Raw genomic sequence first — 60,948 nt, forward strand, 5'->3', positions numbered from 1 at the left:
ACATATCTTCTGACGAAGAGGATTGTGACAGACAAGGTAGGGGTGGTATACAGAAGATAGCCCTAATTGGTAAAAGACCAAGTCGATATTATGGCAAGAACAGCCCACATAAGCAAAGAGAAATGACAGTCCATCATTACTTTAAGACATGAAGGTCAGTCAATGAGGAAAATTTCAAGAACTTTGAAAGTTTCTTTCAGTGCAGTAGCAAAAACCATCAAGCGCTATGATGAAACTGGCTCTCATGAGAACCGCCACAGGAAAGGAAGAACCAGAGTTACCTTTGCTGCAGAGGATAAGTTCATTAGAGTTACCAGCCTCAGAAATTGCAGCCCAAATAAATGCTTCACCTAGATCAAGTAACATACATATCTGAACATCAACTGTTCAGAGGAGACTGTGTGAATCAGGCCTTCATAGTCGAATTCCTGCAAAGAAACCACTACTAAAGGACACCAATAAGGATAGACTTGCTTGGGCTAAGAAACACGAGCAATGGACATTAGACCGATGGAAATCTGTCCTTTAGTCTGATGAGTCCAAATGTGAGATTTTTGGTTACAACCGCCGTGTCTTTATGAGACGCAGAGTAGGTGAACGGATGATCTGCCCCACCATGAAACATGGAGGAGGAATGATGGTGTGGGGGGTGCTTTGCTGGTGACACTGTCTGTGATTTATTTAGAATTCAAGGCAGAGATACGCCATCCCATCTGGTTTGTGCTTAGTGGTACTATCATTTGTTTTTCATCAGGACAGTGACCCAAAATACACCTCCAGGCTGTGTAAGGGCTATTTGGCCAAGAAGGAGAGTAATGGAGTGCGGCATCAGATGACCTGGCCTCCACAATCACCCAACCTCAACCCAATTGAGATGGTTTGGGATGAGTTGGACCAAAGGAAAAGCAGCCAACAAGTGTTTAGCATATGTGGGAACTCCTTCAAGACTGTTGGGAAAGCATTCCAGGTGACTACCTCATGAAGCTGGTTGAGAGAATGCCAAGAGTGTGCAAAGCTGTTATCAAGGCACTAAAGAAAATAAAGAAAAACACTTGAATGAGTAGTTGTGTCGAAACTTTGGACTGGTACTGTACATACAGTGCATTCGGAAAGTATTCAGACCCCTTGACTTTTTTCACGTTGTTACGTTACAGACTTATTCTAAAATTGATTTAAAAAATGTTCCCCTCATCAATCTACACACAATACCCCATAATGAAAAAGTGAGAAATTATTTTTTGAAATGTTAGCAAATTTATAAAAAGTAAAAAACTGAAATACCTTATTTACTTGAAATTGAGCTCAGGTGCATCCTGTTTCTGTTTATCATCCTTGAGATGTTTCTTCAACTTCATTGGAGTCCACCTGTGTTAAATTAAATTGATTGGACATGATTTAGAAAGCCACAGACCTGTCTATGTAAGGTCCCACAGTTGACAGTGCATGTCAGAGTAAAAACCAAGCCATGAGGTTTAAGGAATTTTCTGTAGAGCACCGAGACAGAATTGTGTCGAGGCACAGATCTGGGGAAGAGTACCAAAACATTTCTGCAGCAAAGAAGGTCCACAGAAATACAGTGGCCTCCATCATTCTTAAAAGGAAGAAGTTTGGAACCGCCAAGACTCTCCCTAGAGCTTGACCCAATGGTCACTCTGACATAGCTCCAGAGTACCTCTGTGGAGATGGGAGAACCATCCAGAAGGACAACCATCTCTGCAGCACTTCACCAATCAGGCCTTTATTGTAGAGTGGAAGACAGAAGCCAGTCCTCAGTAAAAGCTGGGGTGGCAGGTAGCCTGGGAGTTACAGCTTTGGGCCAGTAACCAAAAGATTGCTAGATCAAATCCCTGAGCTGACAAGGTAAAAATATGTTGTTCTGCCCCTGAACAAGGCATTTAACCCACTGTTCTTAGGCTGTAATTGTAAATAAGTATTTGTTCTTAACTGACTTGCCTAGTTAAAATAAAAGGCACATGACAGCCTGCTTGAAGTTTCACAAAAATCACCTAAAGGACTCTCAGACCATGAAAAACAAGATTTTCTGGTCTGATGAAACCAAGATTGAACTCTTAGGACTGAATGCCAAGCGTCACGTCTGGAAGAAACCTGGCACCATCCCTACTGTGAAGCATGGTGGTGGCAGCATTATGCTGTGGGTGTCACGTCCTGGCCAGTATAAGGGTTAATTGTTATTGTAGTTTGGTCAGGACGTGGCAGAGGGTATTTGTTTTATGTGGTTCGGGGTGGTGTTTTGGAAAAAGGGCGTTTGATTTAGTATTTCCGGGTTTTTGGTTTATGATCTATGTTTATGTAATTCTATGTTTAGTCTAGGTAGTCTATTTCTATGTAGAGTTAATTGGGGTGGACTTCCAATTGAAGGCAGCTGTGTGGTGTTGCCTTTGATTGGAAGTCCTATATTAGTTGGGTGTGTTTGTCTGTTTAATTGTGGGAGATTGTTCTGAGTTTAGCCTTGTGCCTTGCCAGACTGTTTTGTTGTTCGTGAGTTCGTTTCGTTTTGTTGTTTTGGTGTTCATTCAGTTTGTAAATAAATACACACGATGAGCATACACATACCTGCTGCGTTTTGGTCCTCCATTACCGACGACAAACGTGACAGTGGGGATGTTTTTCAGCAGCAGGGACTGCGAGACTAGTCAGGATCGAGGGAAAAATGAACGGAGCAAAGTACAGAGAGATCCTTGACGAAAACCTGTACCAGAGCACCCAGGACCTCAGACTGGGGTGAAGCTTCGGGACAAGTCTCTGAATGTCCTTGAGTGGCCCAGCCAGAGCCCAGACTTGAACCTGATCAAACATCTCTGGAGAGACCGGAAAATAGCTGAGCAGCGACGCTCTCCATCCAACCTGACAGAGCTTAAGAGAATCTGCAGAGAACAATGGGAGAAACTCCCCAAATACAGGTGTGCCAAGCTTGCAGCGTCATACCTAAGAAGACTCAAGGCTGTAATTGCTGCCAAAGGTGCTTCAATAAAGTACTGAGTAAAGGGTCCGAATACTTATATGTAATTGTGATATTTCATTTAAATGTTTTTGCAAAAATGTCTAACAACCTGTTTTTGCTTTGTCATTATGGGGTATTGTGTGTAGATTCATGAGGAACAAAAAACTATTTAAACAATTTTAGAATAAGGCTGTAACGTAACAAAGGTGAAAAAAGTAAAGGGGTCTGAATACTTTGTAAATGTACATATATATTTATATATACAGTACTCCGGACTCTGACATTGCTCATTCTGATATTGCTTGTTCTAATATTGCTTGTTCTAACATTGCTTGTTCTGATACAGTACGTCTCAATTTCTTGTTTGTTTAGTTTTCTGTTATTTACTCATGGATTGTTTGTGTATTGTTATTGTATTGCTAGATATTGCAGCACTGTTAGAGCTAGAGACATACTTAGAGCTAGAGACATACGTTCATCTTTGCTTCGATCCTGACTAGTCTCCCAGTCTCTGCTGCTGAAAAACACCCCCACAGCATGATGCTGCCACCACCATGCTTCACCGAAGGGATGGTGCCCTTCCCCAGATCTGTGCCTCAACACATTCCTGCCTCGGAGCTCTACGGATAATTCCTTTGACCTCATGGCTTTTGCTCTGACATGTACTGTCAACTGTGGGACTTCATATAGACAGATGTCCAATCAATTTAATTTACCACAGGTGAACTCCAATCAAGTTGTAGAAACATCTCAAGGATGATCAATGGAAACAGGATGCACCTGAGCTCAATTTTGAGTCTCATAGCAAAGGGTCTGAATATGTACAGTATGTAAATGTGATATTTCAGTTTTTTACATTTTATAAATTAGCAAATATTTATAAAAACCTGTTTTCACTTTGTTATTATTGGGTATTGTGTGTAGATTGCAGAGGATTTTTATTTAATCAATTTTAGAATAAGCCTGTAACTTACCAAAATGTGGAAAATGTCAAGGGGTTTGAATATTTTCCGAAGGCACTGTATGTCCCCTTTTGAGGAATTACATTTCTGAGTGCATGATATTCAGTTTCACTGGCATATAGTACATTCTATGGATGGCTTTAAACTGCAGTAATTTATGTCTGAGATTATATGAACATGACTGGGAATTCAAACATATCTGTATCCATTCATCATCAATAGTGTCTCCCAGGTCTTTCTCACATTTTTGTTTTACATGCTTTGTGCCTCTATCAACCCTTGATACAGTTTGGAAATTAACTTTTTAGAGATTTGTCAGACTACCTGAAAATACAGTAGTTTCAATCATTGAAGCTTCTGGCTCGTCCAGTGTTTGCAATAGAGAGAATTAAGTGTGCATCTGAAAAAGTTCTACTCAGCGCTGTCACAGACTGGTCTTCCCTGGTTGCCTGACCCTGCTGAGACCCCTGTCATCATCTGATCCTGCTCAGATGAGGTATGACAAATAATTACCTTGGTGTACATTTATACATTATATTATCCAAGTGTAAAATCAGTGGTTCAATTGAAATTAACATTATTCCCAGATCCCAAAAAGGTAGCCTACCCATCAACTCAAGATGGAACATTGTATCCATTGTTATAATATACTGCAAAATTCACCTGAGCTCTGTAGACTGGTCTTCCCTGGCTGTCTGACTCTGCTGGGACACCTGTCACCATCTTTTCCTGCTAAGACATGATGAGCATAGTGTCGTATACTGACTGTGCACCATGCCAGTGAAGCCTGTAGAGCTGTTTATACCGTGTCAGTGTGAAAAGTAGGGAATTAGCTTGGGAAACTGACAGCTCAATAACGTTACATTGTAGAATAGTGAAAATTCACTTTGTCTGAGGATGACAGAGAATTGTAGAGGGACCCTAATATATGATGTACTATCTGACTCCACTATAATTCGAAGGCTAAAGGCCCATAATCGTATCCAGTGGGTATAGCCAAGGTTGCGAGCCTTGCGTCACCACTCAGAATACTATAAGATGCACGTGTCTAGGTTTACCATTATGCAATTATTAAGAGGCTAAGGAACAAAGAACTAATATCTTGCAATCAATGTCCTAGCATAAAATGATTGAGTTAACCTTAGCTCATAGATGCACAGTTAGAGACAGAGCATATATGCTATGTATATTGTGAATAACATTTACCATTAAACATTTCACCAAATAATAATTCAAGAAATATTACACAGAAATGTGACGACTACGGTTTGTATCCATTTAAAAATAACCTGATTTATTACAGTTTCGCAATAAGAATAGAATTAACACATGGTACATAACAGAAATCTTCATGATGAAAAGAATACAAAAATATAAGTATTTTAACAACGAATAAAATTCACCACTCTGACATACAAGCATACTGTATATCAGGAGATCGGTTTACCAATGACTCCATGATCAACATTTAAACCCAGCTTTAATTCTTCCAAGAGCGCCAAATCTCAGTATCTTCCATCGTCTAATTAACATCACTTTGCATGGCCCAAAACATAAAAAAAGGCATGAAAACAACACAAAGATTCTTGGATCTAATCATCACAACATTTATCTAAATTATACGGATTCACCACTGTATCACTCTTCTTTTAACTATTCCCTGTCCGACGAACAGAATAACACAGTTTCTCTGTAACAATAAATCCATAGCACTTACAGTACAATGAAATGTATCAAATTTCATAGCTTTTCATGAACTCTTGAAACAATCCAAACATGACAATTGAATTCACACAGTGACATTCATTTAGTCGATTCAAGTTTCATCAGTCTTCACCTCTCCTGACTTCTGTGGAAATGTATCTTCATCAAGATTGCCACAGATAAGGTGTGTTTGACCGCTGTGATAGCCCACAGATGGTTTGTCATGCAAACATTGCCAGAAATCGTGATTGTGTCATCACGCTGGCCCTCGGTGCCAGCAAGTCGCTAGACGCGTCTTCATCACTGGCCTTCCTCATCTTTCACATTTGTTTACTCTCTTTAGTTTTCCACTGCAACATTGCTATACTGACTAATAAAAACTCATATTGCGTTGTCAAAAAACTTCAGAATATTATTCTTCAATCATTTGGCTGGTGGTTTCATCATTTCATTCATGTTTAGTGTGATTGAGGCACAAATATTAGCTAACGTTAGCCAACTTTTGGTACATCAACTGGCGAAAAATGACCAAGTTAATTTACTTACATTGAAGCGGAACAAAGCAAAGGCTACAAATTTCTATACACACAACAGCTGTTAGATACAGATAGCTAGAAGCTAGAGCTGAACTGTCTATGTTAGCTGCTAGCTAGTTCATTCACTTCAGACAGAACTTCAGTTGAGAGGGGATTAAAATTAGCTAAAGTTACATGTCAGTTACACTACTAGCTCAGCACTGGCAATATACACTGCTCAAAAAAATAAAGGGAACACTTAAACAACACAATGTAACTCCAAGTCAATCACACTTCTGTGAAATCAAACTGTCCACTTAGGAAGCAACACTGATTGACAATAAATGTCACATGCTGTTGTGCAAATGGAATAGACAACAGGTGGAAATTATAGGCAATTAGCAAGACACCCCCAATAAAGGAGTGGTTCTGCAGATGGGGACCACAGACCACTTCTCAGTTCCTATGCTTCCTGGCTGATGTTTTGGTCACTTTTGAATGCTGGCGGTGCTTTCACTCTAGTGGTAGCATGAGACGGAGTCTACAACCCACACAAGTGGCTCAGGTAGTGCAGCTCATCCAGGATGGCACATCAATGCGAGCTGTGGCAAGAAGGTTTGCTGTGTCTGTCAGCGTAGTGTCCAGAGCATGGAGGCGCTACCAGGAGACAGGCCAGTACATCAGGAGACGTGGAGGAGGCCGTAGGAGGGCAACAACCCAGCAGCAGGACCGCTACCTCCGCCTTTTTGCAAGGAGGAGCAGGAGGAGCACTGCCAGAGCCCTGCAAAATGACCTCCAGCAGGACACAAATGTGCAAGTGTCTGCTCAAACAGTCAGAAACAGACTCCATGAGGGTGGTATGAGGGCCATACGTCCACAGGTGGGGGTTGTGCTTACAGCCCAACACCGCGCAGGACGTTTGGCATTTGCCAGAGAACACCAAGATTGGCAAATTCGCCACTGGCGCCCTGTGCTCTTCACAGATGAAAGCAGGTTCACACTGAGCACGTGACAGACGTGACAGAGTCTGGAGACGCCGTGGAGAACGTTCTGCTGCCTGCAACATCCTCCAGCATGACCGGTTTGGCGGTGGGTCAGTCATGGTGTGGGGTGGCATTTCTTTGGGGGGCCGCACAGCCCTCCATGTGCTCGCCAGAGGTAGCCTGACTGCCATTAGGTACCGAGATGAGATCCTCAGACCCCTTGTGAGACCATATGCTGGTGCGGTTGGCCCTGGGTTCCTCCTAATGCAAGACAATGCTAGACCTCATGTGGCTGGAGTATGTCAGCAGTTCCTGCAAGAGGAAGGCATTGATGCTATGGACTGCCCGCCCGTTCCCCAGACCTGAATCCAATTGAGCACATCTGGGACATCATGTCTCGCTCCATCCACCAACGCCACGTTGCACCACAGACTGTCCAGGAGTTGGCGGATGCTTTAGTCCAGGTCTGGGAGGAGATCCCTCAGGAGACCATCTGCCACCTCATCAGGAGCATGCCCAGGCGTTGTAGGGAGGTCATACAGGCACGTGGAGGCCCCACACACTACTGAGCCTCATTTTGACTTGTTTTAAGGACATTACATCAAAGTTGGATCAGCCTGTAGTGTGGTTTTCCACTTTAATTTTGAGTGTGACTCCAAATCCAGACCTCCATGGGTTGATAAATTGGATTTCCATTGATTATTTTTGTGTGATTTTGTTGTCAGCACATTCAACTATGTAAAGAAAAAAGTATTTAATAAGATTATTTCTTTCATTCAGATCTAGGATGTGTTGTTTAAGTGTTCCCTTTATTTTTTTGAGCAGTATATATTTTTTTCTGTTAAGTCAAACAGCCGTTAACTTGCCAGCTACATCAGTCAAATAAAGAGTAGCCAGTTTCTGCTCTGCTTGCTTTTACAACTGAGAAAAAGCACAACAGAGACAGACAACAGCTGCTTCTTTTCGCAGGCTCTGTGGTGTCCTAAATCCAGCCGTCTGAAACTTCAAAACAGCCTACCCGAATGCTCGGAGGCTTCCGAATAGTCCTAAAGCACACTGATACCGCTTTTTGTATCACAGTGCAATGATAAAACTGGGGGAGACAAAAATGCCATTTCAGAATATGGGGGGGTCATGTCTATCAGGCAACACATGTTCTAGCACCCCTTGAAATCCCTTACATTTTCTTGACAAAAATGATAAAAGCATTTTAGTAATACTTCACTTGAAGTGGTCTGAAAGAAGGCATTTATAGCAACCTGACATGATCCTCTTATGTTAATTCAAAGCATCAAACGTTTGTTTTCCTATGAGCTTCACAATGGTTGATGTCATGTTCTGGCATTTTACAGTCCATTAAATCTATTATAACGATGAGGCAAGACTACAGAATCCCATTAGATGTACCTCCTTCTGCATCCCTTCATAAGTAAATTTGCTTCTGTCAACTTACTCGGGTCTGGTGCCACGAGGGGCCTAAACGGGGCTTAGCCCCTTCAGTTCCAACTTTATTTTTATGTCCCTATATAAAAGTTGCAAAAAAGTTAAAATGATTGAGTGACAGATTGGCACCAACAAATCTGTATCTCCGCTGCACTGTGTCAGCACAATGGACAGGGCTGGCTACCATGTGTGTAGGCAGCCTGGTCTCATAGACTAGACGTAACATAGTAAATGTAAATCCGGGACACTCAACAAGAAAGACAGAACTATAACTCAACTTTTCTATGCAGCGTTAAGGCAAAAACGTATTGCACGTTTTGTAAATTCATAACATATTGTAGTACATTTTGCAGATCGTAACATATACATATTTAAATTTGTAACATATCATACAAAAATGTATCAATATGTATCATATTAAATGGAGTGTCTCAGATTTACTTACAGAATAAAACAAAATGCTCTGAGACCAGGTTGCAGCAGGGGGACTATGGAAAGCCACTAGGTGGTTAGGTATGACTCCTTTGGATTTATGTAAAAAGCGAAAAACGCTCCTCATTTCTCCTCTCTGTGGTAGGCTAAGTGAATAACGTGATACACCTCTGCCTGTAATATTTGATTTTGATTTAAAAGGGTTAATTATATCATTGAAGCGGCTTCACTCTTAGCTATAGCTGTAAAAAGCATTAGTGTTATAAGCCTTAGACTATTTAGCTAGCACGAACCAGCTAATCTGCCTAGATGGATATCAGAAATTGGCTTCGCTAAAGTACCCAAACAAAGGAGGAGAGCAATGAGCAGCAGCAGCTGAAAAACATTTTGCCTGCGCTGCAGACGACTATATCGGTCCGCTAATACAGGACTAAAGGCCTAAAATGTTTTTTTTTCAAAGAATAATATTTATTTACTTGTTTTTTATTCAGATTTGTCAGGGGGTGCTGACTATATCCACTGTAGAATATACTATATCCACTGGACAGTACAGTAGGCCAGCAGGACAGAGGAGAAGAGACAGTGTAAAATACTGTTCTTCAGCATGATGGATGCTGTCATTGGTGAAATGTCAGAACGATTCAACGAACGCAACAATCAACTGGTGGAGGCCCTGTGTGCCCTTGACCCAGAGAACCATTGCTTTCTAGATGTGAAAAGGGTGAAGCAACTGCTGGATCTAAGTAAAACAGATTTAGTGGAAGCTGAGTTTAGTGTCGCTCGCCAGTTTTTGCAGATTTAAATCGCCTGCTCTGGCTCCAATGAGGACAAATGGACCCCACTTGATATCCTGCAACGATTCTCTGGGCCTCTCTCCGCTATTCTGACCGTGCTTACTGCTTTGAAACATGGACTGACTTTTGGGACATCCACAGCTACGTGCAAGAACTAATTTTCCACTTTGACAAACGTGTTCAGTCAGCACAGAAGAAGCATGCTACACCGGAGGAAAGCTCAACTAATCCAACTGGTATTTGATGGGGATCTTACAAGAACATTTGGGGGGAAATGAAATGATCAATTACTCAGGAACTTCAACAGAGCATCAAGCTGCAACTCTGTTGAAAAGGTAAGATTTAAACAATCTAGCTGGTTGGTTGCTTTATTGTGTATGGCGCTGTCCATGGTGCTGATAGAGCGCAGCGTGATTTTGTGCCATTGAACCTGTCACTTCTTTGTCAAAAGCCTTCTTTTTTTTTTTTTACTTTTATGTGTATTGTGGTATAGCGTGATATAATCAGAATTCAATATAATTCCAATGCAAGAACCCAAGTGACGCCCCTGGGTATAGCTGTATATCGGTATGTTTCATCAAAGAAATTGATAACCATAAGAACGTAGGCTTTCTTGGTAGCCTATTGGTTTTCATTGCTATAAATAACTGTACGTATTGGAAACGTGTTTATGGTAGGCTGGCATTGCTTAATTGATTACGTAGGTCAAATTTGATTCACAGAAATGTATTGTGCCATATCACAACGTGTTGCTGAACTCAAGAGCGAGCGGCATGATTTTCCATGCTTGAAGTGCGCCTGTATAGGCCTATTTTTGGTCAGACAGCTGTGCATGGCTGCATCTCACTGTAGCAGGTTGTAGGCTATATTTTGGTTATTTGGATCTCCATTAGCCTTTAGTTTACTGTGTTTTATTGCTGTTAATGTAACTAGCCTACATATAGATTGTGTCATACCTTTATTTATCTGATATTTAGTTTACTAGGCCCACTACTCGGTACCGCTGTTTTGTTCTGTTCGCATTTATTCATTCATTCGCTATCGCAGTTGTGTCGGTATTCTAAGCCAAACTGCTATTCAGTATTTTTGTTTGCATGCATGAATAACTAGGCTACTACTTTCAGCATTTAGTTTGCATTATTTTGGCAAGACAGCTGTGTGTACGGATGCATTCAAATAGGCTATTTGCAATAGGGTAATTGCCCATCTAAACGGCATTGCTATAGGTGGCTGTTCATTGTGCTGATACAGCGCAGCAGAGATAGGCTACCGATTTCAAAAGCACTCAATGATCTCGGAATCTCGGCATTTGAACTTTATGTTTATTATGGCATGGCGTGGTAATATAAGCAGAATTCAATATCATTCCAATGCAAGAACCCGAAAATGTTTTGCCCCTCTGCGATTTCAGCTGCCCCCTTAGTCACTTTATCCTGGCGCCAGGTCTGAACTGACTGTATGATAAACTGTCAAGATAGCTGTCCATTTTTAGGTAGTGTGCTAGTGTCGATTGGAGTGCAGAGATGTCACGCTAGTCTCTCTAGACATCTGAGTTGCTTCCCACAATTTTAAAATGTTCTGGCTTAACAGAACATTTAACATTTAATAGAACGTCCGTTTGGCATAGAGGACCTACGCCACTGCTTACATCACTACCTTATCTGCTTGAAAAAAATGCTAAATAGTAGCTAGCAAGATGGAGATCACATAGGTTATTTTTAATGAGTGCATTTTGTCTAGCTGTCATCAACTACCTTCACTAAAACCACTGCAAAGGTTTGGTCTGCAGACTGGTTTCAAATCGCAACGTTCTGGCTTGTCTCCTGTGATTTGTTGGGAGAGTTGTCTGTCTGAAGAGGACCCACCCTGGAATATTTTTCCCCCTTATGGAAATTGCCACAAGAGTCGCTTATTGAAACCAGCTGTTGCCTAGGGTCAGGATTACAAGACTAGTGTCGCACATATTGAAACTCAGGGGCACAAGACCTTCAACTTGATACTGTACATTTTTAGATAATAAAATATAAATGAACAGACTTTGGCTATCGGTGCCCCCTGAAACATTTTGGTGAGGGGGAACAACGTAAGAACTATATACCTGTAATAGAGGCCTTGCCATGTAATTTCACGGTGCAGAGTGGACCGGCTTCAAAACGTTTAATGTGATTGCCATCCTCCCTGGACTATCATTAAAGCCCCTTGGAAGCATATGTTAGAATGTTAAATGTAGCCAAGGTAAAAAAAAAAAATTAAGATAGCACCTCAGTGAACACCATGAAACACTGACTTTTCAAACGTGACTCACAAAATGACGCACCGAAACCAACACTCTTTGTTACACTCATTCACAAAATGATATGTGGTCAATTTGTATGAATCATCTTCGGCCCAATCTTCATCTTGGAATGCCACTCCATCCTGTAGTAATCCTGTGGTTTGAAGGTCCACATTCCAAGTAAATTTTGTATAACGTGTTTCTGGCCTGAATTGAATTATAGGATGTTTATCAGTTGTTTATCAAATTAATTTTTTTCACCAAAGATTTGTTTAAAGGTGTGCACGGAAACCCTGGATGACCCTAGCGAACACATTTGGAGCATGAACTGAAATGTAGAAAGAGCTTTAAGCATAAACAAGTAAACAATTGCTGTCTATTTTATAAAATTTCTGCGAAATGATGCACTTTCCTATAACACACACAACATGTTTAAGTAAAATTGCATGGCCTCAGAAAGTAACCTGTCTCAGACTTGTGCAGTATTACAACATGAACACTGACATGATTTGTCTTCTTTATAAAGTATCCGTTCTGTAAGCCTGTTACTATCAAATAACACTGATGTATTTATTGGCATGTGACAAATCCTTCATTGTCTGGATCTATCCATCGCTTTGGCTATTATAAAAGGTTCTGGGGCACTTATCGTAGGAGGTAAAGGTATTAACCCTCATGTCCTGGAGATATTCCAAACCAGATGTATTTCACTTTCTGACCAGATAGTCATTCCCTGTGACGACTACACACAGTATAGCCAACTCCCCAGTGGCCAGGTGAACAATACCTTGGATATTGCAGACCGGAGAAATACATTTCACGTTTAGATACAATACATTGTGATATACAGCATAGCATAGAATTTGCTTTTACTTTAGTCAGAGCAAAAATAGCTGGTAAAGTTCACAATATTACAAGACTTATCATTTCAAAATGTTGTATTTATGAGAGAGACTCAGAAATGTCTGTTGGCACCATTCCTTTGTTCTGTATAGAGAAAGCTAACATTTCTTCAAAGGGATTTCACCCACACTCACTTTATCTGAAAGTGAAAAATGCCTTGTGCCTCCAATGATAACAATGGCAGTTTCTACTTCAAAGTAATCTAAAATCCGACTTTTTTTTTTACTCTCATACACCGAGAACCAAGATACTTCTGTTCTAAAACTAATTGTATCACAGACTCAGGGCTCTATTCAATCTGTATCACTGAAGCGTTCCAGATTGCGCGATCAAAATGTAAAGGTAAATTCTGATTGTGCCAACCTTTGCAGTGTTTAACCGTAAATTTCAATCACGTTGTAACGTTGAACTTTCACGATACGGATTGAATAGAGCCCTCTATTCAAGTAACTACAGTAGTAGTGCTCTCTTTGTTTTGGGTTATTAAATCAATGAACACAAACAACTATTTTTAAATCACTGATAATGATCAGCAGGGGCGTCATGCCCATAGGAGGCACAAGGGCACGTGCCCCTTATTAAGATATGTTGTGTTTTTAAATTTGTCAGTTAAATTAATTACTCAACTTTATTTTTAAACCCACGTTTTATCATAAATCTTGATAAAATTGTATTTTGCGGATTAGGCACACTGACTGGACAGGGTAAAGAGTACCCCCCCCCCCCCCCCCCCCCCCCCTTCCCCCTAGTAAGTGGTTCCTTCCAAGGTGCACCAAAGAGCAAAGATATGCTAGGCAGGATGCTAGATACTTTAGTGCTTGCAGACAGTATCGTCAATGGAGGAGAAGAAAGGGTGTAGTGACCCCCCCCAGCGTTTTATTTGATTTTAGCTGCAGGTGATGGGCAGGGCTCACAGGAGGTATATTTGTAAATTAATTTGATCAAGCTACGTAGCCTATTGATTCCTTCTTGATGAACAAATAAAACAAATTGTTTTTTTCTCTCTGTAATATTAGCCACATAGCGATTTTATGAAGCTGGCTTTAGCTAGACAGCTAGATAGGTTCCCAATCTCCCAAACTCATAACTCTCTACCAAGACATTTTAGGCTATCAAGTTAGAGTAGCTTGTGTAAATAAATATCTTAGCTGGCATGGCTGCTGGTAAGGTTACTAGACTTTAGAAAAGCAAGCAATTACCAAATGTACTGAATAAAACTCACATTCCTTTCAATCTTTAACCCAGATTTTAGCAGAAATGTAGAGAAGCATATTTCATTTCTTTATAAAAAAGAACCACAAGTCAGGAGGATACAGACAGCTAAAAAGGTATGGATATTAAGAAAAATACTTGATTTAAATCATGATATTTGTGTATTCATTATTATGCCATGATGTGCCTGTATTGATGATGTGTGTTATGATCCCATGTACTGTGTTGTAATTTTGATGCAATAGCCTAGGCATGTTAGTGCAGTACATTGAGATGTGTGATTTACAACAGTCGAATGACACCCTCATTAAAATGACAATTGAACAGCTAAAGAGGTATGTTTAGATAACCTATGCAGAAAAATATACACTACATCACCAAAAGTATGTGGACACCTGCTCGTCGAACATCTCATTCTCCAATCCAAAGTTAAATCTAGAATCGGCTTCCTATTTCGCAACAAAGCCTCCTTCACTCATGCTGCCAAACTTACCCTCGTGAAACTGACTATCCTACCAATCCTTGACTTTGGCGGTCATTTACGAATTAGCCTCCAACACTCTACTCAGCAAATTGGATGCAGTCTATCAGAGTGCCAACCGTTTTGTCACCAAAGCCCCATATACTACCCACCACTGCGACCTGTATGCTCTCGTTGGCTGGTCCTCGCTACGTATTCATCGGCAAACCCACTGGCTCCAGGTCATCTATAAGTCTTTGCTAGGTATTGCTCCGCCTTATCTCAGCTCACTGGTCACCATAGCACCACCCACCCATAGCATGCGCTCAAGCAGGTATATTTCACTGGTCATTCCCAAAGCCAACTCCTGCTTTGGCCGCCTTTCCTTCCAGTTCTCTGCTGCCAATGACTGGAACAAATTGCAAAAATCAGTGAAGTTGGAGACATATCTCCCTTACTAACTTTAAGCGTCAGCTGTCAGAGCAGCTTACAGATCGCTGCAGCTGTACACAGCCCATCTGTAAATAGCCCATCCAACCAACTACCTCATCTCCATATTTGTTTTTCTGCTCTTTTGCACACCAGTATTTCTACTTGCACATTCCTCATCTGCACATATATCACTCCAGTTTAAATTGCTAAATTGTAATTACTTTGCCACTATTGGCCTATTTATTGCCTTACCTCCTTACTTCATTTGCACACACTGTATACAGATTTTCTATTGTGTTATTGACTGTACGTTTGTTTATCCCATGTGTAACTCTTGTGTTGTTGTTTTTGTCACACTGCTTTGCTTTATTTTGGCCAGGTCGCAGTTGTAAATGAGAACGTGTTCTCAACTGGCCTACCTGGTTAAATAAAGGTGAAATAAAAATAAAAATTCCAGAATCATGAGCATTAATATGGAGTTGGTCCCCCCTTTGCTGCTATAAAAGCCTCCACTCTTCTGGGAAGGCTTTCCACTAGATGTTGGAACATTGCTGCAGGGATTTGCTTCCATTCAAGTCACAAGAGCATTAGTGAGGTTGGGCACAGATGTTGGGCAATTAGGCCTGGCTCGCAGTCGGAATTCCAATTCATCCCAAAGATGTTCAGTGGGGTTGAGTTCAGGGCTCTGTGCAGGCCAGTCAAGTTCTTCCACGCCAATCTCGAAAAACCATTTCTGTATGGACCTCACTTTGTGCATGGGGGCATAGTCCTGCTGAAACAGGAAATGGCCTTCCCCAAACTGTTTGCACAAATTTGAAAGCAGAGAATCGTCTAAAATGTCATTGTGTGCTGTAGCGTTACAATGTCCCTTCACTGGAACTAGGGGGCCTAGCCCGAACCATGAAAAACAGCCCCAGACCTATTATTCCTCCTCCACCAAACTTTACAGTTGGCACTATGCATTCGGGCAGGTAGCATGCTCCTGGCATCCGCCAAACCCAGATTCATCCGTCGGACTGCCAGATCGTGAAGTGTGATTCATCACTCCAGAGAAAGCATTTCCACTGCTCCAGAGTCCAATGGCAGCGAGCTTTACACCACTCCAGCCTATGCTTGGCGTTGCGCTTAGGGATCTTAGGCTTGTGTACGGCTGCTTAGCCATGGAAACCCATTTCATGAATATCCCAACTAACAGTTCTTGTGCTGACGTTGCTTCCAGAGGCAGTTTTGAACTTGGGAGTGTGTGTTGCAACCGAGGACAGACTATTTTTACATGTTACACGCTTCAGCACTCGGCGGTCCCGTTCTGTGAGCCTGTGTGGCCTACCACTTTGCGGGTGAAACGTTGTTGCTCCTAGTCATTTCCACTTCACAATAACAGCACAATAGCAGGGCAGAAATTTGACAAACTGACTTGTTGGAAAGGTGGTATCCTATGACGGTGCCAAGTTGAAAGTCACTAAGCTCTTCAGTAAGGCCATTCTACTGGCAATGTTTGTCTATGGAGATCGCATGGCAGTGTGCTCTAGATTGGCAGTGTGGCAGTGTGCTCCATAAAGGTTATGGCTCTAGATTGCAGGAAAACGTTTCAGGTGTTTCAAAAATTCATCCTCATATACTTTGTGTTCTAAAAACAATGGGTGCATGATGCCTCTGATGATCAGTCATCAAAAGATTTAATAGCGCCATATCTTATGGTACATTATACATTAATAACATGGATTATATATTTGTTTATTTGGGATTCACCCAGCATTGATTGGTACCAGGTACTAGTTGCCAATTGTGTTGTAAAAGTACCCAGAAACAACCCAGTGATAACACATCATTTCCTAGTAAACACTTGATAAATACCAAATGTAAGCAGCACCATACAGAATAAAGTATAATAGATAATTCCCATATTACAGTATTATTGGTCAGCAATCACTTGTGGTTGATGATTGTTTCTGTTGAATATACCTTGGAGATATTAGAACTATTCTAAATGTAGAAATGTATAATTTATTAGCACTGAATATCCTCCTTTTCCAGCCATGTTCTTATCTTCATATTTGTTGAATAGCCCCTTTGGGAGCAGTAAGTAGATAAATCTCTTGCTTTTGTGTGTATTTGGGGTGGTATTTTGTCCACAATGTAGTTTTGTGATTCATCCTCCCACAGCAAATCGATGTGTAAAAGTAAGCCACATGATTCAGTGACTGGTGGCTCCCATCGGGTTTAGTGGTTGTACATGGGAGGTGTCTGTATGAAGCACCAGTGCCACCATGTGGTCATAGGAAATAGAATACCTGTTCAAAACTGCATTTCAAGGAATGGCTCCAATATTATACTGTATTTGAGTTGAAATGCACATTTAGGCTATTGATGGGGGGTTACAAATACAGCTCTACAGCTTTTCCATTTAGAGCCTGTTTGCAAGTAGCAATAATCCATATGTATGAACATTTTTCAGGGGACGAGTGAGAGATAGATGGGAACTAGGACCAATATTTACATAATTGATTGATATAAGTTACTATTGAAAACGCTGATTTATATAGACAATTATTTCCAGTGATTAAATATGTATGATTTAATTACATTTACATTTATAATTATTTCAAAAGCTAAATAAGACCATTTTCCTTAATTTGAATTATTCCAATCAAATCCCAACTCCAGTGTAATGATTACTAGAGACAGTTTATCAGTGAAATGAGGAAAAACTGTGACGTTGCAAATTTACTTCAAGGGCTAGGGCTTTGAAGTGTATCAAGCTGAAACAGTTTATCAACTACCCAGAAAGTGTGTGACGCAAATAGTTAATTGGCTTGTGCTTGACATGTCTCATATTTGGCTTTTTGAATTGAACACACTCAATTAGGTTAGGAGAAGGCAACATGAATAAAGTTATTTCCTTTCCCATCAAAAGAAGACGTGTGATTGTGTATATTAACGATATCCTTGTGGAGATACTTTACTTACAACTCCCAATGAATAGTGGTGAATCTGGTGGCAAGTTTGCAATGTGCAAACAGCCATACAGGAAGTGATTTGTTGATTTGAAAATGAGAGTGGGCAAAGAGGCTGTGAAAAGTACTGATGCGATTCAGATATGCCTGTAGCCACTCTAATTGTTTACATATTTTACGCTGCGACTGCATTCAGACACCTTGGGTGAGTGTGCGCTGGAACCCAACAGTAAACAGCTCAGGGACGACACAGTGGGAAGTGATTTTGGCTCTTTTTTATTAACACAAAAGCAAGGGGAGACACGCAGCGGCGAGGAGGGTAACATGATTTATTTGGGGCAGTGACTAGAAACGCTGCACCTGCCACTATGGGCTAAGTGGAGGTCCAGCACTTTGGGGTTATCCATCCGTAGGGAGAGCCAATACCTCAAGATTCCACCAGCTAATTGAAAATGCAGCTTTTAAAACAGAGATTTAATAAACTAAACATCAAAGCTGGTCATTTTTCACCAAAGCGCCTCAAGGGAGACAGAGCCAAGTTCATTAGAAGGCTCATTCAGCTTTGTAAACATTGGTGACAAACTCTCTCTTTTTTTTTGTGGCACAACTTCCAACACACTAAATATCTCTTGGCTTCCCGCTCCCAAACCCCCTTTCTTTCTCTCCGAGACATTGGCTCTATCATAAGAAGAAAAAGTGTAAGAGAGCTCAACTGCATCTTCAGTGAAACATGACAGATTTCTACTGTTAAATAACTTTCTATTTGATGACTCATGCTAACAGATTAATCACTTTTTATTTTCCTTTCTCTCTTTGGAATTGAAATGCTTTTGTTGTTTACTTTCTCTTTGTTGGGGTAGGGGACTTCATGCCACGAGCTGGGGTGGGGGACTTAAGTCCCCTAGGAGGGGTGGGGGACTTGGCACCGGCTGGAGAAGAGACATGAGCAGGGGCTGGGGAAGGAGTGACAACCTTGGGACCTGGGATCTCAATAGGACGTTTAGGTGGGATAATCGACTTGGGCGTTACAGTTGGTTTGGCCTGAGGAATCGTATCGCCATGCTTGTAGATGCTCACAACGATATCCACAGACTCTCCTCCATATTTGTTCTGCACCGTCATGGTGTACCTGCCAGAGTTTTCCAGGGACACACCTTTGATGGTGAGACTGGCAAACTTTCCGGACTCGAGGGACACCAAGTACTGGTCATCAGGATACACCTCTGCACCATTTTTGAACCAGGTGACTTGAGGTTTTGGGTCTCCGCACACTGTGCAGGTCAAACTCAGGGTCTACCAAGCGGGGCAAAGGAATTGAAGGAATGGAAAGACCTTGGTTACCAACACAGATATAACAGAAGAACATAGAATGTTACTCATGTTGTTCTCACCTAAGCAGTGCTGTTCTTTAATTTAATCAGAGTTTACTATGTTTATCATGTCCTATTTCGCTAGTCTCTTGTCTTTGCCTTTCTGAGATGAGCATGTTTCTCAATCCGCTGGAAAAATCCCCTCTTGTAGCATCAAGGTAAAAGAACCAATCACACTACAAACAAGCGTGTGTAGTCACTTTGGAGAGACGTGTCAGTGACCTTTACAAGTAGCTCTATTCTGCCATTATGTAAACCATATACCTCTATGACATGTCTACAGAATACTCCTAGCACATACATCACACTGTATTTGTTTCATAAGGACCCCAGTTTATGCTTACCCCACAATATTTCATATGCTGTGTGAAACCAGACATGAAGTGCTGTAAAAGGCAATATATCTGCACAATCTTCGCCCTATGGGTGATTCTCTAGTGCGGTGTATAATGCAACTGTAGGCTACAGTGGACTCAATCAGAAGGCTCTCCAGATTGAATGGAAATTGGGAGCATAGACATCAGCTGCATCCACCTGGTTATGATAGTTGACACTGACTTTCCCAATGTGTTAAATCATGTCTGGTTACCTGTTCTAGCGTTAAATATATTCACATAATTGTATTCAATCGCTAAATAAAATGTAAATTACCTTCTTCTCCATGATGGTAACAACATCAGGCAGACCGCCCAGCACTTTGCCACGGTCTAAAAATTTAGATATCATATAATCACAAAATTGTCTGAATCAAAAGATTTCCCACAGAGCCACGATCTAGCATTATGACAAGAGAAGGTACTCACTGGCTTCAGCATATGCTTCCTCTCTGGAAAACAATAGAAGAATGACATTGTTATTGAGTTCATTAGCACAGTGAGGCTTGCTATATTTCACCCCAAGATTGTGACTCCGTACACATGTTCTGCTTTGCCAAATACTTTAACAATATGTAAAAATCCGAGCTGCATTTTAGCTGTAGGAACGTGGCATTTATACAGTACTGATGCCCTACATATATGTGCATGAAATGAACACTGAACAGAATTATGACGTGATTATCTTACTTTAGTGTTGTGAATTCCGCAAAGGCTTTATCGTAGGCTGTGAACGAAGAAAGAAAAGAGAGGCTACAGTTGGGCTTTTCATAACGTTTCATTAATGTTACACCATACGAAACCAATTTTGAAGTGTAGATGGAGTAGCCTACTTTATTTCTATTTGTTGCTGTACTTACTGCTACTTGTCTTGGAGACACAACAGCAGTGTGGCAGAGACATATCGTACCTCAATATTGTAATGTTGTTCTGTTTTGCCTGAAATAGCTCATCCTCGGTCACTCATTACTGTTTCCAGCCCACAAAATCGCATGACCTGTCAGGGACCAGCCCTTGATTATGTTTGTCATCAAACAATATGTTGACTAACTGAAGTATGAGCCAGGATTGCACCTTTAATATTGTTGTTCCTGTTATTTCATCCCCCGGATTTGCCTAAATATGCAGCTTGCTTCTGTGTACCCAGCTGCAGAGATTCCCTTTTAATTATAAATGTAGAAATCTGCAAAACAACAGTGTGAGACTGGACACTGCATGGGTTAGTCTAAGACTGTGGCAGGACAACAGTCGTGTGGGCAATAGTTAGAGATGGTATGCAAAAACTGCAACAGTGTTTAGTAGTTGGTCATTTTAATAAAGATGTGCAGTGATCTCATTACTGTGGTGCAACTGAAGACTCCACCTCATTGATATACTGCCAGAGCAATGGTAATGATATACAACCTCTGCTTTTTCTACATTCAGATGTTATGTACACGTACTAAGATGTTATGTACACGTACTAAGATGTTATGCACACGTACTAAGATGTTATGCACACGTACTAAGATGTTATGTACACATACTAAGATGTTATGTACACGTACTAAGATGTTATGTACACATACTAAGATGCTATGTACACATATTAAGATGTTATGTACACATACTAAGATATGTACACATACTAAGATATGTACACATACTAAGATATGTACACATACTAATGAAGACAACTACAAATGCATGTGAATATTTAAAAAAAATGGAACTCCATTTATCAGGTTTATCATTTCTAGGTTACCATTATCCTGCTATTGTCATTGAGGTTCATACATGCTGAACGTGCTAATATCACTCTTTGAATTCATTTATTATGCTATTTGCAAGACTGACGGAGAAGTAGGTTGTTAAAGTACAAGTACAACAACATGCATACTCAATATCAGATATCGTCTGACTTACCATCTCCAGAAAGGTCAATGGTGCGACTGTAGGTGTTCTCCGTATCTATTATCTGGATGTGGTACAGACCCTTATCCTTTTCTGTGGGTTCAAGGATCTCCATAATGGCCATGGTAGGGGTACCTCCAATATGCACCTTCTCAGAGTGAGAGAGTTTACTTTCCCTGAAAGGGTGAAAGGGGAAGTATTGTTTTTGGAATCCATTGCGTTGGATTGAGTAGGTCCCTACTGGTTTACTCAAAGAGCAGTCAATGAAACATGGTATCAACTGAAATTCACAGGTAGCTCGATGAGGAATTTATTAGGAGAACATCAAAAAAACATAATATGAAATTGTGATTGATTCTAATGAAAATAGTCAAATGTCCAGATTTCTCGCATAATAAGTGTACTTTCTAGTAGTTTATCAAATAATGACCCGCTACAATTGTTGTGCTGGACCATTTGCGCATCATCATTACCTTATTTATGTGCCATTGCCCTCTTGGCAGTCAGGGAGGTCCTGAAATTTGCCCAGCTCAAATTTGCGAGGAATCATGGGAAATGGTAGGCTTTGTTCATTCATTGTGTGTGAAATTGTTGCCATGCTGAAACATGCTCCCCCTGTCAGTGCCATGCACACTGCAAGAAAGTAAAGACCTGAAGCAGCTACTTCAAAATGTTCATACAGGGATTAGAAGACCCACGCATGGTTTAGCTGAAACTGGTTTGCCTTACACAAGCTGCTGTAACCAATGACTTCCCACAAGCCTGAGGGAGTGTTTTTTTAAATCCTGTAGCTATTCTGCTAGGTACAGTAGGCCTACATAATTGTTTCCAAAGAACAGATCATTTGGGAAAATTGTAAATATGATAGATTTGTTTTGTATAGATAGTGTGTGAAGAAAGGCAGTCTTTAGTCTCCCTTTTGTGTCACTCATTTTCAATAACCACCTTTTTATAATAATCTCAAATCATGTTTACATGCCTGGCTCATGTTAAGCCTTGGAATAAAACCTTGTGTGGATTCTATTTCCATAAACATTTCCATAATTTCTAATTATCTGCATAATTGAATAAAAAAGCACCCCCCCCAAAAAAAACTTTGCATATGCTTACGCATGCAGCCAATGGATTTTCATCTCCTCTGTGTAGTATTTCATGTGGCAGTGGAGCTGAATGCCTGTTGCAGTGCAGTGAATTGCCAGCTCCGCTGCAGAGGATCCTGGAGAGAAAAAAAAGTAAAAACCATGCGTCCTTTAGTGTACATATGCTGACATTTATGTTCTATACTTCTCTTAAGCTAACATATCTTCTTAGATATATACAACTTGGGTATTTGCAGTGGTTTACTAATTGGTTGGCCGGTGCTGGGAATCGGAATCAGTGCAATAAATGCCGTAATGGAGATACGACTTCTGGCTAGGATGACAGGTACAGTGCAGATGTTACTTGCAGCCCAGTTCATGAGGGTGGAGTAACAGGACCCTTGATATGCCCAATGGCTGTGCAATCCTCCTCATTAGTTGTGCTGTACTGATTTAGCTGCACTGAGAAAAACCACAGAACTGTGTGAGGAACAAATTATCTGCAATCTAACGATCAAGTGAGTCTAACTGATTTCTTGCACTGGTTGAACAACAAGCAGAATAAACTGATAGCAAATTTGTTTTAATACTAAAAAGAGAAGTGACAATCAAGAAGATATTAGTACCTACCAGCAAGTTTAGAAAGCTTCTCGATTATTTCATCAAAGGCTGTAAGAGAGATGTTGATAAAACACAATTTTGTTCAAAGTATGTTTACAGTAAGACAATATTTCAGATGCAACATAATATAGTTTTCATATTAATATTTACCATGGCCGGATATTTCAATTTGGGACTGATCCTTTCCTCTGTCATCACTGATGGTAGCTTTGTAAATGCCAGTGGAAGCCTTGGAGAACTAGGTTGGATAAAAAACAAAGCACAATTTCAGGGATCAAAATAGAATGCAGTCGATAGGCCCACCCTCTGCAATAGTAGCAGAGACCATGTAAACTACATTAGCTGCATTACATTGAGAATAATTGTTTTAATTTAGTAATTTCCTGTTCATATAATTGAAAACAAATTGTCCCAATTTCATATAATTTTCTCAGCTCTTCTGGGACTTACATTGCCTTCAGAAAGTAATCACACCCCTTGACTTTTTCCACATTTTGTTGTGTTACAGTCTGAATTTAAAATAGATTTAATTGAGATTGTGTCATTGTTTATGAAAAATGAAAAGCTGAAATGTCAATAAGTATTCAACCCCTTTATTATGGCAAGCCTAAATAAGTTCAGGAGTATATTTTTGCTTAACAATTCACATAAGTTGCATGGACTCACTTAACATGATTTTTGAATGACTACCTCATCTCTGTACACCACACATACAATTATCTGTAAGGTCCCTCAGTCGAGTAGTGAATTTAAAACACAGATTCAACCACAAAGACCAGGGAGGTTTTCCAATGCCGAACAAAGAATGGCTCCTATTGGTAGATGGGTAAAAAAGAAAAAAGCAGACATTGAATATCCCTTTGAGCATGGTGAATTTATTAATTACACTTTGGATGGTGTATCAATACACCCAGTCACAACTAGCATACAGGTGTCCTTCCTAACTCCATCGCTGGAGAGGAAGGAAACCACTCAGAGATTTCACCATGAGGCCAATGGTGACTTTAAAACAGTTAGAGTTTAATGGCTGTGATAGGAGAAAACTGAGGATGGATCAACAACATTGTAGTTACTCCACAATACTAACCTAAATGAAGGGTGAAAAGAAGGAAGCTTGTACAGAATAAAAATATTACAAAATATGCATCCTGTTTCCAATAAAGCACTAAAGTAAAACTGCAAAAAAATGGGGCAAAGAAATTAACTTTATATCCTGAACACAAAGTGTTATGTTTGGGGCAAATCCAACACATCACTGATTACCACTCTTTATATTTTCAAGCATGGTGGTGGCTGCATCATGTTATGGGTATGCTTGTCATCGGCAAGGACTAGGGATTTTTTGTATATAAAAAGAAACGTAATAGAGCTAAGCACAGGCAAAATCCTAGAGGAAAACCTGGTTTGTATTTATATTTGTATTTATTATGGATCCCCGTTAGCTGCTGTTAAGGCAAAATTAAGGCAGGCATACAATTTTATAAAAACATGACAATGCATTCATAACAGATTTCACAACACACTACGTGTGTGCCCTCAGGCCCCTACTCCACTACCACGTATCTACAACACAAAATCCATGTGTACATATGTGTATAGTGCGTATGTTATCATGTGTGTGTATGCATGTGTCTGCGCCTATGTTTGTATTGCTTCACAGTCCCCATAAGGTGTATTTTATCCGTTTTTTAAATCTGATTCTACTCCTTGCATCAGTTACCTGATGTGGAATAGAGTTCCATGTAGTCATGGCTCTATATAGTACTGTGCGCCTCCCATAGTCTGTTCTGGACTTGGGGACTGTGAAGAGACCTCTGGTGGCAAGTCTTGTGGGGTATGCATGGGTGTCTGAGCTGTGTGCTAGTCGTTTAAACAGACAGCTCGTGCTTTCAACACGTCAATACCTCACACAAACACAAGTAGTGATGAAGTCAATCTCTCCTCCACTTTCAGCCAGGAGAGATTGACATGCTTATTATTAATGTTTGCTTTCTATGTACATCCAAGGGCCAGCCGTGCTGCCTTGTTCTGAGCCAATTGCAATTGTCCTAAGTCCCTCTTTGTGGCACCTAACCAAACGACTGAAAAGTAGTCCAGATGCAACAAAACTAGAGCCTGTATGACCTGCCTTGTTGATAGTGCTGTTAAGAAGGTAAAGTTGCGCTTTATTATGGACAGACCTCTCCCCTTCTTAGATACTGTTGTATCAATATGTTTTGACCATGACAGTTTGCAATCCAGGGTTACTCCAAGCAGTTTAGTCACCTCAACATGCTCAATTTCCACATTATTTATTACAAGATTTAGTTGAGGTCTAGGGTTTAGTGAATGATTTGTCCCAAACACAGTGATTTAAGTTTTAAAAATATTTTTTGACTAAGTTATTCCATGCCACCCATTCTGAAAATAACTGCAGCTCTTTGTCAAGTGTTGCAGTCATTTCAGTTGCTGTAGTTGCTGACGTGTATAGTGTTGAGTCATCCGCATACATAGACACTCTGGGTTTACTCAAAGACAGTTGCATGTCATTAGTAAAGATTGAAATAAGCAAGGGGCCTAAACAGCTTCCCTGGGGAATTCCTGAATCTACCTGGATTATGTTGGACAGGCTTCCATTATAGAACACCCTCTGTGTTCTGTTAGACAGGTAATTCTTTATCCACAATATAGCAGGGGGTGTACAGCCATAACACATACATTTTTCCAGCAGCAGAATATGATCGATAATGTCAAAAGCCGCACTGAAGTCTAATAAAACAGCCACCACAATCTTTTTTTAATCAATTTCTCTCAACAAATCCTCAGCCATATGTGTAAGTGCTGTGCTTGTTTAATGTCCTTCCCTATAAGCGTGCTGAAAGTCTGTTGTCAATTTGTTTACTGTAAAATAGCATTCTAGACACTGGGAGACAAATTCACCTTTCAGCAGGTTAATAACTTACCGTAAACTCCGGACTATAAGCCGCAACTTTTTTCCCAGCTTTGAACCTCGCGGCTTAAACAATGACGCGGCTAATATATGGATTTTTCCCGCTTTCAATTTTTTTTTTTTTCAAACACATTCTGTGACATGCTCAGTTTTTTGGCGGCATGAAGCTTTCATTAGACCAATGAAATTGCCGAACGGGTTAAGGTCAAACAACTTTTTTGTTTACTGTTTTGATTAAATCGAGCGCTCTCAAACTTCCCATCATTCTGATTACGGTAGTCCTTTTGTCACCCTCATCATGGCAAAGACACAGAGAAATGCATATGATGCAGCTTTCAAGTTGAAGGCGATTGATCTGGCTGTTGGAAAATGAAATAGAGCTGCTGCACAGGAGCTTGGTCTTAATGAGTCGATGATAAGACGTTGGAAACAGCAGCGTGAGGAATTGACTCAGTGCAAAAAGTCAACTAAAGCTTACTGCTAATTTTAATTTTTTTGTTACAAGCCGTGTTTCGTTAAAGCCTATTTATTTTTGTAACAAGCCGTGTTTCGTTAAAGCCTGTGTAAAGTTCATTTGTTTCAATGTACCGGTAGGCACCTGCGGCTTATAGACTTGTGCGGCTTATTTATGTTAAAAAAAAAAAAAAAAAATGTTTAATTCAGTGGGTGCGGCTTATATTCAGGTGCGCTTAATAGTCCGGAAATTACAGTACAGTGAGGGAAAAAAGTATTTGATCCCCTGTCACGTCCTGACCAGTGAAAAGGGTCATTTGCCATAGTAGAATGGTCAGGGCGTGGCAGGGGGGTTGTTTTCTGTGTTTTGGGATTTTTTGGTTCAAGGGGAATTTGTTCTAGTTTTCATTTTCTATGCTTCATTTTCCATGTTTGGCCGAGTATGGTTTCCAATCAGAGGCAGGTGTCTTTCGTTGTCTCTGATTGGAAGCCATACTTAGGCAGCCTGTTTTCCTTTGGGTTTTGTGGGTGGTTGTTTTCTGTTTAGTATGTTAGGATACCTGACAGAACTGTTTGGCTGTCGTTTGTTTTTCTTTGTGAAGTGCTTTTTTCATTCAAAAATAAAAGATGAGCACTCAACACGCTGCGCCTTGGTCTGTTCACTACGATGCCTGTGACATCCCCTGCTGATTCTGTACATTTGCCCACTGACAAAGAAATGATCCGTCTATAATTTTAATGGTAGGTTTATTTGAACAGTGAGAGACAGAATAACAACAACAAAAATCCAGAAAACGCATGTCAAAAATGTTATAAAATGATTTGCATTTTAATGAGGGAAATAAGTATTTGACCCCTCTGCAAAAATGACTTAGTACTTGGTGGCAAAACCCTTGTTGGCAATCACAGAGGTCAGACATTTCTTGTAGTTGGCCACCAGGTTTGCACACATCTCAGGAGGGATTTTGTCCCACTCCTCTTTGCAGATCTTCTCCAAGTCATTAAGGTTTTGAGGCTGATGTTTGGCAACTCGAACCTTCAGCTCCCTCCACAGATTTTCTATGGGATTAAGGTCTGGAGACTGGCTAGGCCACTCCAGGACCTTAATGTGCTTCTTCTTGAGCCACTCCTTTGTTGCCTTGGCCGTGTGTTTTGGGTCATTGTCATGCTGGAATACCCATCCACAACCCATTTTCAATGCCCTGGCTGAGGGAAGGAGGTTCTCACCCAAGATTTGATGGTACATGGCCCCGTCCATCGTCCCTTTGATGCAGTGAAGTTGTCCTGTCCCCTTAGCAGAAAAACACCCCCAAAGCATAATGTTTCCACCTCCATGTTTGACAGTGGGGATGGTGTTCTTGGGGTCATAGGCAGCATTCCTCCTCCTCCAGACACGGTGAGTTGAGTTGATGCCAAGAGCTCCATTTTGGTCTCATCTGACCACAACACTTTCACCAGTTGTCCTCTGAATCATTCAGATGTTCATTGGCAAACTTCAGACGGGCATGTATATGTGCTTTCTTGAGCAGGGGGACCTTGCGGGCGCTGCAGGATTTCAGTCCTTCACGGCGTAGTGTGTTACCAATTGTTTTCTTGGTGACTATGGTCCCAGCTGCCTTGAGATCATTGACAAGATCCTCCCGTGTAGTTCTGGGCTGATTCCTCACCGGTCTCATGATCATTGCAACTCCACGAGGTGAGATCTTGCATGGAGCCCCAGGCCGAGGGAGAATGACAGTTCTTTTGTGTTTCTTCCATTTGCGAATAATCGCACCAACTGTTGTCACCTTCTCACCAAGCTGCTTGGCGATGGTCTTGTAGCCCATTCCAGCCTTGTGTAGGTCTACAATCTTGTCCCTGACATCCTTGGAGAGCTCTTTGGTCTTGGCCATGGTGGAGAGTTTGGAATCTGATTGATTGATTGATTGCTTCTGTGGACAGGTGTCTTTTATACAGGTAACAAACTGAGATTAGGAGCACTCCCTTTAAGAGTGTGCTCCTAATCTCAGCTCGTTACCTGTATAAAAGACACCTGGGAGCCAGAAATCTTTCTGATTGAGAGGGGGTCAAATACTTATTTCCCTCATTAAAATGCAAATCAATTTCTAACATTTTTGACATGTGTTTTTTGGATTTTTTTGTTGTTATTCTGTCTCTCACTGTTCAAATAAACCTACCATTAAAATTATAGACTGATCATTTCTTTGTCAGTGGGCAAATGTACAAAATCAGCAGGGGATCAAATACTTTTTTCCCTCACTGTAAAACACAAGTACAAATATACACTGGAGTTGCTTACCAAGACAACATCAAATGTTCCTCAGTGGCCTAGTTAGTTTTAACTTAAATTGGCTTGAAAATCTATGGCAAGCCTTGAAAATGGCTGTCAAGCAATGATTAACATCCAACTTGACAGAGCTTGAAGAATTTTAAACAGAATAATGTGCACATACTGTACAATCCAGAGACTTACCCAGAAAGACTCACAGCTGTAATTGCTGCCAAAGGTGATTATAACATGTATTGACTCAGGGGTGTGAATACTTATGTAAATTATATATTTCTGTATTTCATTTTCAATACATTTTCAAACATTTTGAAAAACATGTTTACACTATCATTATGGGGTATTGTAGGTTGTTGAGTGAGAAAGAAAATCAATTTAATACATTTTGACTGTAACAAAACAAAATATGGAATAAGTCAAGGGGTATGAATATTTTCTGAAGGCACTGTACATGTGGCCACTTGATGAGCAGTATGAAACATGTGACTGCATGTCAAGCACAGGATCAGAGTATTCTTTTTCCATCTCATAGCTTTGTGAGGACATAGTATGAGTGAGAATGCAAGATTGCAGGGTGTGATTATTTATAATGACATCATTGGATGTGACTGGTTTCTATGACAGCGGTGCTCTACTGAGGAAAGAGGCGTTCGTCTTCTTCCCCTCAGGGTTATTCCTCTTGTTTCCTATAAATGGCTAGTGTTCCTAGGACTGAGAGTCAGAACTCAACTTGACTGCATCAGTGTCCGCTTCTCATACTTCTCTTTCATGATCACCAAATGTTTTGGTGGCTGTGTTTTTGTCTTGTCTTATTGTATAAAGCCAACCGTTCCCCTAGGAACTGACTGCATGAGCGTGTAGGCGGATAATACCCTCCTTCAACACAAACAAGTGCAATATATTGTAGTACTAGCGACAAAGATGTCTGTCTGACTCTTGCTTGGCCTGATTGTGTCTAGATGTTTGCTGATGATATGGAAAGCCATAGACCTCTTCAATGGCTGCCTTGAGATTTCCAGCAATGGAGGTCATAGTATGAATGCACCAAACCCAGTTTAACTGGAATCCAGACGGTAAGGTCCTTCACTGTAGCCTATTATCAAAACTACAGGGTCTCAAGAACTCCATTGTGCTTCTGCCTACTGTCCACATAACTGCTATTATATGTATTTTGTTCAATCTGTGTGTTTGTGTGATAAAATTACCAGGGAAATAGGAAGCTTGCAGGCTCCAGATGCCAGATTGGCTGGCCCTTCAGGGGTAATCTCAACGTCATCCTTGAACCAGTGCAGCGCTGTTTCTTTCTTCAGATTATCCACCTGCATTATGAAACAATAGACCCATGACCCGCAGAGAGATGGACCAGCCCAAACAAAGAGGCATGACTGCACTACAACAACACCATCTGTCATCATGCCTCTCAACAGAGGGGAACAATGACTAAGCTGAATCATGCTGACTGTGTTTGTCGTTTAGATTGGCATTAGCGATAACTCACGCCATAATTTCCATTTAATCTCTTTGTCTAATCTAATTGTACTTAAGGTGAATGTTTAATTACCTTGCAGACGAGTGCAACAGAACAGTCGTCCCCAACATGGACTGATAAAAACTCACTGAAGTGGGGGCCTGGAAATAGGCCGAGAGACAGAAAGTGGGAGAAGGGGGGATGTGAGGGAGAGAGGTGGGGGAGGGGGGGGATTTGGAGGGAGGGGGAGAGGGGTCACAAAGGTCAGATTTTAATGCATTGTTTTGCTAATAACATCCTTGTATCCTTGTAATATCCTTGTAACAATGGGTGGCTTATGGACTTGCAGGTGCGATAACAGTGTGTGGTTTCCATAAATAATGTGAACCTTAATAATCCATTATGATACCTAATCATCATTTTAGTGTACTGGCTGTTTGAAATTAATATTTCATTTAAATATTACTCAACTTAATTTCACAATTTTTTTACTTTTACCTTCTTTCACTCTGATGTACTCGCTCCTTTGGTGTTCTGCGTCTGCAAGGGCTGCCTTGAAATCTACAACCCAAACAAAGTGATACATGGGATAAATCCTGGATACCTCATGGACCTACCCTGGATTAGAGCACAACAACTCCCCCACAGCAGACAGGTTCTCACCATCTCCGATGAGCACCAGAGAGGACTGGCCTCTGGCTTTGCCATCCTCGATCTGAACAGTAAAGGTGCCCTCGCTGTCCTCTGTGAAATGATCCAGCACAAACTCAATGATACCAGTCCCCACGTTGTGACTTGCATGATTTGGCTGAGAACACAGAGAAGAAGACACCAAGAAAGTTTACAGGAGAGGACTTTACTGAGGGAATATTGCGAATCCAATAATGTAGTTATGTTGTGTGATCTACTCTAGTCTTGGCTTAAAAAGGCTATTCATGCCATACATAGTGATGAGAGTAGAATGTCTAGTTCAAAGACAACAAAAAAATTGTCTGTGCATGTTGTGTCTGAAACGACACCCTATTTCCTGTATAGTGCACAACTTTTGACCAGAGCCCCATAGGGTTAGCCTCCTAGGGCCCTGGCCAGAAGTTGTGCACTTTTTCGGAAAAGGGTTTCTAAAGAAGTGCACTAAATAAGGAATGGGTGTCAAAAGTGCACTAGGGAATAGGGTACCATTTTGGATACATTTTGGACAAAGACAATGTGTCAGTTTAGTGATGACAGGAATAAGGATGTGACTCTTACATCATTTGCTGAGAGCTCCTTGTTGTTAGCAAAGAACTTGTAGGTGACAGCAGAGGAGATGTGCTCAGCCTGCAGCCAGAAGCACATGCGACCGCGCTCCAGAATCTTGTAGGCCAGTTGAGTCTTTAGAGGGATCACTGTGGAAGCAGGAAGAAGGGAGGAAGAAGGTGATGCAAATAGAGGTAAGTTTTGTGATATAAATGACATTTGGTCATGAAAGAAATGTAATTTGTTCAACAGGTATACATTTTCCTCCTCAGAAAATTAGAATAGATTCGAATTAGAATCCTCAGCCACGCTCGAGGTCCTAAACGACATCATAACCGCCATCGATAAGATACATTACTGTGCAGCCGTATTCATCGACCTGGCCAAGGCTTTCGACTCTGTCAATCACCACATTCTTATTGGCAGACTCGACAGCCTTGGTTTCTCAAATGATTGCCTCGCCTGGTTTACCAACTACTTCTCTGATAGAGTTCAGTGTGTCAAATTGGAGGGCCTGTTGTCCGGACCTCTGGCAGTCTATGGGGGTGCCACAGGGTTCAATTCTCGAGCCGACTCTCTTCTCTGTATACATCAATGATGTTGCTCTTGCTGCTGGTGATTCTCTGATCCACCTCTACGCAGACGACACCATTCTGTATACTTCTGGCCCCTCTTTGGACATTGTGTTAACTAACCTCTAGACGAGCTTCAATGCCATACAACTCTCCTTCCATGGCCTCCAACTGCTCTTAAACGCAAGTAAAACTAAATGCATGCTATTCAATCGATCACTGCCCGCACCTGCTCGCCCGTCCAGCATCACTACTCTGGACGGCTCTGACTTAGAATACGTGGACAACTACAAATACCTGGGTGTCTGGTTAGCCTGTAAACTCTCCTTCCAGACTCACATTAAGCATCTCCAATCCAAAATTAAATCTAGAATTGGCTTCCTATGAAGCATCCTTCACTCATGCTGCCAAACATACCCTCGTAAAACTGACCATCCTACCAATCCTCGACTTCGGTGATGTCATCTATAAAATAGCCTCCAACACTCTACTCAACAAACTGGATGCAGTCTATCACAGTGCCATCCGTTTTGTCACCAAAGCCCCATACACTACCGACCCTTGCGACCTGTACGCTCTCGTTGGTTGGCCCTCGCTTCATACTCATCGCCAAACCCACTGGCTACAGGTTATCTACAAGTCTCTGCTAGGTAAAGCCCCGCCTTATCTCAGCTCACTGGTCACCATAGCAGCACCCACTCGTAGCACGCGCTCCAGCAGATATATCTCACTGGTCACCCCCAAAGCCAATTCCTCCTTTGGTCGTCTTTCCTTCCAGTTCTCTGCTGCCAATGACTGGAACGAACTGCAAAAATCTCTGAAGCTGGAGACTCATATCTCCCTCACTAGCTTTAAGCACCAGCTGTCAGAGCAGCTCACAGATCACTGCACCTGTACATAGCCCATCTGTAAACAGCCCATCTATCTACCTACCTCATCCCCATACTGTATTTATTTATCTTGCTCCTTTGCACCCCAGTATCTCTACTTGCACATTCATCTTCTGCACATCTACCATTCCAGTGTTTAATTGCTATATTGAAATGACTTCGCCACCATGGCCTATTTATTGCCTTAACTTACCTCATTTGCACTCACTGTATATAGACTTTTTGTTTTCTTTTGTTCTACTGTATTATTGACTGTATGTTTTGTTTATTTCATGTGTAACTCTGTGTTGTTGTATGTGTCGAATTGCTATGCTTTATCTTGGCCCGGTCGCAGTTGCAAATGAGAACTTGTTCTCAACTAGCCTACCTGGTTAAATAAAGGACTTGTTCTCAACTAGCCTACCTGGTTTAATAAAGGTGAAATATTTGTTTTTTAAATAAACTAAAATAGGCTGTGATGAACCACATGCTAAAAAGTTGATGGATCAAGGGCTGACAAAAACAATTTTCTGGGATTAACAGTTGTCTCTTTTATGTGGTTTACACGGATCTTACCTCATCACCAGTCTACAACGGCGCACACGCCCATACAGTATATGCAGATTATTCAAGCCAAACCCCCAAAAATGTAATCGTCCTTTTACCCTGAGCTGTGTATTCCAAAATATAATTTGATGGGGACCAGAATGAATGAGATTGAAAATAAAAAATCCATTTTGAATAATTCCGAACAAAACCTACCCGGGTGTCTGATACCATAGCTCTTTGCCAGCATTTTCTCCAGCGCTGTAATAGAGGTAAATAAGGGGAAATGCATTTCAGTATTCCAATGATCCAATATCTGTTTCGCAAATTGATTTCAGGAAACAGCCAAACAGCTTCATTCACAGCAAAGCATTTTTACATGAAACGTCATCGTATACTTCCACGGTAACAGTAATCTGCACTGCACAAGACCAGACATGCATGTACTGTATCACTAGATCATATCATATTTATGAAAGACTGTGATAGGGGCCATTATTGTCTGCCGTATAATGAAGTGCTGTTGTGTTGATTTAGATGTACTAGTACAGTATGCATGCATGTATGGACAAAATCTATTTTATACCATGATCTGTCCAGAATGAGGGTTATAAATAAGTAACCTCCTATTTATGATCCACTCCCCACCCAGGGCCTACCTTCGGCATGGATTTCATGGCTGGCAGAAACACCATCAGTGTTAGTTACAGAAACAGAGAAGCAACCCACATCCCCCTGGTCAGGGTGCTTGAAAATAAGCTTGGAGCTAGAATGTAATAAAAGAAAAGACACACCATTGAATATAGGGTCCAGTAGATATTTAGCACATCAATAGAAGTATATATTTTTTTATTTAACTAGGCAAGTCCGTCAAGAACAAATACTTATTTACAATGACGACCTAGGAACAGTGGGTTAACTGCCTTGTTCAGGGGGCAGAATGACAGCTTTTTACCTTGTTAGCTCGGGGATTCGATCTAGCAACCTTTCAGTTACTGGCCCAACGCTCTAACCACTTGGCTACCTGCTACCTATTACGCATTTCTGAATCACTACTGAGAAGTTTTATTTACATAAAATATATTTGATCTGTTGACAAGTTTTGTGCATAGCTTACGTGCTGCCCTCTGTTTTGATGACAATTTCTTTGGAGAAGTCAGTGATTTCCTTGTAGAATTTCTTCCACACAAAGTGGGAGCTCTCCGTAATTTGACAGCTTTCAAATGACAGGATGATGTCACCTGACTCTTTGTCCACTGTGCAGGTCATCTCCTGGGCACCTTTTGGATTGACAAAGCAAAGAGTGAAGTTGACAGGCAACAGCAATAAAAATCTGGCATTGCAAGTACAGCATGTCCTAGAGATGGGTGTTTAGGTGCAGTCATACAGTACTAGCGTAGTATGTTCATTATATGTCCACAGTGTATTTGTGTCTGTATGTTCTGCATCCTCTGTTGAATTGATATCAAAAGAATAGTGATAATGACTTTTCCCTGATCTCACCCAGTGCTTGAGTTGCTGAGGTCCCTGCAGAATACAACACTGCTCTCTGCTGGTTGCCTGATGCTCTCATTCCAACCACTTTACAGAGCTCCATATGAGTCATCTATTTTTCTCTCCTCCCACGTCCTCCCAATGTTCCTTATCAACAGAAGAACAGACAATCCCTCCCTAGGCCCCTCCTCAACATCCCTGTCTAGTGTACCCCACACTTCGTGGTGTTACTCTCCTACATTTCAGCTAATCTAACTCCCATTTTAATGGGAATCCTGACTCAAATAAACATTCTCTGTGGAACGCTCTGAATGAATGCTGCTCTGTACTAAGCCACATTGAAGTTCAGCATCGGAAATTGTGTCTGTCTAACAGTACCTTCCACTGCTTTGGCAACCACAGGGTTAGAAGCCAAGGAAGGCTTGCCGGCACCTTCAGAGTTCGCCGCACGCACTCTGAACACATATGACACACCGGCTTCCAGCCCAGTCACCTGAAAACGACAAGGACTGTAAAATGTGCCAGACAGGGTACATTGTCATAACTCATAGGTATTCTAGGAATACTCTGTACCTTGTGGTAGCGGTGACTGACAGCATGGCTCTCATTGGAACAGTGCCATTCATCTGAGCCTTTCTTGGCAAAGTCCACAAAGTAGCCTGTGATTGGGCTGGCGCCGGTGTAGATGGGAGCCTTCCACTCCACCACCACAGAGTCATCACGGATCTCGCAGAAGGTCATGTCATAAGCTGGACCTGAAATTCAGAGTGCAGTGAATGTAGGAAATTACAGCCAAGCAGTTCTTTAAGTCAGACACACAGAACATAGGGGTCAGACTGTGTAATGTGTACGTGCTGCTATCTTAATGATTGATGTTGGAAGTGGCACTGCCGATAAGCTTGAATGCACCTCTTCCAGAATTCATCATCACATAAAAAGGATGAGATATGCATTATGGTTTAAATATGCAACGGTATTTGCATGTAAAATGACATTCGCTTCTTTGAACTATGCACACTTTGTTTCATCTTTAAAATATGAACTTGTTTCAGAGAGGTTTTCAGTACTGTACCTGGCTCTGGCATGGTCCAGGCATCACAGTGGAAAGCCTTGCTAGGGGCAGAGGGGGCACCAAGACCAGCAAGACTTCCACCATAAACCATGAACTCATAGACTGCACCTGTACTCAGATGTTCAACCTGTAGTTGATAGGGAAAGTATTAAAACTGTTAAAACTGTTTGAATCACTGCATAATAGATTCATTATGATCCTATGATCCTAACTGTAACAGATTTTTTTTTTTTACTAAGGTCAATCAGATTTATACCTTGAACAGCCTCTCTTTGATGGGTGGGATGTTGACCTCTCTCCATGTGTGTTCTCCGTGCCTGCGTTTGTTGATGTAGTATTCAGCCACCGGAGAGCCACCAGAGTGGACGGGCCGCTTCCAGTTCAGAACCATGGACTCTCCATCACAAGCGAGCAGAGCAATGTCATATGGAGCAGAGGGAATCGCTGCAAACAGTTTAAAAGTGTCTTAAACATATATCATGGTGGATATATAGCAGGGCTCCCTAACTCCTGGTGAAATACTGGTTGTGCAGGCTTGAAGTAGCATGTAAACAGTGCATACTTTCCGAATCCACTGTATAATACATCAATCTTAATTCATAATGGAGTAAACTAGCATGTTAAATATGATCATTGTTCACTACAAACTACAACATTTTGCCATCCACATAGTTTGGAGTATCGCCAATAAATGAGTTTAAAAATGTATGGTGTGATGAAACAATCTGCAATTGTTGATTGAATGTCCCAAAGGAACTCTGAGCCAATGGTTGGTTTTTGACTCATATTGCCTAAATTATTCACATTATTTGGACGAGAAAAGTACATGACGATTGGCTAAATCAAATAGGCTCCCAGTCTGTCCTGCTGAAACTTTTGAATTGGAAGGATAATGGTCCTCTTTTATTGGAGACATTGATTTTAGATATTCGGCCAACTTAAGGCATCAAAGTTAGATGTCTTTGTTTGTCATATTTCTGGACAGCTACCAACAGACTTCTTAAACAGTCTTGATAACCTTGGTACAATTGAATCACTATGATCATTCACAGAGAAAAGAGTCTCCAGCTAAGCACAGTGGGTCGCTAAAATCGTGTATTTGCATTTTTCTTCTGCTGTTACTTTTGCTACTGCCAGATTGAACCCAGCACTTTTTACGCCTGGTTGGAACCTTGACTAATGACAATTATATCCTGTGTGTGTGTGTGTGTGTGTGTGTGGTGTGTGTGTGTGTGTGTGTGTGTGTGTGTGTGTGTGTGTGTGTGTGTGTGTGTGTGTGTGTGTGTGTGTGTGTGTGTGTGTGTGTGTGTACTCACTGAGGGCAGCTTTGACAGAGAGGGGGGACGACTCCTGTGATTCATCACTAAGACCCAGCTCATTGATGGCTTGCACACGGAAGACATACGTCTCACCAGTGGTCAGGCCTTGAACCACAAATCTAATCAAAAATAGCAGATGAAGTAAAATGTCAACATATTATGATGAATGAAATCACACTCTTCAAATAATAAGTCTATGACTGAATACATACTTGTTGCTCTTGTGAGGCTTGTGGTTAGCAGAATCCCAGTCCTTGGAGCCTTTTACACAGACATCGATGTAGTAGCCAATAAGGTTATTAGGCTCCTTGGGTTCAGCCCATTGGATAACAAGAGATGTGTCAGTCTGCCTTGTGGCAACCACCTGACCAGGAGCGGAGGGGACACCTACAGTAGATTAACAGGGTTAATGTCTAGGGGAAAATGTCACCTATCTACTTACTTTAATTGAAGGACTATTATTTCTTAGCAAAATCTACAATATGAATTACTTAAAAAAATATATATCAAATTCCACCCTTGACTATTGCTGTGATTTGCAGGGAGTTTGACTTTTAGAGAGAATACTTGAGCACAACCTTGGGGAGGACTCTAAGAGATACCTAAAAAGCCATTGAAGAGGACCCTCTTACCACGCAGCTCTTGAGTCTGAATAGGCTCAGTAGGCTCAGAGGCTTCACTGCTGCCGTACATGTTTGCAGCCAGCACGCGGAACAAGTATTGTTTTCCCTCAGCCAAGTCAAACACGGCATAGCGAGGAGATCTCACAGGCACCTGAGTGTTCACCCTCTGCCACGCACCGGTCTCAGCTAGGCACTGTGACGGAAGAACCCCAAAAACAACATTTACACCCTGTTACAACATCCACAGAAAGAGGCAAATGAAATAGAGAGAAAGTTAGAACCCCAATTCATTTTGCTGACTTCAGCTATTCATTCGGGTGGTGACCCTGATTGTTTTTGCCCTCGATTATACTATTGAACGCATCTTAAGAAAGATTCCATCTGTTTTAGAGCAGAGTTTCTCAAACTTGTTGGGCCCGCTGACCTCATAATCAGAACACAACTTGAGTGAGATAAAAAAAAACATTTTACATACAAGGAATTTTACTACAACTTCCACAGTGCATGGCCGGACGAACCAAGTCTCGGGCCCTAGGAAGGAACATTTTAAAGGCCCGCCTCTTGTGCAGTTTTCAAGCTAATTTCCTGCAATTCTACACCATTTGTAATGTGGCACAGATATGTTGTTGCAGCTTTAAAGCTAAGATCCTGCAATTCTACAAATGTCGCATGAGGCAGAGAGATGTTACAGTGCATTTATTTAATAAAAATATTGAATCTGTTCTTGTTAGTAATAATCCTAAAAATAAATGAGACATTTGTATTTTTTATATTTTTTTTATATTTTGAGATCTGGCCACAGACCCCACTTTGAGAACCCTGTTTTAGAGGACACAAATCTATCAATTCCATGTTGAAATGTGTCTCTATTCCGTAGCTGCAAAATTTCGGAAAAAAAAAAAAAACCTGGGGGAGAACAGTGAGAGACCAACCTTCTCAATATAGTACCACACTGGGGCCCGGCCGTGATAGGGGGCAGGTTTCCAGCTGAGGACAACATATGTTCGGTCGGTCTCTGGGGCATGCAACTTTGAGGGGGTTCCTGGCACCTTCTTCTCGTCTACGGACACAAGACATCACAGAGATTTCCTGTCTTTTGCCCAAGTGGGAACATTCACCCGAGTTGACAAAAATATTGCCACAATAACAAATGTTTTCAAGGTTATGAAATTGTAGTACTGAATACTTTTTCTCTAGCCTGTCTATGCACATTGATCTGTTGCTAGTATAGATGTGTTACATTCAGTCTGAAGAAGGTGCCACAGATGGTTGGATCATAGCATCCTGATGGAATTCTCATCAAAAACTAATCAGCAGCTCTCTGATGAGCCCAAATTTAGGCTGTATAATTATTGCTAATTATTGAGACGGGAGAATCGTGAAAAGAAAAATGTGAAATGTGACAGTTATTATTGGTGTTTTATTGTACAGATGGAAGACATGGTACAATGTGAGGAGCTAATGATATCTCAATATTCTAAATAAGTAGTTTACCCTCATTATTCTTCTTAGTGCTACTGACACCGATGAAGTATAAAGAAATAAACCTAAAAAAGTAATAGCATGACTGCTTAGAAGAACATCAAAGATTTTTGTATCAAACTAGTTATCGAGTTTCAAGGACCCCCATACATCATAGAAAACCATTTAGTACCTTCAACGTCATCGTAGTAAGTTACAACGTCAAGTTTACCACCCAACTTGATGGCTGTCAAACAAAGATAAAAACAGAAAATGATATACATTAATTTGATTCTAGGGAATACGTGACCTCACAAGTTAAAGTTTACGATATCATCCTCACATTACCATGGAGTCTTTCAAATTCAGTTGGGTCCAGGGCGGCAATGGGGTCAGACATTCTGGAGGGCTTGCTGATGCCTTTTGAGTTTATCGCCCGCACACGGAAGTAATAGGAGTGGCCCTCAAAAAGGCCAGGCACAGGGTATTTACAGATCTTAATGGGGGAGTCGTTGCACTGCACCCAATTTTCAGTTCCAGTTTCACATCTGCAAAAAATGGAGGAAAATTGGTACATCTCCAATATATAGCTACAAGCTACGAACAGTTGTGGGAGATTATAGCTTGTAATTTACAGATTTGCCTCCCATTTTTGGCCTAGAATGATATGTGATTTTAAGAAAAAAACTACCAGAATGTATATAACGAGGTCCTGGAGTTTTTCCTGGTCAGGTAATGGCATCAGGGAAAAAGTAGCGGGAAAAAGTAGCTGGATATATTCACATTTGATTCCCATTTTAACACCTTCCGTTACCTATCTACAAAGTATCCAATAATGGGGCCTTCAGTAGTGGTGTTGGGAGGCTTCCAGGACACGATGACATAATCTCTGTTGGCGTCATGGATCTTGATGTCCATAGGGGCACCTGGAGACCCAGGTACTGGGGGTGGACCATCTGGCATAGGGACACAAAGCAAGTCACATCATCACAGTCTGTCAAAGTACATCACGCTATACTTGAAATTCCCTGTGAACAGTATCATTCAAGGACCAAAGAGCTTTTTGAAAAATAGAAGAATATGGCTCATACTACAGTTTTCAAAGTAGATTTATTGCTGGTACACACAGAGATGGTATACAATTCTCAAAGTTAGAAGATTTTTTACCGGCACAGGAGACGAATGCACTGTGCGCAGCTTCTCCCCCCTTTGTCACCATACGGAGAGTGTAGACGCCCTCATCATCCTTGTTCAGATGAGGCAGGGTCAGCTTGGTCTCGCCTCTACCAGACTCTATCTTCACCCACTTGGAGTCTGACAGCCGATGATCTAAAACAAAACAAAAATGCCAACATTAAAAGTGAGGAACTGTCCGTGGCTGAAGTTACAAAAATGGTCTTGTAAATCGGCTGTTATTGAAAGCAGTTACGATTGCAAGAGAAAATGTGTTACCATCTCTGAACCATTGAGCTTCAGGCTGCAGATTGGCTAGGTTGGGGCTAATGTTCATTGTGGCTGCCAATGTGACCGTGTCTCCTTCTGTTCCAAAGACCGAGCCAAAAGTCTCCAGGAAGGTGATGTTGATCTTGGTGTATTTGATCTCCGGCAACATGGGAACTGCAGAAGATAGTAAAACAGGATAAACTTACAGTATTATGACTCTATTTTAGTAATATAATTATAGATGGCCATGATCAGATGGCCATGATATATTCTGCAATGATTTATATAATTACATAGACTTTAAAAGAGAGAAAGCACTGAATTACTCGGAAGACTTAGTAGTGTTCTTTAAAAGAAATCCATACAAAGGTGCAATTCATGTTGTGACTAGTATAGTTTCATCAGATAATGTCTCTGTCGATTCTTACAGGGATAAATAAAAAAGAACATTATTTTCATATGTTGAGAATGCATGATTGAATTGATATACCATCTACAGTAGTTTATGTTTGTCTCTCACAATAGTATAAACATTGTTTATATGTAGGCTACATCCTTGCAACGCAAGAAGAATGTTGCTATATTCAAACAATCCCCAGTTACTGGATTTGACTCAACAGTGGTCAAGATCTACTCAGAGGATAAATGTATCAGGAAGAATACACAGGACAGTGGTGTTGGGTGGACTTACATGTGTAAGGAAGCCATGCATAGGAAGATAAATGCCCTTCTTCTCTGAATCCTGCGAAACAGACATATTATACACATACAATCACTACACAACAACAAAATACATTACACTGTAATATTGTACTGTGGTATAAATCAAGTATTTAAACATACCGTTATCATTTAAATAAGCCATATCATGAAAATCAATGCATTAACAAAACGTATCTATGTTTGCTTTGCCAAACTTACTCTTGACAATGACAGAGGCCTGAGTAGAGACCTGTCCATGAATGTTACTAGCTACAGCAGTGTACTGCGCAGTGTCATCAGTTTCACACCTATAGGGAATACCAGAAGAATACATTGTTGATAATGTACAAGAACACACAAAAACATCTCAGCAATACCTAAGGCTTAGACTTTGTCTCCATCTATAGTTTGTGTGGGTATATTTTTGTATGTAGGACTTTGATTAATTGACTAACCACCAAAACATAATTTCCTGAGTTGAATTTACAGGATGGTAAACTTTCAAAGGATAATAAATTATGCAGATTATGCAAATTGCTATTTGACAAAATGATTACTGGGAAATATCAAGCCATGATCCTCATTTGAAATGGTGCTATGACTTTATGAATGCACAGTAAATGAATACTGCAAATATACATCATTTTCTAGCTTGTAAGGGAAAAGAAAGGGAAAGGGGGATACCTAGTCAATTGTACAACTGAATGTATTCAACTGAAATGTGTCTTCTGCATTTAGCCCAACCCCTCTGAATCAGAGAGTTGCGGGGGGGCTGCCTTAATCAACATCCACGTCATCTGCGCCCGGGGAACAGCAGGTTAACTGTCTTGCTCAGGGGTAGAACAACAGATTTTTACCTTGTCAGCTCGGGAATTCGATCCAGCAACCTTTCGGATACTGGCCCAACACTCCTACCCACAAGGCTACAGTACCTTCCGCCCCAAGGGTCTCTGATTTTGACCTCTACAGTATAACCACACACTCAAGGTCAGATATTATCAAATGTTTGGAACTTAAGACTGGAGAATAATGCTATGCAGGAAAAAAAATACTGCATTAATTATTCATGAGATATTCATGAGAAGCTCTAAGACATGAATGGCAAACATCTGAAGCTGCCAGGAGAGAGGAGGTTGAAAATAGTGACAGATATAAGACCTTGACCCCGCACATACCATTTTAAAGCTGTCCATGCTCACTCTCCCTCACTGTTTCCAAACCATGGTTGTTTTCTTTGAGTGTGAAAGAGTTTGAACCCAGGGAGAATACAGAGTGGCATTTCTTTATTGAGACCCTTAACTTTGATTTGGAGAGGCAAAAAGGGCTTTGAGACTTAAGGTGCGATTTAGCGTTGGTGCTCCTGACACTGACAGCGAGCGTATACAGTGCTCTTTAAGGAGCTCCAGGATCAAATGACAAAGAGCTCAGCACTTTGCTATGAACAGCTGATGAGTCCTCAAGACGAGGGCAGTGCCCAGGGGGGCTTTAGACTAAATTGGAAAAGCTCCACCGCTACGGCTCCACCATTCACAAGGCTCCCTTTTGTGGACACTTGCGTGTTAATTAAGTTAACAGTAAACAATGTGATTGTGAGTGAAATGCAGGGAGGCCACAATGAAAATCTCAGATGGTCCAGGAGCAAAGTCATGATATTGTATAAGACTTTTTAAATGGGGGTGATAAGCTACCATGAGAGGATAATGTTTTCCGGACAAATGGATCTAAATAATATAAAAACCTGTGATTTCCCATAATATAAAAACCTGTGATTGTTTTACCACTGAATGTGTGTATCCACTGTGCAGCCTAAGGTTTTTCCTCCCGTGAGAATAACTTACTTGACGATCTCCAGGTTATGAATTCCAACATTGTCCTGCACATTGTATTTCATTGACGATAAGTCAATGCTGACACCATCTTTATACCTGGAGAGAAATCAATTAGAAATGGTTAAGGTGAAGTCTTTCAAGTGGCTGTGGTAACACAGGAAAAAAGTAATAACAGTATGCAGAATATTGTGATGTGACTGTGTATAAGTAGTCTGTACCTTTGTCATAACGTATACCTTTAGTGTAAAACTATAAGACGTAAATCTCAAGAATGAGAAAAAAAAACATTATTACAGAGACAGTAACAGGTTAAGATTAGCTATGCTGACTCTTAACCTCAGCTAAAATCTAACACCATCAATCATCCGTAAAACTTTGACCACTATTTCACTCTAACAGAGGGTATGAAAGAAAAACACTAGCATTAAGCAGTTCTCCCTTTGTGCTACACCAGTACAATAACGTTCTGCACCGAAAAATAAGCCGCTAAATGCTGCTGTTGAACTTGCTGAATGACTGTTTTGGACACAGATGTAGGATTTTAATTTGATCACGCTTTTGTAACTGAGAATTTTCTTGCAAACTTGTAGTGTATTCTAGGTTTAAAAATGTCAGACTTGATTTGCCATAACGAAAAAATGTATCACCCCTACTAAAAATGTCCATTCATTATCATCCACATAATAATTCACATTTCTTGTTGCTGCAGGCTTATTTTACTGCTGTAGCAAACTGGCTCAAATGACGATCCTACATCTGTATTTAGACTGAATCCTCACCATTTCACAAAAGGGGTTGGGTAGCCCTCGACCGTGCAGTATAGCTTCACGGGAGTGTGCTCCCAAACAGTATGGGATCGGAGTGTGGTCAGGAACTTAGGGCCCCTGATCATAGACTCCTCACGGACGTACTTCTCAACCATCTTCTTCCTCACCTGAAGGCAAAATGGACATTTTACATTTTTCTTCAATACCCATTTCAAACTACTAAGCCAAGCCAAGCTGAGGCGACCTGTACTGCCATGGCCAGGTAATGCATCCATCATAGTTACTGGAACTGTGCTACATTTAGATTTTAGTCATTTAGCAGACACTCTTATCCAGAGCGACTTACAGTAGTGAATGCATACATTTCATACATTTATTCTCCGTACTGGTCCCCCGTGGGAATCGAACCCACAACCTTGGCGTTGCAAACACCATGCTCTACCAACTGAGCCACACGGGACCGATTAGACAGGTTAGACTAGACAGGATAATGGAAAAAGTAAATATCCGAGCCTGCACAATACGGTTTGGCTTGGCTCAAATGTGTGAAAAGTGTACTTGTGCAGATCTGATACTTAATATTTTCGCTCATCTTTTTCAAATGACATCTTTAATTATGATGACATGCTGAAATCTCCCAACATGACAGATGAGGACCTTACCACTCCCTGGATTCTTGTTTCTTGTTTGTGATGATAATCGTCCTCCACCACCTCAGAGCTATATGAGCAAAACAAACTTAGTTATTAAAGGATAATTTACAAAAAGTCAACATAAAACAGTGTAAACAGCTAATTTTGTTTAAGTTAACAAGCATTTACGAACTAATATAAGAAAGGCCCAACACAGTGAAAACCTAAGCACCACAAAAAACATCTATGTTAAGTCTAACCATAACAATCATTATTTGCTATACATACAGTAAGCATCTTATTTGCATTTTAATCATTGGCTTATTGCTGAGTAAATGTAGTCATAGAGCTACAGAGCACTTCGTTAGCATCAAAAGACCTCTAACAGCATCATGTTGACAGTATTCTCATGCCCTTTTTGTCAGATGACCTAATGTACTATTTATTGCGGATGAATCATCAATCTATACATACCTGACAGAATGATCATAGAAGTGTGTACCGGTAATATAGATTACGTGATCGGAGATGACACAGATGAAAGTGGGTACAATCCATAGAATGTATGGTACAAACTAATATGAGTGTCCTGTCTCTACTCCTGACGTCGACAAACAGAAGTAAACATACCCTTCTTTAAAGGCAAATCAGTCCAAGGTGTATTACAGTGGAAAACGTTAATGGTATTATTATCATACCCAAACAAATATGACAATTAGTCACCATAAAAGACAGTAAAGCATATGTGTCCCCAGTTTATAGAAGAGAATGTGATCCAGTGATGTAGTAGCAATTGGATGGTTGCATAGTTACATGAGATTTGACAATTAGCAGGGAACCAACCTATTAGTGGGTTACAAGTGCTCTCTCTAGGTGTAAACTTAGCCACTGTTAAATGCCCAGCTGAATACACTAACTACCATTTGAAACTGTACACCGAGGGCCAGAATTACTTGATGTATTTACACCAGTTCTTTATTCTCCGAGGGGAATAAAGACCAGAAAAAAATTGTTAACTGTCTTAATTTACATTTAATCTAACTATGCTAAATAAGCTCTAAACAGTTTAAATGCTTAATTTACTCTGGTAAATAGCAGGTGCAATTTATACTCCTGTGCAAACAATTGTAAATCTGGCCACCAGTTTCCAAACCACTAGTATGTTTCAAATGAAGCATAGGATTCCAATGGGCCCATCTCCTTACCTTGTGTACTGCTTTGCTACCACCTTAGACTGTGCACTGTGGTAGTCATGGCTGACGTGCACGTGCTTGTGTCTGGCAACTGTCGCAGCCATAGTTGATAACTTTTAATAACCTGCGATTCAAATGAGGAACACAGTTACTGTATTCTATTGGCTAACAGCAATATAATGGCAAACATAGAAATACAGTATAATAGTTGTATCTCGATGATGGCAACAAACCATGTTAATGTAGAATTACTACAATGCAATGCAACAGATCCATGGCTCTTCGGGCTCTTTGATCCATTGATGCATTTCAGGGCACAGTATGCAGTACGGTACAGTATGTCCTTCAACGTCAAATTATATGTCTTAGGTATTAGTGCCTGTGAGGTTACAGACACTGGGGATAGAATTCCATCAAACCTGCACTGCGGGAGAAAGATTGGGCCTATTCTTATGTAATGGAAGAGTCTGAGTTATGGGCAGAAGAAATGGAAAGCAAATTCATTGGAGGTTTAAATTAGATGGTGTGGGGGGGGGGGGGGGGGGTTGAGGCTTAGAGCTAGTCAATGGCTTAAGTATTCATCTATGAAAGTTCAGTTATTACCAGTTATTCTCACAATACAGCAATCTAAATGTAATTCAGACACCTATTAAATATGAAGGAGTTAAATATAGCCTATATTCACAGGTGATGTGGTGATAAATAAGAACATACAAAACCATATAGCCTTTAACAGATTGAATATTAACAGACACAAGAACAGTCTGAGCACTTGCAAGTTATTTTTAATTGCAGTAAATAATATGGGAATAAGGTCAAAACTTAGTTTAAAGTAACTGTCCAGTGTTTGCAGATTTCTATGAAATATGACCTATAATTAATTATAATATGAGTGAAATAGTTATCCTTCCAAAAATGTTTAGTTAAGTATGTTAATTAAAAAGCAGCTTTTCTTTGATGGAATGATGTGGGCGAACCCCAACAACAGAATGGTGTGGGCGTTAACCGGTCATAAAAAATATTCACATCAGTAGACCGCTGATTGGCCAGCTCAGCCAATGAGCCAAAATGACATCATTTTCTGTGAGGAAATAGCAAGCATTTTATGAACGGTCTGTTTGAGATACAAGTTTGAGGTGGAGTTTTTGAAGTGTTTTTCACCAATGTATGCTTTGGCCACAAATACGAGTAAAGGACAACATTATTTGGGTGTCAGTTAACAGAATATTAACTTTTAAAAGTGAGGTTTTCACTGGACAGTTACTTTAAAACTTACTGTAGCTTTGAAAATGTTCTCTGAATATGGAAATAGTTGAAATGTTCTATAGGCCTATGGCAGCCTTAAATTCCCACAATCCTACAAAGTTGCATATTGCCTCTCAATGTATATTGGAATAGGTTTACAACCAAATAACAGCTTTTTGACTCTATTCTTTTCCTTTTCTATCTTATTCGCTCATTCATTTATCAGTCAGGTTCAGCTAATTCTCAAGTGCAGCAAAAGTGCTTAACATCAGAGATTCAGGTACCAGAAATATCAACCTCTTGACACTTGAACTCCTGAGCCACATTTCTCTGCATATAGAAGACAAAGTAAACTGTCTTTTTATAGAATTAATTTTAAAATATATAAGCTGATGCCTCCATTTATCAACATGCCATCAGAGCAATATTCTCATATCAATCATTTGTGTCCAAAAACTATTCAAATGAATATTGCTAGATAATATCCTTATTATGTCAAGGTCTAGGCAGTAGCCTAGGCCCTAATTAGGTAACTGGACTAATCAATCTCCACATTCTGATATAACCAAGAACCAAGCATGCATCTCTCAATTCAACACCTTTCTGAAAAATCCAATAATCTGAAAAGGAAGGAAATAATAGGCCTGACTTACCCCAAGAGATTACACGAGCGCAAAGCAGAGGTAGGTCAGCCTAAACCCGCTTGGGAGTCACTGGCTGATGAAAACCAAAGATTACCCACACAGAGTGCAGCAACTCTTGCATCCCATTTATGGATAGGCATATGACTATATATAGCTTTTACATCAACCCTTAACATAATTTCTTACTTGCAGTAGGCTAGGCACATATCACGTAGTATTAGTTATTCTTTGATCACTGAATAGGTCATAAAAACTGTATCCAGTTGGCAATATTTACAAAATTTGGACTGAGCACAATGTGTTCAGTTTACATCATTTAAATAATTTCATACTTTTTTTTTCAACTCTATCCATGATATTTAGGATAATTTTGATATAGCCTATATTTGTTTTTATATTTATTAGCTTTAAGCTATGTTAATATAATATTGCTTAGCTCTATACTCAACTGAAGGAACCTTAAGACAGAATCTTAAGATGACCTCCTGAAACCTGAACTGTAGCCAAGCACTATTTTTAACAAGAGATTGGGTTAACAGACACAGCCTAGGCTACGGCTATTCCTGCCAATAGCCTGAGGCAATGTCACACAGTTTGTTAGCTTCATGCAAGCATAATTCCTCCATTACTTATCTACAAGGTCTAAAATGATACAATAACATAGCCTACTGTCTAAAATAACATTGTAAAACATTTTGCAATGTCTGCCCGTTTTTTTATAGAAGGATTACAGAGATAAATGCAATTGCAATAAAGGTTCAACACATTTGTCTTGCTTTTATTTTTATTAAACTGTATGTGGCCCAGTGGAATATCATCGTATGTGTGCGCGCCTGTGCGGTACAGCTGCCTACAATGCACGTTTCACATGATCTCACGTGACTTACATTTTCTGAGCATGTGACTCTCAGTTCAGCTGTTGAGGGAAACAATTTCACGGTATTGTTGTTGTAGGCTTCTACCAGACGTCTAATCGGACGGAGTGTGGCTGTCTCATTTTAAACCATAATAAGTGATACTAGTGGGATCTTCATATTGCTAATCTATCAAACGACATCTCTGTTTCCTCATCTAAATGACCCTTCCAAACGTATAGTTGTATATACGACTTTATTTTTAACCACAGGAACAAAACACGGGTAAGAACTTATTGAGTCCGTCGTAGGTTACCCACACAGTCTACGTTTAGCCAGGTGGCAGGCCCAGGTGATACTGGAGACCTTGTGTTTGTAAAATAATGTACGTATGTAACCTTTTGTGCAAACTGAAGTTGCACTCCCCCACATTCACGTCAGGTTTGGTGGTTGGCAACAGAGTTGCGAAAAGCGTTCCATTATTTGACTGCGGTGTTGATGGGCGCAAATATAAACTCAATAGTATTTGACAGGCACCAAAATAACAATCACGCCATGCCAACCATTATATAACTGTTTGTTACACAAGCTATCTATAAACTAAAATTGAATAGTTTATAATAGGCTTTATAATTGTAAGAGTTTGCCTACCATCACATATTAGACCAGCTAAAATCAGTCCATCTATGACCCAAAATCTACTTCTCCTAATTGTAAGTTATCTTTCTTTCAGTGTAAATATGAAGTCATTGGCATTTGTTGTCCTGCTGTGCCTTGGCTGCAGTCTGATGACTTCTTCATTCGAACTCGAGCTGCCGTAAGTAACGTTACTGGTTATATCTGTCTGGTTAATGTCAGATGCCAACCCTGTCCTCTGCATCAAGCCCTTAACTCTGTCTGTCATTCTAAAGTCAGTAAGTAGCCTTTTTCAAGCCACAATGGCCCATAGGGCAGCTTGATGTACAAGTACACACCCTGGACAGGAGGTTACCTCCAATCCATCTCCTTAATGTTGAATGCCAAGTAGAGGGATCATTTCCCGTTTTTAGAGCTTTGTTTTGACAAGGGAACCTTCCAATCTCGGGGAGGACACTAACCACAAGACCACTGAGCTGGTGTCATTCCATCGTCGGCCTCTATGCAAATTGAAGGCCATTAAATGAGTGAGGCACTTTGATTATGCTAATGTTACACTTCAATGTAACTTTATTTCAGGCATATGTGGAGTAAGCTGATCCTGACTCACCACTGGCCGAGCACATTTTGCAGTGTAAGTTACTTTATTATATGGTTTCATGGCATAATAAACTCAGCGTATCATGTGATCTGATCGTATGATTGATACGGTGGCCCTAAATTGCCAGATTTGCCAACTTGTGTGACAAAATTAACATTTCTATTTGCAGATGGAACACTGTCATTCCAAATTTGACTACTGGACTTTGCATGGACTGTGGTAAGGAAGGACTTCCAACATTCAGTAGGAAAGTGCATTTTTTTGACTGACCAGATAACATAACATAACAGAATGCAAAACAGTTTATCTTTGTACACATTTAACCAATGTCTGTCTTACAGGCCAGATAAAGGCCAGGAATGCAATTCATCTTTGCACTTCAATGAAACTCTAATCCAGGTATGTTCTGCTGGGGGAAAAAACATTTAAAATACAAACATTTACAAAAGGCAGTTCGAGCTTATTCATGACAAAATATCATTTTGATGGTAAAAGTAAACGTGTTTATATATTTTGAAATTAAGATAAATATTTGATAATGAATATGTTTTACAGGACCTACTTCCAGAGATGCAGAAGTGGTGGCCGGATCTAAAAATTCCAGAATCCTCTAAATTCTGGTCTGTTCCAGTTTTCTATTTTGTATTAATACTTTACTCCAGGTAATTGTTATATTTTCAGGTAACAATATTTTTCTAAACAAATGTTAGTGTTTGATCTTCTATTTACAGGAAATATGAATGGCAAAAACATGGAACATGTGCTGCAAAAGCGGAGTCCCTAAACAGTCAACACAAATACTTTGGCAAAGCCCTGGAGCTGTATCACAAGTTAGACCTTGATGGGTAAGTGTACTGAATTAACAATAAAGTACCCTCATGAAACATATGGGATAATGTATGGTTTCAATACCCTGAACCCTAATTTATGTTTTCTACTAGTTATTTATAAATTCTTTGTATGTTTTCAGGGTGATGAAGAAATGTAACATTGTGCCCTCTGAGACTTACTACACGGTAAGTACATGAAATCAATATTACTACATTACCAAGGGACAATGTCATTTTCACAGAGTAAATAGTTGCATGTTTAAACTTCAAGCATTTCCGCATCGTATCAAACAACACACTATACTGTGTGTTTTGGGAACACGGACAATTTGAAATGTGCGAGTATGTGATGTCAACAGTGGCTAATTTACTGCAAGTCATTTGACTTCCTGTTCCTATTTACTTAGTTACTGGCAGTAAAATGACCCAGATGTGTGCATGCATTCAATACCAGGTTATCGGGCGGTATTGGCCTTTTACCACGATAACCTATATTCAATAAATAGGATGAATAAAAGGGAATTTCATGCTCAACTGAAGATTCACAGCCATTCCCATGATGTTTCATTATTGTCACAATGTAAGGAATCAACATTTGAAACACATTTCTTGGACAATTGGTCTTCAGGATGGCAATTTTTAAGAAATCAGTGTGGAAAAATTACTCTTTAATTTCCCCTCTTAAAACACTACAGTTGAAGTCGGAAGTTTACATACACTTAGGTTGGAGTCATTAAAACTCGTTTTTCAACCACTCCAAATTTCTTGTTAACAAACTATAGTTTTGGCAAGTCAGTTAGGACATCTACTTTGTGCATGACACAAGTCATTTTTCCAACAATTGTTTACAGACAGATTATTTCACTTATAATTCACTGTATCGCAATTCCAGTGGGTCAGAAGTTTACATACACTAAGTTGACTGTGCCTTTAAACAGCTTGGAAAATTCCAGAAAATGACGTCATGCCTTTAGAAGCTTCTGATGGGCTAATTGACATCACTTGAGTCAATTGGAGGAGTACCTTTGGATGTATTTCAAGGCCTACCTTCAAACTCAGTGCCTCTTTGCTTGACATCATGGGAAAATCTAAAGAAATAAGCCAAGACCTCAGAAAATAAACTGTAGACCTCCACAAGTCTGGTTCACCCTTGGGAGCAATTTCCAAACGCCTGAAGGTACCACGTTCAGCTGTACAAACAATAGTAGGCAAGTATAAACACCATGGGACCACGCAGCCCTCATACCGCTCAGGAAGGAGACGCGTTCTGTCTCCTAGAGAGGAACACACGTTGGTGCGAAAAGTACAAATCAATCACAGAACAGCAGCAAAGGACCTTGTGAAGATGCTGGAGGAAACGGGTACAAAAGTATCTATATCCACAGTAAAATGAGTCCTATATCTACATAACTGCCATACAAAAGCCAGACTATGGTTTGCAACTGCACATGGGGACAAAGATCATACTTTTTGGAGAAATGTCCTCTGGTCTGATGAAACAAAAATAGAACTGTTTGGCCATAATGACCATCGTTTTGTTTGGAGGAAAAGGGGGGAGGCTTGCAAGCCGAAGAACAGCATCCCAAATGTGAAGCACAGGGGTGGCAGCATCATGTTGTGGGCGTGCTTTGCTGCAGGAGGGACTGGTGCACTTCACAAAATAGATGGCATCATGAGGTAGGAAAATTATGTGGATATATTGAAGCAACATCTCAAGACATCAGTCAGGAAGTTAAAGCTTGGTCACAAATGGGTCTTCCAAATGGACAATAACCCCAAGCATACTTCCAAAGTTGTGGCAAAATGGCTTAAGGACAACAAAGTCAAGGTATTGGAGTGGCCATCACAAAGCCCTGACCTCAATCCCATAGAAAATGTGTGGGCAGAACTGAAAAAGTGTGTGCGAGCTAGGAGGCCTACAAACCTGACTCAGTTACACCAGCTGTCAGGAGGAATGGGCCAAAATTCACCCAACTTATTGTGGGAAGCTTGTGGAAGGCTACCCGAAATGTTTGACCCAAGTTAAACAATTTAAAAGGCAATGCTACCAAATACTAATTGAGTGTATGTAAACTTCTGACCCACAGGGGATTTGATGAAATAAATTAATCACTCTACTATTATTCTGACATTTCACATTCTTAACATAAAGTGGTGATCCGAACTGACCTAAGATAATTTTTACTAGGATTAAATGTCAAGAATTGTGAAATACTGAGTTTAAATGTATTTGGCTAAGGTGTATGTAAACTTCCGACTTCAACTGTATATCAGCAGATACTTTCAGAAGGCCCTGTATTCATACCCCTTGACTTATTCCATCCACATTTTGTTGTGTTACAGCCTGAATCCAAAATGGATTAAATATTTTTTTTTCTCACCAACAATACGCCATAATGACAAAGTGAAAACATGTTTTTAGAAATTGTAGCAAATTCATTGAAAATTAAATACAGAAATATCTCATTTACATAAGTATTCACACCCCTGAGTCAATACTTTATTGACGCACCTTTGGCAGCGATTACAGCTGTGAGTCCTTCTGGGTAAGTCTCTAAGACAAAAAATCTGAACAACTCACGAGGGGCTGCAGTTGCTCGTGGTTCTGCGTACCCACGTGCATAGTTGTTACACAGCTAATTTCCTCAATTTTACACATTTTGCTATGGGGTGGAGATAAGATTTTCTGATTTTCTATCTAATTTCATGCAATTCTACTCATTTTGCCATGGGGCTGAAAGGAAAATTAGCTATTATTAGTGACATAACAAAAGAAACTGCTAATGCACAACCAAATTTTGAAATTGCACCTTCTACTATTCTAACTTGAAACAGTAAGTTGAGACCCTAGCTCTTTTTTTGTTTATGATCCGAGGACCGGCCTGCGGGCCGCCAGTTGCACATCCCTGCTCTAAGAGCTTTCCACACCTGGATTGTGCAACATTTGCCCATTTATTCTTTTAAATTCTTGCGAGACAACCATTTTAAGGTCTTGCTATAGATTTCCAAGTAGATTTTATTCAAAACTGTAACTGGGCCACTCAGGGACATTTTATTGTCTTCTTGGTCAGCAACTTGTGCTTTAAGTCATTGTCCTGCTGAAAGGTGAATTCATCCCCCAGTGTCTGGTGGAAAGCACACTGAACCAGATTTTCCTTTAGGATTTTGCCTGTGCTTCTTTTTTATCCTGAAAAACTCCCCATTCTAAGAATTACAAGCATACCCATAACATGATGCCGCCACCACTATGCTTGAAAATATGAAGTGTGATACTCTGTAGTGTGTTGTATTGAATTTTCCCCAAACATAACACTTTGCATTCAGGACAAAAATTTTTTTTTGCCACAGCAATATTATGTGCCTTGTTGCAAACAGGATGTATGTTTTGCAATATTTTTATTCTGTACAGGCTTCCTTCTTTTCACTCGGTCAAATAGATTAGATTTTTTAGATTTATGTAACACTTTTGTACCAACTGAGGTACTCAAAGGACTTTACATAGTAAATGGCAACCATTTTTGTGCCACAGCGCTCACCACCCATCAGGTGAGGAGTGATATGCCAGTTAGAAATGAGGGGGATGATTAGGTGGCCTTGATGGAATGGGACTAGGTTGGGAATTTAGCCAGGACACCAGGGTTAACACCCCTACTCTTAAGATGAGTGCCATTTTTAATGACCAGAGTGTCAGGACAACCATTTAACCTCCCATCTGAAAGACCGCACCCTACACAGGGAAAGGGTGGTATGCTGCTGGCAATTGTCTCAAGTCAAACTAATCACAAACACTTACATCAAACTTCCAAATTATATTTCTTGACAATAAGAAAACATATCCTTTTAAAATACATATTTACAAATGTAGAAATCTGAGGTAGGAACAAGTCACTGGTTTATATTGCCCATCTTGAAATACCAGTAAAATACATATAATATCATTAGAAATAGGCCTAGAACAAGTCTGAGGTTTATACAGTCCATCATAACAGGCTAGACCAACTAATCAATCAGTTCTTCAACGCAATACTAACCTGTGGAGATCAGGACCCGTATCCACAAAGCATCAGAGTAGGAGTGCTGATCTAGGACCTGTCTACATCTGTAGTTCTGAGGGGTAAAAGTAAATAAAAAGTCCCCTTGCTATCGACACGTTATACTGACACAATGTTAAAAACGGGAAACATTAACATATGATAAAAAGGTACACAGACAGACCATGTATGTATTAAACTAGCCTGCAAATGGATAACATAAATTCATTAAAGAATTTTGAGTATAAATGATTCCCTGTTTGGTTTTAGTATGCTGCCATTGCCCTGAAATTGAGAGGTCTCACGATCAGGTTTAAAAAGTAACGGTGTGATCAAGGTGTGCTGGAAAAGAGCTTCAGATGGTGGACAGTCCGTGTCCACTAACAATTGCTGGTGAATCCTCTGAGATCTTCAAAGACTGCTGTACTATAGTCTGTATTACAGGCAACTTTACCATACATCAATGATTTTGGTAATAGTCCGAAACAAAGAAAGAACAGGGCAAATATGAAAGGAAAGGGTTGAGGCCTCATCCGCATGGTTTTTGAGGGGAAAGTCCTAGTTGAAATACCTCTGGCCTGCCTGTATGGTTAGTATTGTGGAGTAACTACAGTGTTGTTGATCCATCCTCATTTTTTCCCTATGACAGCCATTCATCTTTAAGCGTCTAAGCTGGGGGGTCCATTATTATAATTTTTTTTCATGAAACGTTGAATTTGGCCTTACTGCTATTAGCCCATAGAAACGCATTGAATAGCAGATACGGTGAAGTTGTCCTGTCCCCTTAGCAGAAAAACACCCCCAAAGCATAATGTTTCCACCTCCGTGTTTGACAGTGTGGATGGTATTCTTGGGGTCATAGGCAGCAATCCTCCTCCTCCAAACACGGCGAGTTGAGTTGCCAAAGAGCTCCATTTTGGTCTCATCTGACCGCAACACTTTCACCCAGTTGTCCGCTGAATCATTCAGATGTTCATTGGCAAACTTCAGACGGGCATGTATGTGTGCTTTCTTGAGCAGGGGGACCTTGCGGGCGCTGCAGGATTTCAGTCCTTCACGGCGTAGTGTGTTACCAATTGTTTTCTTGGTGACTATGGTCCCAGCTGCCTGAGATCATTGACAAGATCCTCCCGTGTAATTCTGGGCTGATTCCTCACCGGTCTCATGATCATTGCAACTCCACGGGGTGAGATCTTGCATGGAGCCCCAGGCCGAGGGAGATTTACAGTTCTTTTGTGTTTCTTCCATTTGCGAATAATCGCACCAACTGTTGTCACCTTCTCACCAAGCTGCTTGGCGATGGTCTTGTAGCCCATTCCAGCCTTGTGTAGGTCTACAATCTTGTCCCTGACATCATTGGAGAGCTCTTTGGTCTTGGCCATGGTGGAGAGTTTGGAATCTGATTGATTGATTGCTTCTGTGGACAGGTGTCTTTTATACAGGTAACAAGCTGAGATTAGGAGCACTCCCTTTAAGAAAGTGCTTCTAATCTCAGCTCGTTACCTGTATAAAAGACACCTGGGAGCCAGAAATCTTTCTGATTGAGAGGGGGTCAAATACTTATTTCCCTCATTAAAATGCAAATCAATTTCAAAAATTTTTTTACATGCGTTTTTCTAGATTTGTTTGTTGTTATTCTGTCTCTCACTGTTCAAATAAAACCATCATTAAAATTATAGTCTGATCATTTCTTTGTCAGTGGGCAAACGATCAAATACTTTTTTCCCCTCACTGTATTTAACCCCATATTTTAGGCATTAAACTAATCTCCATATATAATACTGCCATTTGTTTTTTAAACTGGTACCTGGCTACCTTCAGACTAGTTTCGTGAGACTTGTAGGTGTTCTAGAGCAAAACAACTGGCATGTATGTGTTAGTGAGAGAATCTCCTTTCCATATTAGTGTGTAGCCCAAACTGTGCTGGGTTGTACACACAGATGCTGTCAGATCGGCTGTACCGATTTCAGACAAGTCCCGTGACACTTGTGGGGGTCGTAGAGCAAAACCGTTCGGTCGCTACATATGTTGTGACAGGACCGATTTTCGGGATATCTCATGGTCTGATAAACACCACTCAAGCTCTGCCACCTTTCACCACCAATGCGGAACAGGATCCGGTGGATTGAGACGTAGCCCATGCAACAACAAAAAAAAACTCTGGTTTAAACTGACGGGTTAAAAAAAATTATAATAATCTAATTCGATTTCCACGGGGGTGTGGACATCGACTCTAGGGGGTTTTAAACTCAGTAACTGTTTTAAAGTCACCATTGGCCTCATGGTGAAATCCCTGAGTGGTTTCCTTCCTCTCCGGCAACTGAGTTAGGAAGGACACCTGTATCTTTGTAGTGACTGGGTGTATTGATACACCATCCAAAGTGTAATTAATAACTTCACCATGCTCAAAGGGATATTTGTCAGCTTTTTTTTATTTTTACCCATCTACCAATGGGTAAGCTTCTTTGTGAGGCATTGGAAAACCTCACTGGTCTTTGTGGTTGAATCTGTGTTGGAAATTCACTGCTTGACTGAGGGACCTTACAATTATCTGTATGTGTGGGGTACAGAGATGAGGTAGTCGTTCAAAAATCATGCTACACACTATTATTATACAGAGTGAGTCCATGCAACTTATTATTTGACATGTTAAGCAAATTTTTACTCCTGAACTTAAGGCTAGCCATAACAAAGAGTTGAATACTTATTGACTGAAGACATTTCAGCTTTTTATTTTAAATTTGTTTGTAAAAAAATAAAAATGTAATCCATTTTAAATTCAGGCTATAACACAACAAAATGTGAAAAAGGTCTGGAATCGGAACCCAAAAACCCATGTCGGTCAGGTTCTAATAGCATGTGATGAGTACTTGTGGTAAAATTGATTACGTCTGTTTTTAGTTTGACCTCATTGAAGGAAACATTCTCAACTTCTACAACGTGAAACCAAAGATTCAGTGTATTCATCCAAAGGTATCATGTTTTTTATATTTTGTCTTTGGGTAAAATGCAAACTCAAGCACAACTAGTTAATGGATATGCTACAGGTTTTCTTTGACGAGTATAGGATAACAAGAATTGCATACCATTTTGTATTTAGAATACGTTTCTCTAATCATTCTACATGAAGAATAGTCATTGTACACAACTTAAAGATAAAATCATGAATCCTAACCATACATTCTAGATTTATCATTAAGTTATTTATTGTTTACAGGAAGGGAAGGTGCAAATCTTGGGGCAGATCGAGATCTGCTTCAACTCAGACTTTCAACTGGACGACTGTGAGCATTCTGAGACAGACACTGTGAACCTCAATGTTAAGGGTGCAGGGTTTAGTGTGTGTGACCATGCCACACCGGTCTACTACCCTCCCCTGAAGGGGAAACTGTTAGTGTAGTGGCTAGTGCGGTATGGTCATGCATTCCATTATAATCAGTGTCATATCTCACATGGAACATAGATACAGGAAGGTTCCACTTGGTGTGAGTTCGCACAGAAATACTCTATCTGAAAAACCCTAACAGTTTTTAATTGAATGTGTCTACTGCTATTTGGATCTGTTTGCTGGCATTCAAACTTAAAATTGTACTGCTTGATTCTTGGAAACAGGGTGGTCATGTTGTAACTCAAGGAACAATCAGATTTTTTTGTTTATATATATAATACTTTGCAAATCATAATAAAATGTACGTAAATAAGAAGTTCCCCACAGAGCATTTTAGATGTGGCAGAGAAAGAGGGGAATATATGACACCAGGTATCGTAGCCTAGTGGCGGATGCTACATGTGATCGTCAGTCATGTAGTATGCAGTGCATTATATCCTGTAGAGGGAAAGGGGTGTCCATGTTTGAGCCTGTCGATGTATAATGTGAGTTTGTGGAATGTAACACTAATGCCACCTGTAATATAGGATGACATTTGCTTTCAAGGGATTTGTGAGTCATTTTAAATAGGCCTTAGTTTGTTTAAAGTATGGTCCTACATTTTGTTAAACATAACATTTAAAGTTTGATGCACAGTTTATGAAGAGGTCTGATGACTGCCTTCATTAATGTTGTCTTTCAATATGTTTTTCATTTTATTTTATTGTAAACTGTGTTGAGTAATTATGGTAAGAATGTGCGTGGTGGTGGTTAAAATGCATTGGTTAACATAAGTTACGGAGATGGCATTACTAAAGTCAAGATTTTCTGCACACAGTTTAACAAGGCTATGATGATCATGATTTAACCAGATATAGGTATTATATCTAACAATGTCATTTCTGCTGTTTAGTTAGTTTGATTTCATTGAATTGTGGGATAATCTTTGGTTTTTAACTGGTGGCCATTTTTGGTAGGTTCCAATCCTCTGTAATGTTTATGTACAATTCATTAAAGTAATTTTTCTATTGCAGCAGTTTGTACTTACTATTTACCCTGCAATTAGCTTTTTAGTGAATCCAGTTAACAAGCGTAAGTATGCACATTCAACTAAATGCCACAAGAGGTCAGAAAACCTCAACACAACACCAATGGACAAAAGACGCAGTATCCCTGTCTAACACTGTGTGGCATTGTTCAGTCTAACAAATTACACATTTTAAAGAAATGTTATATCCACAACAAGTATCCAATTATATAAAACTCCATGTCCAGGAATGCTGATGATTTTGACTTAAAATCCTGTATTTGTATTGTAACCCTCTCTTAATTTTAACATCATGTCAACTGCAGATGTATAGCCAGATGTATATTAGAACAAAGATGATGATTACTCCTGAGCAATTTTTGATATAAAAAAGTAAAGCTATTTACTATAGTGTTCACAAGTGGTAGAATAGCAATGCTGGTGGTGTATATGCTAGTTGTCCCTACAGGCATGCCATTTATCTATCCTCATGACACCTTGTGTGTAAGAGATTTCTAGGATGTAGGAGTACATGGAACATTGTGCTTTTTAGACCTCATGTAAGGCATGTCAGCACACTGAAGAGATTTGTCTGTTGGTGACCGGTGGTATGTAAAGCTTATTTTTGCAACAAGTATTTTACATTTCATATAAAAGGTTTTTATCAAAAATATGACAAATGTGTATCTGTCCTGGGAATGTTGAAATATTACGTTGCACAATAACTTGTCTACTTATATTTCAGCATAGTTTAATATTCCCCTTGTGAACTGCATCTGAATCCCTGTCCCCAAAATAAGAGTTCAAATGTTGTATTATGGGCCTTGGCTGTCGGTATAATGGATATTATGTGTGGTGCAATCAGTTTTATGTAAGCTGTCATCGTAGGATAAGAGGTTATAGTGTCAATGTGAAATCTTATTTGCCAAGAACGGGCAGAACCAAATAGTTGTAGGGAGGCAACGGTTGCCTCAGTGGGTATTACACACAGTGAGATCCATGCACTACTCTTAATGTGGTTATTGAAGCTTATCAGTGAGTGAAGTAGTCAGGTTGATTCTTCCTGACTAAAAAATCTCTGGCTCGCAGCCATTCCGAGGGCTGAACAATGGCTTGGCTACATCACTGCTTCCTAATTGGTGACAAGGCCCATTAGAAATGCATTTCACTCTTCTTCCCTCCCTCTCCTTTTGAAGAGAGTTAAGTGTCTTATGTCCTCAAGTCAACAGAGACAGCATGGGATAGTCACTGCACACAAGAGCACTCATGGCCTTATACCTCAGCTCCTCTATAGCCAGGGTAGTTTCCTCTTGGTGGAGGTTGTAAGTCAGATCCAGCCAACTGGCTTTTAAGCAGTGTGAATTAATAGGACCTGGTCCCAGAGATAATGGTTATGGCTGAGAGCAATTCTGGCTGCCCTTGAAAGCAACTGTTTTGTCATTCACTCATA

General features: G+C 40.3%; 2 protein-coding genes and 1 non-coding gene across 4 annotated transcripts; 1 reads left to right on the forward strand and 2 right to left on the reverse strand.

Annotated features, from left to right (window-relative positions):
• Nucleotides 1-18,291: 18,291 nt before the first annotated feature.
• Nucleotides 18,292-48,294, reverse strand: LOC106612511 (myomesin-2). Of its 2 annotated transcripts, none has more exons than XM_014213695.3 (36): nucleotides 48,162-48,294; nucleotides 46,276-46,387; nucleotides 45,101-45,158; nucleotides 44,451-44,605; nucleotides 43,681-43,767; nucleotides 42,062-42,150; nucleotides 41,832-41,882; nucleotides 41,150-41,314; nucleotides 40,865-41,026; nucleotides 40,512-40,653; nucleotides 40,046-40,245; nucleotides 39,891-39,944; nucleotides 39,169-39,296; nucleotides 38,246-38,429; nucleotides 37,826-38,000; nucleotides 37,611-37,732; nucleotides 36,551-36,738; nucleotides 36,295-36,421; nucleotides 35,796-35,977; nucleotides 35,601-35,715; nucleotides 34,846-35,008; nucleotides 34,388-34,494; nucleotides 33,945-33,989; nucleotides 31,754-31,890; nucleotides 31,169-31,313; nucleotides 31,004-31,066; nucleotides 30,599-30,666; nucleotides 30,243-30,356; nucleotides 23,519-23,606; nucleotides 23,378-23,416; nucleotides 22,779-22,884; nucleotides 21,681-21,844; nucleotides 20,466-20,502; nucleotides 20,205-20,227; nucleotides 20,053-20,108; nucleotides 18,292-19,324 (listed from the first exon to the last, which is right to left on the reverse strand). In XM_014213695.3, exons 2-36 carry the CDS (start codon nucleotides 46,365-46,367, stop codon nucleotides 18,869-18,871), a joined length of 4,287 nt encoding a protein of 1,428 aa, XP_014069170.1. In that variant the 5' UTR covers nucleotides 46,368-46,387; nucleotides 48,162-48,294; the 3' UTR covers nucleotides 18,292-18,868. The 2 variants fall into 2 exon arrangements, with proteins under 2 accessions (XP_014069170.1, XP_014069178.1); XM_014213703.3 differs by lacking the exon at nucleotides 48,162-48,294 and adding an exon at nucleotides 46,497-46,624.
• On the reverse strand, nucleotides 44,825-44,900 carry trnaa-ugc (transfer RNA alanine (anticodon UGC)). The gene has a single exon. It is a non-coding gene; the product is annotated as a tRNA-Ala (tRNA).
• Nucleotides 48,295-49,034: 740 nt separating the features above from the next.
• Nucleotides 49,035-59,504, forward strand: LOC106612524 (ribonuclease T2). Its single transcript, XM_014213728.3, has 10 exons — nucleotides 49,035-49,291; nucleotides 49,740-49,823; nucleotides 50,222-50,276; nucleotides 50,413-50,462; nucleotides 50,585-50,642; nucleotides 50,799-50,863; nucleotides 50,975-51,088; nucleotides 51,214-51,259; nucleotides 58,006-58,077; nucleotides 58,322-59,504. The coding sequence occupies exons 2-10, from the start codon at nucleotides 49,747-49,749 to the stop codon at nucleotides 58,502-58,504; spliced, it is 720 nt and encodes a 239-aa protein (XP_014069203.1). The 5' UTR covers nucleotides 49,035-49,291; nucleotides 49,740-49,746; the 3' UTR covers nucleotides 58,505-59,504.
• Nucleotides 59,505-60,948: the final 1,444 nt, after the last annotated feature.

The sequence above is a fragment of the Salmo salar genome, chromosome 01 (assembly GCF_965601325.2).
Source record: "Salmo salar chromosome 01, fSalSal1, whole genome shotgun sequence".
In the NCBI taxonomy this organism is placed as follows: Eukaryota; Metazoa; Chordata; class Actinopteri; order Salmoniformes; family Salmonidae; genus Salmo; species Salmo salar.

Excerpts from the sequence above, each read along its gene's own strand:
- LOC106612524 (XM_014213728.3), top strand. The coding sequence starts at position 49,747 with ATGAAGTCATTGGCATTTGTTGTCCTGCTGTGCCTTGGCTGCAGTCTG. Across the intron at positions 50,864-50,974 it reads CCAGAATCCTCTAAATTCTG|GAAATATGAATGGCAAAAAC; the intron begins GTCTGTTCCAGT and ends TTCTATTTACAG. Across the intron at positions 58,078-58,321 it reads TTCAGTGTATTCATCCAAAG|GAAGGGAAGGTGCAAATCTT; the intron begins GTATCATGTTTT and ends TATTGTTTACAG.
- LOC106612511 (XM_014213695.3), bottom strand. The coding sequence starts at position 46,367 with ATGGCTGCGACAGTTGCCAGACACAAGCACGTGCACGTCAGCCATGAC. Across the intron at positions 34,495-34,845 it reads ATCAAAACAGAGGGCAGCAC|CTCCAAGCTTATTTTCAAGC; the intron begins GTAAGCTATGCA and ends ATTACATTCTAG. Across the intron at positions 31,314-31,753 it reads AGGAGCTCTCAGCAAATGAT|CCAAATCATGCAAGTCACAA; the intron begins GTAAGAGTCACA and ends CTGTGTTCTCAG.